This window comes from Ostrinia furnacalis, unplaced genomic scaffold, assembly GCF_004193835.3.
Source record: "Ostrinia furnacalis isolate ACB-3 unplaced genomic scaffold, ASM419383v2 OfSCF0639, whole genome shotgun sequence".
Taxonomy (NCBI): Eukaryota; Metazoa; Arthropoda; class Insecta; order Lepidoptera; family Crambidae; genus Ostrinia; species Ostrinia furnacalis.
The window spans coordinates 150,012-222,100 of NW_021130878.1; the positions used below are offsets into that span (position 1 = coordinate 150,012).

General features: G+C 36.5%; 1 protein-coding gene across 1 annotated transcript; it reads right to left on the bottom strand.

Annotated features, from left to right (window-relative positions):
* Positions 1-4,711: 4,711 nt before the first annotated feature.
* Dopr2 (dopamine receptor 2) lies at positions 4,712-53,337 on the bottom strand. Its single transcript, XM_028323535.1, has 3 exons — positions 51,911-53,337; positions 5,731-5,815; positions 4,712-4,880 (listed from the first exon to the last, which is right to left on the bottom strand). The coding sequence occupies exons 1-3, from the start codon at positions 53,164-53,166 to the stop codon at positions 4,791-4,793; spliced, it is 1,431 nt and encodes a 476-aa protein (XP_028179336.1). The 5' UTR covers positions 53,167-53,337; the 3' UTR covers positions 4,712-4,790.
* Between the last annotated feature and the right edge of the window lie 18,752 nt (positions 53,338-72,089).

Consider the following 72,089-nt stretch of genomic DNA (forward strand, 5'->3'; position numbering starts at 1 on the left):
AGAAATGGGAATAGTTACAAAGGATTTACTCGTACATACTTTATTTAATTTTAGTTTTTTTCCTAATCCACTTCGCTACAACACGGCCTACTTTGTACATTTTAAGTTAATGTAATTACACCATGATTTAAAAATAATTATCTTAGATACAATTAACATCAACAGTGAAAAATAGCGAAGTGAAAGCTATTTGCACAAATTATACAATATCGAACACATGGTACAATTTAAAATTATCTATTTATAGTAACAGTAACAATAAATGGGTGTTTTCTATTTGTATGTATTTACAAAATAAATGTACATACATTTAAGTATATTTAAGCGTATTGCTTAGTTTCGGACTAGATAGCGCAATGAAAAGTAGAAGGATGTTTTAGGAGATAAATATTGACCTACTTGACAAATTAACACTAAGGCTGAGTTGCAGTACCTTACTTAGCCATAACTATAACGATTACCAGTGTTTTTTGTATGGAGTTTGACAGGTTTTTGACATTTGCTAAAGTTAAAGTAAGATGGTGCAACCCAAGATGTCTAAAAATCAGTATTACCTATTGATTCTTAGGCTGGGTTACATAATTTGTGGTTATTTTGGTGTGGATTTTTTATCTCTAGTGAAATCATTTTATGTTTATATGCTGAAATACTTTGAAATCTTGACTAGAGGCATTTATTTATAATACGTTTGCAGCTCTGTATAACTAGATAACAATGGTTATTAAATAAACAAAATTGAGCAAAATTATTAGTTAAAATATCACAACGGGTACTTAACAGTTTTATTATACGCCATTACTGTTAGTATAATAACGCATATTGAGATCGAGGTAAGGATTTATTTGGTTTAATTAAGTTTGTTTTTGTAATACCATACCTATGTACAATGATATGCAGATTGTATTGTAGTTAAAGAAACTTAGTGTGATGAATTTATTTTAAAATGTATTGACTATTCAAATGACAATAAATTATTAAAAATATCTTACACAATACTTTAAAAATTGATGCTTTTCTCTAAAATATGAATACTGTTGGAAGGAATGTTAGAACAGTTTTTTCTAGAAAATAACAACAATAATATAAATATTATTACTTAAAAATAAAATACTGCCTCAACAGCTCACAACATTAATCATTATAATAATAGGTACGAGTATTTTATGGTTTCTATACACATTTTATCTAAATTTTAAATAAATTAAGCATCTTAATTATACTGAATTTTACAGATGACTAGGTTTCAAGTATTGACTAGTGTTTTTTTTTTCAAAACATTGATCAGTCTTCGACTTTTTAAAAATAGGTTTTTGGGAATTATGTATTTTATATTTTATTGCTTTAACAAGGTATAAAAACGCACTATTATTAAAATCATAACACAATATAATTCTATTTTACGAATTTACATTATCATGGGATAAAAAATGACTAGGTATTTTGGTTTTACATACTTTAAATTTTACATTATTTATACTAATTTAAAGATACAGCGTGTAATTGAAACGCTAAATATCAGACACTGGAGTAATTTACACAATAATAATAAAATAAAATATTATACATTTCACGTATGATAATGTGGTATAAGGTGCGTAAATATTACGCCCGTATTTACAACTTCGGTTGTACAACTTTGACTTAAGTCATGCAGCAAATCGAACGCACAGCGTGGAATAGAGCTCTGTGATTGGTTCGTGTGTGACCTTGTGCGTCCACGCGCACTGTGAGACCTCATAGTAGTGTTTGTGAATACGGGCGTAATATCTCAAGCATTTTTATTGCACTGTGTGCGAAATATTTACTTTTACACTCAACATATTATAAACTCTACAAATACATATAACTGAACAAAGTTTTCGCATTACTCGTAGTTCAATCACACGATGTATACAATGTACCTATAACTACAAACTTTAGTTCTTATGTCCTCCTAATATTGCTGAGTATTTACACACTTATTTACAAAATTGAAGCGCTTTACTTCCCTCTAATAAATGTACAGAAGCATCGGATGCTGAACTAATAATAAAATATTTACAGCTAACCAGTAAATCACAGCTCCTGATTTGAGATCACTTAACTAGAAGATTACGGCTTTGGTATGGTTTGTGTCAAAGAGTGATTTCATGTACCATTTTAGGGGTTCACTTAATTTAACTCATCTCGTGAATAATAACTTAAGGGCAAAGAGAGCTTTTTTTCGTATTGGACAACCATTATTTAGTACTATGGCCTTTTATGTTGTATTACTTTAGGTTCCCTTTTGTGCATCGAGGTTTGTATCATATTTGTATCATCGTACGGTGCAGTGCGTTCTTGATTGTTAAATAAGATAGTCGATGTTGTTAGCGCTATTATTGTGACATCTGTCTAGTGAGTCCAACCATCAGTGTACTCGCACATAAGTAGGTATTCAGACTAGTTTACGTTTTGTTTTATAATATGTCCACCAGCTAAGGTAACAGTTATGAATGATGTAGTAGGTCCAGTAATTTTTGGGATTTTTAAACTTTTAATTGACTAATTTAATTACAAGATTTGATTTGATAAATTTATTTTTCTAGGTTTTCTTTCAATAATATTTTCAAGAGCAACAATTAGGAAGGAATGTTTATTTATTTATCTATACCGCACGTGCGTGCGCTCCAGGAAACGCACGCGACCAGCGTCACCATCTCACTGAGAGCAAAATGCCAGCACGAACGACAATAACAGATAGGTAGACCCGGAACTACGTAAATGGCGTGTGGGAGAAGCTTAGTTTGAAATGACGTCGGCTTTGATTTGGTAAGTGACTTTCTTCTTGCTCTTCTTTATGGAAGGATTCCTACTATCGCTTTCTAAACTAATTTCACTAAGCGACTCCGCGTCTTGACAGCACGGGCCATGTCCAGGGTACAGATGGCGGTCTAAGCACTGCACTTGTAGATGCGCGTCGTCGTACGGCGCGTGCGTGCGCTCTAGGCTGCGAGCGCGACAGGCGTCGCTGCTCCGGCGCGCGGGCCGCAGCGAGCGACGCGCCCTGCATCAGGAGATTCAGGAGCAGCGCGTGCTGTCTTCTCTCTCATTCAAAGCAAGATGCCGGCATGAGAGACAGTGATGGATAGACCAGAAACTAAGTAAGCAACGTGTTGGAGAAGCTTAGTTTGAAATGACGTCGGCTTTGATTTGGTAAGTGACTTTCTTCTTGCTCTTCTTGATGGAAGGATTCCTACTATCGCTTTCTAAACTAATTTCACTAAGCGACTCCGCGTCTTGACAGCACGGGCCATGTCCTGGGTACAGATGCCGGTCTAAGCACTGCACTTGTAGATGCGCGTCGTCGTACGGCGCATGCGTGCGCTCTAGGCTGCGAGCGCGACAGGCGTCGCTGCTCCGGCGCGCGGGCCGCAGCGAGCGACGCGCCCTGCATCAGGAGCATCGCGCGCGAGCGTTTCGGCAAGTGCCCGCGCGCGCCTGATGTCACAAGCGACACATCTCGTGCTGAGACACCGACGAGTACATCATCGTCGACACTGGATACTGTGGACCAAATGCTCATGTGAATACAAAGTTGAAAAAATCATCAACATTGATATGGATTTGGAATCGGGTAATTCGCAAAAAGACAGAAAAGAGAAAAGTATAAAGATAACGTCTCAAATGTTCTAAGCAGGTTAACATCTGAATTGAGGAAAGTGGAACGATAATATCTGTAATATAAAACCTATACAAACAATTGGTAGTAGACACCGTTAATCACCTTAAAAACTTTTACCCAAATCTACCCCTGAAACCCGAATATTCAATTTGCTGCAAAATTCAATTGAGTTCACATACTAGTAATGTCATGACAGAGTTTCCTTTATAAACAAATCTACAGGAAAAGTACCTATGTTTGATTTGTGGTGTCAACTACCCTATGCATGCATTCTATTTAAAAAAATAGTCGCTATTCGCTAGCTAAACTAGTACAAATAATTGCACAGAAAAAAACAGAGCAATCAAAAAAGACAAATTGGATCAATGAATTTACATTGTATTCCAAATAAAAGCGTCATGCAGGTGAACAGATGGGGGTATTGCAAATGTTAGTAAAGTGAGATAGACACACAAGTAAGGGGGACACAAAATTAGTTTTTGAACAAACCAAGTGCAGACGCAAAATTTTTGTGGAGGTTTAATTGAGCAGATCCAGGGGGACTTAAGAATTAATTAAATTTTAAATCTTTTTTGTAAAGAGGTTGTTAAAAGTTCCCTAACTGATAAATTAATATTTAAAGAGGTCCCTATAAATTCTTAAGAGAAAAAAATCGTTTTGCCAGATCATAATTACAAAAGGAAATTGATTGGACATAATTGGAGAGTTGTCACCAACCCTGAGCCAAACCAAATCAAAATAATTGGTTTGAAATTATAATCGTAAAAGCAAAAGTGTTTGAGAATTTTACTATTAACATGATTTTCTTCAATGAAAATAGTTAATCAAACACATGATTATGTCAATGTAGAGTTTATTACTTTCTTGAAACCAGACATTCAAGACTGCATCAATGCGGATTGTACTGGTCTCTTCAGCTTAGAAATAGCCACGTCTAATGAACCAATATGAATACAATATCTGTCTGTCCTATCCCCAGACCTGCTCTATACATTTAGGACAAGTGAAAAGTGCAGTTGATGGTCATCAACACACGTACCTCCGTAGAAAAAGACCTAAGTCCGAAAATCTGAAGGCGTCTTCTAATTCGCAAACTCTTGGAAGATTAAAGGCACTTGGGGACATGGAGATATATAAAAATATGTCGCTATATGTATGTCTGTTCGCAGGAGTTTTGCCTGAGTTGCTGAATGCCCATCAGTTCGCTCGATGAGTAATAACGGCGAGTTGTGCGCAACTGGAAATAAAATCAGCATCTAAATTAAAAAGCGGACGCTAACGGCAAATCAAATATTAATATTTTCTATCGTCTGTACACCTGAGAGCAAATAAATCGGACCACTTATTAGGATTTCAAAATATAACGTATCATGCTAATATTTTAAAGAGAAAAGATTTGCATTTTTCTGTGTGCAACGAATAAACTTATCATAGGTAAGTCCTGGATTTTATTTGTAAAATTCTTTTACCATTAGAAATTAATTGAGTAGTAGACTAAAATTAACCGAGTGAAGCCGCGGGCTAATACTATTTTTAGTAGAGTTCTATAACCTCTTAACTTTCTAGAAAATTAAGCAGCATGAATTTAGTTACCTATTTGATACAATTCTACTTTATGCTTCTATTTGGATTACCTATCAATGGAAAATGTAAAGCTCAATGAATAAACGATCAAACACGAACAAATCCAATTATATGTTACTTTATCCTCAATACCTACTCGAAGTTAAATGGAACCCTCAAATGGTTATTCAATGATACAAAGACCAAAATAACACGGCCTTCGTTGATATTTTCGTATCATTTCCAATTCTATTAATAATTTCCTTTCAATTGGATTGTATTGACGGTAGGCTCGAATTTAAAAAGCACGAGATAACAGATTAATAAATTATCGCTTTGTCTTTTGGATGAGATCAACTTCAGAGATTAAGGATCTTGATTCAATAGAATGAAAATTAATTTTTACAAGTTTCCTAAATTGTTAGTCTACCTTTATTATTTTGTATTCTTTTCCTTATGCTTTGCTTGTGGTCCAATTTATTTGCTCTCAAGTGTAATTATGACAGTTACATATAATAGCTCACCTGGGATTGCTTGAAGCGGAGCTGAGGTTGGTACTTTCGCCTCAGCTTTCTGGGGCAACACACGCAGAGTATTCTTAGAAATGCCCTGCAACAATTAAAAGTTTTAATTAATGAATTGTTTGATTGATTGATGAATTTTTGCTCTATGGCAAAACTCGCCTTCCAACTTGGTTTAAAATAATTTTGTATGTTCAGAACGCTAAGCTTACAGATTAATGTTGCTGATTGGGGCAGTAATTGAAAGCTGTTTAGTGGATTTCAATGCTATTGAGGGCTGTAAAGGTCAAACACGTAGTTTGTTTATAATATGTATTGTATATGAGTTTAAAAATGTTTATTTATTAATAATAACCTTATCATAATCATTATACTCGTAGCCAAAGGACTTCCACTGCTGAACACAGACCTCCCCCAATGATTTCCAGATTGTTTCAGTTATACCTTGACACTTAACAATTTACTTATTACTCATATAGTATAAAATTTAATATCCACACGTCATTTTCATAATAGCAATATCCGAAACAACCCCGTAAATTCACGTTCAGTTTGATCAATTCATTAGACTGGAGGGTGCTAAAAGTTTAAACACTCATTAGAATTATCACCAGGGAAGGAAATGAAGTTTCAGGGGTGCCAAAAGGCTATTAGCATTGTAATCCGCTTTTTCCACTCGATAGGCGGATTCGATTAAGGTTTAATTGCGCCGTTGATAACCCTAATTAGCGGAATTTTCAATTTGTTTGACTTGCCTGTTTACTTCATGAATAGCGGACGGCAATTCATAAAGCCTATACCTATAACGTCAAATGAGAGCTGGAGCGCTATTCATTTGTTTTATCAACATGAAAGGTTAAACAAAAGAGCTAATCAGAACTGATCCTCATTTGTTTTTAGATGCAATAACGACAGAGATTTTCAATTCTCCAAAACATGAAAAATCCTGAATTTCACTAAACCGAACACATTTTCTAATTATTTATTTTTTTGAACTTAATTGAGATAAAATGGTTGATTTCAACACTAAACCCGATAAAAATATTTTTTTAAATATTTAGAGCTGATTTTTTTATCATTAGGTACTATGTTTTAACTGAAAAATAGTATTTTCTGCCTTAAAGTTATCCAACCATTGAAAATTCTGCCTTATATGGTAATTCGCATATGTATAGCCAGTCAAATACTGTTGATATTTAGACAGAGGAGAGACCTCGTATCTCAAAAACATAGAGCCCTAAATACAAGCGTATACAGGATGACTTTGAACAGGATGCCAACGATTTCAAAGTCACCCTGTATTATGTCTCGTTTTCAGCAGCTTTGACATCGAGGTGTCCTTTCTCACTCTTTAATCAAGCGGCCGACGTTGTCATGTAAATATTGGGTGATTCCCCGCTTTTGGAAAAACTTCGGGCCGCATTATTAAAGCTGACTGCATCTGTTACGTCCAGCGAAATTGTGCTGAGAGACATTTTGTTTGCGTTACGAGTATTTCAGAATTTCGGCTGTTATGAAGTTTTAGTATGGGAAATATTTATGAAATGTTGCGAATTTTTGTGTTTTTTGAGAATCACCGTTTTGTAACGGATGAAGTGTTTGTTGTGTAACTTATTTTTATTTTATCCTCTGTTGTTAACTTTGTTAAGGTTCATGGTTACTAAATATTAACTGAACAACAAGAAATATATTTTGACAACAATGTGTGAACAACATTTTATGTATCTTCTAGACTAGGAATATGACATTAAAAAGGTTTACATTATACCTCGCTAGTTTATTTTTAATTCTTAATAGAAAAAAAAATCTAGTAAGTAGCTAGTTGACGTTCACAATACACATGCGTTTAATCTAATCAGTTGTTCAAGTTACCGGCGGCTAAGTTCGCAAACAAATCATAATTGTAACAACAATCTAATCTGCACATAGCTATCACTAAATCCAAAACAACAATAATAATACATTACGAAAATTTTCAAATCTGCCCAGCAAAATGGAACCCAAACACTTCGTCATAAATGCGAAGTTGCTACACTAACGAGGACTGTATGCTCACGGAGTTTCACATTACTCAGTATCAAAGTTTGGTTCCCCTTGTAACGGCTTAGAAGCGTTTGCTTATTGCAACTGCATATCTTAATGCTGCGCGTCTCTATTGTGTTGTCCAGGACCGTAGCAGGGCAAAGAGCGGCCCCTTATGGAAACAACCATTTATTTGTGTCATAACAATGTTGCGTAATTGCGCCCAAAAACATTATTCTGAAGTAAGTATCAAGGAGGGGGAAATGCATGTGTGACACATTTGTAATTTGCTTTAATTAAAATAATAATGTTTGCCGTAAAATGGCTTGACATTGTAAAACAGTAGGGAAGCGTATGCGCGCACTAGTGACTTTTTGTCACCATGACAGTGTCTTTCTCTTTTACACTTTTATAAAGAGAATAAGAGAGATAACGTAGTACTTATTCTTATCTATGGGAGACACACTGTCACGGTGATAAAAGTCACCTGTGTGCGGGTGCCTTAACGTTTAATACATACCTAGTAGATTTAAAAGCTGCAGCAGTATCGACGGTGACTTTTTCAGAAGACAGTAACTTTAAAAAATAATTACTAAAGACCATCAATTTATTTAATAGTTTAACCTAAGCTAAAAATAAATTAACCTCCAAATACGGCCCTGCGCCCTGCATCTCGCAAGTTGTGTATTCAAGGAAAACAAAATGTAAACGCTCCTAAGGAGTTTGCTGCAGGAATTCATTTTCTTAGTTTGTTGTTTATTGATACCAGTTGAGAACTTTCCGTTGGTATTTGTATGAGAAGTTGTAACGATTAATTTTGCAAGAAAAATTGTACAATGCCTTAACTTCTTCGGACAGTTTCATTATTTTTGTCTATAAAATAAGTTGGCTGGAGAAAGTGGTTTAATACAAACCTACTGTACAGTTTTATTTATTTATTTTATTTTATTCGGAAAACCAACAGCAATACAATACAAATAATGGGACCTTAAATTATGTATCTGCTTAGCCATTTATAGGTAATCGCAAATGGAAGTTAAGATGCAAATAGACCATATGCCATAGCAGACATTTATATAATAATTTACAAGTGAAAACTTAACAGTCAACAATACTTTTTAAGCGCCGCTGGAGTGGGAGTCGAAAAAGTTTGAATTGAATAATTTATTTATAGTAGTGGGTTTGGTTCGAAATAATTCTAGATCACTATAATTTTTTGATATATCGTTAAAACATTTACTCGCACGAATAAAAAAAGAGTTGAGGCGATAATTTGTGTAACTTTGGGAATTGCTAGCGGCTGAGTACGTCTTACTGGTAGTTTTCTTGGAACCCAGATATCTATTTTTTTGTAATAGATCTGGACAGTCGATATCGCCACTAACAATTTTCAACAGATAAGAAATATCGGATACTTGCCGTCTTTTTTCTAAAGGTAGGAAATTATATCTTCTACATCTCGTTTCATAGCCATGATCAATAACTTTACACTTAAATTGTAGATACGGCAAAAATCTTTTTTGTATGGATTCTATGCGGGAGATATAAACATTGTATTGCGGACTCCAGACCACGGAGGCATATTCGAGGATGCTGCGCACGAAGGCACAATAAATAACTTTTATTGGCTTGATGGATTTAAATTTATTTGTAGAGCAAATAACGAACCCAAGAGACCTTGACGCTTTTTTAATCGCATAATCGATATGTTTATCAATCCTAGATGAAGTACAGAACCATACAGAGCATAATAACTACTAAAACTTATTATTATAACAAATCTCCGACCTAACTATGCTATTTAACATATTTTCCATACATAAATTGATCAGATAAAGTCATGAACGTGCCAAAAGAGTGTTAAGAAAACAGATTTCATATTTTCTTATTTGTCTTGCATTTTCCATACATATATTCATGAGACGTAGTATAGTCAGCGAAATATATTGCTACATACGATGACACCGTTATGAATAATTTTAAGGGGGAGAAACGTTAACACGGGCCCCTGAGGGGCGAGGTCTCAAAAAATATATTTTTTAACGTCGTAAACATTTTTTGCTTAATCTTGTTATAGGCAGCAGCCAAGGGAACGGAAAAAATTGGGTGTCATGTTGATCGTCAGTTTTTTACGTCACCTTAATGAATAAGGCGATATTCCTTATTTTTATGTGAACTGTGTGCCATTTTTTGTGTGAATTTTTTTCCAGAGAAAAGAATCTTCTAACTCTAGATAAAATCAATATTAAAAACGATCTCAGGCTTCAATTTAGTTTTAACCAACGCAACGTAGAATATGAGCCCATTGAGTGTCAAAATGTTACACTAAGGATGTAGCAACAGTTGATAAATAGAGCTCTTTAGAAAAACCCTAGCCAATAAAATGGTCTATCCCTTAAAGGCACTGATGACACACACGTTAGAAAGAAGGCCCCTTAAAGGACGGCCAGTAACATTGACCTTCAATATCTATCTCTCCTAAAGATATTCCGCTGACGGCGCCCTACTGAAAACTTTCATGGCAGCTGTAACGCTTATTACCTTCGACTTACGCTCCAAAATTGTAGTTATTGCTTTACTTGCTATATCGATGCTCATCAAACCCCCCAAGTTTTCCAGACGCGGCTCTGGAACTGATCCAAAAAACTAAGTGTTGCCATTTAAGTTCGAAAATTCCACCGATACTTGTAAAATGATGTTGTAATAAAAAATCATTACGTCTTAGGTCGAGACTGATATTCTAGCATTAATACCTTTATTTTTACATATAAATAAATAACCTTTTGATACGAGTTGAATTGCAAGTTATAGATTTAGCAAAATAACTGCAAACTGAAATTCACTGGAGTACGTAATTATTTTGTAAAAGTATACAGTATCAATAAGTCGTATTTTGAATGCGTCAATTGACTAAAACTAAGTACTTATATCGTTAGGTATCTACTTATCTGACGACACCCATATATTTAAAAACTTAATTATTCTATTTACAGTCGAGGAACAACCACCCTCTACTTACAAAACCATAGACTCAGATCCAATTTGACTTATCCAATAAAATTGATTTACGAAATAAGGGCAGATTATTTGTGGTCCCAATACTATTGCCAGAGATCACTTTCTCCCAAATTTGTGGGTAAAATCGACTCTACATTAAGGGTTCAAGGACAGTTGGAGTCAACAAGTATAGCAATAAAGTCCGGGTAAGATACTCAGCAATATAAATATGTAAATATTGGCGTTCTTTGTGAGCTACTATGCTATTGCGGTCGCATTTATTTACGCTGAAAAAGGTAGTTTTGTGTATAATAATAAGTTCTTTGAGCAAAAATAGGTCACAAGTTGGCAGGCGTGGTTTATAAAACACCCACGCATAGAGAAATATGTACATTTTGTTTCATCTTTTTTAGGGGAAGACTTGATTATTATCATTATTTTAGAGAAACGTTTGCTTGCTTTATTTATACCAACGATTTTTTATACCTTGATCGAAATTCACCTAATATCGATAAAAAGTCTATTTTCCCCTATAGGTACTCATAGAAAAAGCCGTTATGATCAACTCATTTGAATATTTTTGTAATTAAAGACGTAGTTATCTTTTATTGAATTTTCATGTTTTGGTTTTTATGACGTCATAAAGTTGGCTGCGTGATTAGAACACAGAAATATCCTTGCTCTGATTCGAGGTTCTGTAAATAAAATAATGACGCAACCTCAATTTTTATATTTTATGATCTTTTCAGACCAAAATATAAATCACAGGATAGATAAATACACAAAAGTTTTAATCAGAGGAAACATAATAAGCTATTAAAAGAAAAACCCGAAAGTAAATAAATTTTCATCATCATTTTATCATCATAGATGTTCCTTCCCCATTGACTATGTGAGGATAGTATAAACCTGGTAGTAGTGTCATTTAACCGATTCCAAAAAGGAAGAGATTATTAATTCGACAGAATGCTTTTTAATTTGGTATACTGACGTATGCTCAAAAAACTTTTCCTAAGGTATCAATCACATCGCAAACTAGGTATTACTTAATACGCTCATTCGAAAAAAAAATTTTTTTTAACACAACGCATCGCTATTTTTTAGTTAGTTAACTATTTTTTGGCAAGTTTTTCTCTTCCTAGGAAAATGTGAGAAGATGGTCTACTTCTTTTTTATTAAATTCAATTCAACACCTAATATTCGTCCTGCCTTTAAAGCTTTAAGTTCTATTGCATCGCATTACTGCGCGTCGCAGCAAACGGCCAATTTCCTACACTTGCTCGAATTGCATCCAGATTGGGTACGTGATACTTGCGCTATTAGTGCCTTTAGGTATTCCATTTCTAATTTTATGCCTTTTCTTTCTTTCTTTGTTTAGGATCTTTTTATTGTTATTGATCCGGATAGTATTATGTTTATAACCACATAAATATTGCAAGGGGATTTTCTTTGTCGTCCTACCTAACGTCGCATAAGTTACATTATATTCGTAGTTAAAGATAATCTACTAAATTGTATAATTACTGCATATTTTAATGTAGAATGCGATAATATTTAGTCTTAGTTTATATAGTTTATATAGTCGTAGTTTATAAGTATAAGTTGTATATAGTAGTGGTAAGTGTAATTTAAAACCTTTTTGTCTATCATACACAAACCGCACTGAACCTGGATTTTATTTTCGTGAAATTATAGCCGAGTACATATCGAGTACAATTCAATCGAATATAAAATAGAAATGGTTGAAGACTATAAATCCACTTCATACATCCTGATAAACTTTAGCAGCTTTGAATTATTTATTTGCTAACTAAGCGAATCTTTTGCCCGTATCGACAGATAGATTTACGTCTCCGAATATAGTACCCGACGTTAGTTGTTTATTTATTCTGTGGTATCAATATAGCACCCGACGTTAGTGGTTTATTTATTCTGTGGCATCAGAGTCAGCTGGTCAGTTCCTTTGATTACCTCATCCTGTATTCCGTTTTCGTGCTGATGCCTGAGTGCCTTACGTAGGGTACTCGTGATTTTATTCCGTACTCTTTGGCTTGATGTTATTTTGATGACCAGGCAGAGCATATAAAATATATTTATTTTCTGGAGAAATATGTTAGATGTTGATTGTTGCGTTGCTTCATACGTCTCTACACTGATATTGTTCCGATGGCAAAGTATAGTCGTGTGTCATCATCATAATAAGTAGTCAGCTGAGTGGCTGCCATTTTGGTTCAAATTAAACATCTATGTATAAGTACTGATGTTGTGGTCTTAATAAGGATTTTGGACTAAATAAAAAAATCTTTCTTCTTTCTTCCTTTCTTCTAAAAGTAATTTAATGTTTGCAAATAGGCACCTACTTATCTTTATTTACTTATATGGATTACTCAGTGCTTTTAATATAATTTATGAATAGGCCTTGATTCTAAAATAATGTGTAGAATCGGGCTCTAAGGTTATAAATGGGCCATTTGTAACCTTGGACCCCGATTGAAGTTGAAGAATGTGTAGACATTCTACCATTTATAACTGCTCTTTTCTGCAACCGTTAATATTTGCAGCTAAGCCTCACGTATTTCTTTTGGATACCTACGTAATAAACAAATTTCATGGTAAGCTCGCAAAATCATGCAAAGTATAGTTATGCACAGTTGACATAAATAGTACTTAAGTATAGAGAATTCCATTTCTTTAAAAACTTTTGCGCTTTTGCGTTCTATTTATTAAGAAAAATCGTAATTTAGCTGACTATCAGATAAAAATGAAATATCTCATTTCCATAATTCCATTTTGCAAACTTCAATAAATTGGTTTTACAAAAACTGCCTCGAAAGTAATAAAACAACTGCGAACTTTATTTTTCTTTTACATTTTATTAGAGACGATTTAATTTTGTCGCAGGCTTAAGCCTTTCGGTCATTAATTCAAACAATTAAGAGCGTTGTCACATTTTTCATGCAGAAATCGAGAATTTGGCAGATTTCGAAATGATTTTAGTCATATAATTTATTGTTATAGCTTCTTTTGACTTATATCATCGTAATTATCATACATTTTTACGGAATGTCTATTGACAAAATCTCGTTCAAATTGGATTTTTGCCTACGAAAACAGCGAATTTCGAAAGCCCGATTTCCAGGTAACTCGCGAAGGCACAACTTTGAACTAATATTACAACAAATTTATTTCTAAGTAAGAAGATAGAATGTATTCATTAGAATAAGCATACCCTGAAGAAGAAAGTGTATTGAGAAAATTTTGATGTTTAATTCATTAAAATGCATTTTTATCATGTCTAAGATAGTCAAAATTCGAGAAAATTACTGCAAGAAAACAGGTCACATCTCATAATCTAAAAGTCATTTGGCAACATAAACTACTTTATACTTAAGAAGAAACATAGTACTATTATTGTGTGAAAAAGAAAAAATATCTATCTTCAATCTTCAAATGAAAAATTAATTTGAAAATACTATAAAATCGGGTGCATCAAATGGCATAAATCAGTCGTGCTTTGGCACTCGTAGACGCCGGGTCTATGTCAGTTGACTGCCCACTGACGTATATGCGTCACGCGTGATTTTTTCGTAAATTGTAGTATGATTGAGTNGGTACGATACAACTACGGATTAAGATCGTTTAGTCGACGCAGCGTTGAAATTGTACAGATAAATGCAGTTTGCGCACTCACTACGCGACGTCAAGCAATAAAAACCTAAAATTCGAACGCCAACTTTTTGCTACAACGCTCTTAAGTAATCTATCTCGCCAGTCGTTGTTAACCCGAATTTTCTGAGCTCTCAGAATATTACTGGCGTTGATGTTCTTTTCCCGGGTCACTTTCAATTTTGACATCAATTTTCTCTTTTCACAGCAAAAAGACTGGCAGTTAAGATATTTTTTAAATACAGATATAGTTCCAAAATACAGTGGGTCTAGACAAAGTGCAATTTATAATCGCAAACCAGTCGAAAAGTGGTCGAAAAGCCCCTTTTTTGTATGGAGTTTTGACGGATTCGATTTTCGATTCGATCAAAAAGTGCGTTTTGTCTAGGGGGGCTGGACTGTCCTGTCGATGACATTGACAGTGGGGCGCCACCGTCAATACCGGATCGCTGGTTCAGATTTTTGCCATGTTGGAAACCATATAGTTGAACGATGGTAGCGCCCCCCTGTCATTGAGTTTGGTGGGACAGTTCAGCGTGGGTCATCTATAATTTTCTCTTTCAGCAGAAAAAGACTGGCAGTTATATTTTTAAATACAGATTATGCAAGTCTTATGCGGTATACAGACCTTATTCCTAAATATCATTTATTGACAATCATTAATTTTCAAATTTCGAATACGAACGCCTAACGAAGCTCCAAATAGGCTAGAATATAAGCGTATTTTTTCTTTACGGCTTTGCTAGCTTTGGTAGAAAATTGGGGCGTGCTCAAAAGGAAAAGCATATAAATGAATGCTTTTGATCACATATTTGTCTGCCGCAGCCTTTTTCTGAGGGCTTGGGAGGGATGGACTGATTAGGCCTGAGACGTCATTATTACATCTTGGCTTTCTTACAGAATAATAAACGTTTTGAACAGATCTTGACCGACATCTGATTAAGATTTTTCCATGCTATTCAATATTACTTCTTCCCCATAAATGCTCGTTCCCCATAAATAACGTAAATATACTTAGAGGGGGTTAAACAAGGCATGAAAGTTGAGTGAATCTAAAAACATAGATTTAAAAGGAAAACTGTACAGGCACAAAAGAAATTCTTTAATTCTATTCTAATCAAATAATCAAATCATACCGTGTCCTTAATGCTGTAGACTTAATAATAACAGACTCGGTAAAGTGACGAGTTATGAATCGAATAACCCATAAACGAGCACTCAGTCTGATTAAAAAAGTACTAAAACCTACATAAATATCAATCTAGATGATTTAGTGAAAGTGGATTTAGTCTTTGGACTAATTCAATCAGGGGAAGACTAATGACATCGCTAAAAAGTAAAATTCAATAAAAAATCTAATTATTACCAAAAGCAGAATAAATATTTTAAGGAATTATTTTCACTTACACTTTTATCCTTTTTGCCAACCAAGTATTTTTTGTGGGTATAATTGTAGGTATGATTTTTTTAAATGTCTTTTCCATTTATAAAGTACAAACAAAAGAGGTGAACTATAATACAACTGTTTGGTTGCGGGAAGAATATTATTGATTAAAATAATGGATAACACTATCCTTACGAGTAGATTGACGAACTCTGTCAGAATACGAGTATGACACTAAATAATCCATTATTATTGGGTCTTCCTTGATTTATTAATGTAAAAGTAAGTCACGAGTATTATGTGTAAGTAAGTCACGAAGGGTAAGATCCTTAACCTTTTGAAATCCACGAAATTTCCCCCATAAGTCCTTAAATATTAATTTCCCCTCGTATTATAGGGTGTAGGGACATTTTGACAGAAACAGTGAATGAAGATCAGTCCCGGATTCAATATTGTCTTTGTTCCGGAAATGAGAGCTGCATGTTGACGTTTAATAATCTTTTGACGCGGTATTGTTATAAGATTAACTTAGAGAGTTGAGTGTATGAGCTTACTAGGTTTGGATATTTACGACCTAAATGAGGAGACATTTTGAATTATTATTTTTTATAGAAGCTCTCGAGCTCAATCACAATGAAATATTGTTAAAAGATCTTAAATTATAACGGAATCTTTGGATCTCGTAAATTAGTACCTAAATCTTAGTCAAAATCAAAGTAAAAGCAGAGAGTGTCCTAAATGACAGAATATTTCACTGGTTTCAATGATGAACCTTAGTCTAATAAAATAAATGAAAATAACTTAAATAACAGAAGTTTTCAAAACTGGAATATCCCACCCTGTATTATCTTCACATGAAATACTCCATTTAATTTCAGTCGTAGCGTGAGGTTCAGTTAATAAATGCATGATATTCCGACTTCGGTTTTTAATTGCCGTGGCCTATATGTGAGCTGGTGTGGACGATAGGCTAAATAGATAGATAGACTTAAGGGGTTAACGCCACAATAATAAGAACTGACAAATTCATATTGAGTGCAATAACTTTTTTTATCCACAACGAGGAAGCTCTTGGCCTGAATCTCACTAATTAATAATAATAAACTTAATCCCCCTTATTACAAAAAGTTAGTCTCTGGTTGATCTCTGGTATAAATCGACATTTAGTATGGAAATGTCATTTTAAACCAGTGTTTTTTTGTTATAAGGGGATAGCTTCGCATGCCTATATTATTTTTTAATGTATTTAACTCTCTCTCTTACTCTGTGTAAAACGATAGTTTCCAAAACGATTAAACAAAGTTCAAACGTCATTTAACTGTTATTATCTTCATTAAACGCAATTAGTGGCTTTTAATGGCTGGTACTATTAAAACAACTGCATTAAGTAACTTTTAAACCCCCATTATGTCAATAAAAATACCAATCGCGTGTCACATCTTACACGGAAGTGCTTTATTGTTCTACTTTCTGCAACAATATAACTCGTACCAGCTCCGACAATACAGCTAATGTTCGCAATGTTGGCAGCACTGCGCCCGCTAAGCTTGCCAGTTCCGCCAACATTGCGGAGTTCACTCGCAGACCGGAAGCGGATGTGGGGTCGAATGCAGCCTATGTGCAACTTGACAATGTATTTAGTTAAATGAGTTAGTGCATTTCTTTATAAATACCGTTTAAGTGGTATCAAATGTTGGAATTATTATGTACTAGCTTTCCGCCCGCGGCTTCGCCCGCGTGGAATTTTGTCTGTCACAGAAAAACTTTATCGCGCGCGTCCCTGTTTCAAAAACCGGGATAAAAACTATCCTATGTTCTTTCCCGGGACTCAAACTATCTCTATGCCAAATTTCATCAAAATCGGTTGCGAGGTTTAAGCGGGAAAGCGTAACAGACAGACAGACAGATAGACAGACAGACAGACAGAGTTACTTTCGCATTTATAATATTAGTTGGGATCTATGCGACAAAGAAACGCTGGAGAGAAGCCAGCAAAGGATTTATCGTTATTACGTAGTTACCCTGAGATAAAGATGATTTATACACAGCTACTTAAGGACTAAAGTGGAGTACTTACGAAGTACCCAGTTAGGTATTTGGTTCAATTAAAAATAATTATAAGGCTCAGTAAGGCACTATACCTACTAACATTGTAAAATAAGTTTTTATTATTACTTTAGAGATAAAAAAATAGTCAATTGATTTTCCTTTTTCTGGCTGAATTGCGTTTTGACAGGTCATAAAAAGTACGACAATTGATTCATGGTATGGACCAAAACCTATTTTTAAAGACGTGGTTTTTTATAGCTTTGGAATTTTAAGAACCTAATTAAGGTTTTATTAAAAACTTTTTAATTCACAAGAAGGTTTTTAAAAGCTCCAAAATCCGATGCCTCACCCACGCATAATAAAGAACACATTTCCCTTTTTTACAACTTGGACACATGTTTTGCGATTTGTGCCACGCGTAAAAAGGCAAGGAATAAAATTTAACACTGCAATATATGCTTGCCCGTCGTATATATCATTTTTATTGCGAGTTCATTACGCGGCCTCGTGTAAAACTTTATGACGTCATTGTAATGAGTACAGCTTGCTGCATAATCAGGTTGACTGTTTTTGTGCAAATTGCAATGGACAGTTGACCGTATTTCAACCAGAAATAAATTCAGAACAGTTTCAGCATTTTTTTCAACCAAAACAATCATTATACTTCAGCAATGTAGAAAATGTAAGAAAGAAGCAGATAAAGGTTAAAAGTCTTTTTTGCCTGCGTATAATTTATGTATTTTTTTGTTATTCATTTATACTCATGCTCGTGAAAGCTCAAACGCAGGAAAAAAATATAGTTTATGATCAATACTGAAAAAAAAAAAACATAGCAACAAGAATTTTGTCGTTTATAATAAATTTGACAGCTATAGTAAGTAATAGTATGTTTCACAACCTTTTTGGCAAATCAAACCTTCGTGAAATCCCACAAAATCTCGGTAGCCAGACGCTTAATAAAATGGCTCCAATTCGGCTACAAAAGCACAGTACACTTTTGTAAGCAAAATAGCACTTATTTCAACTGCTTAAGGTTCAACAGTGTAGCCTGATCTGCCGTTGTCCGCACATCACTCTCCGTGCGGTATTGTGGCTTGACAAAAAACCTCGTTTCACCAATGTATGCCCAGTTCTTAACGCGAAATCCCACTGCATTGAAATATATACCGTATTTTAGTTGCCATCAAGGTTTATTTCACGACTTTAAATTCGTCACGAGCCGGGGAGGTCGTAAGAGTTTTTATTCCCGAGATTACGGCGCTGCCACCCTCTAAATGTAAAGTGATTTCATTTTGTACATTTCGCTGCTTATATGCAAACTGGCTACAAGTCAGAAACCTTTTTTTCAGAGAGCCAGTTTGGGGATTTCTTTGGTACTTTTGTTAAGCTTATTTTCAATACAGAATACAATGACCGTGGCACTTCTTATACGAATATTTGGGAATTTCAGATTGCGGTTTTTAACAAAAATACTGCAGTGTCTAAGCTACTCTGACGGCTAACTTTACTCTGACACTCCCAAACTAAACGAGACCGTAGTCTGAATGTGGTCGTTTGACTGTTTTTTCAATATTTTTGATTTATGCCCATTTTCCTTTGAAGCAGCTATTTATTAAAGCGGAACGTGACACCAACTTGCTCTGTCGTTATTAGCTTAAGGGCATGCCATGATGAGACTGGTAATGCACCAGAAGTAGGTATTCGGCTTATCTGTAACGAACGCGTAAAGTGTTATGATAATGTGTGGTTGTTATTTATCTGTATTGAAATGAGTTTTAAACGTTTGTTGATAAAGTACTTATTAGATATATGTTTTTTATGCAGAGCAAGGCAGGTATTTGATTGGTTTTTATCACAAATCTGCCGCAGTATTTAGCTTGATGTGCTATCATACAGGGATTATTCTTGCTACAAATCGAAAAGAAATCTTCTTACATACCGTTCGCGTTCTAAGCATTTGAAATAACTCATTCGATTGTTTATTCAAGATTTTGGTATTTGGACTGAAATCAAATTCAAGACACAAATATTTAACATCCACTCCAGTCACGTAAAAGCACTGACTGACACAGAACACCAATAACTTTGATAGCTGAAAATTGGTCAATTGATTCAAATGCCATGTTTGCTTTAATTCGTCGATGCACGCTGCAAACCGTCCAAATACCAAGCACCAATTAGTTCAAATAGGTATTTAGAGTTTCGCTATTTTAAACCCTATTCTGATAGACATAGGAGCATGAAGCTTTTGCTCCGAAATGTAAAAGTCCAAATAGAAAAAGCGAGTCTTTTAACGGGCCACGTTAAATGCTTTGGGCATTTCATAGGTTCTTGTTTTAGAGCTGGAACGGTGCAGTTATCACATTTTTCCCTTAGGAGAAGTTAATTACTCGTATGCTGTAGAGATGAGTGGTGGCTGTGCTAAATTTAAGCAGCCTACATGCAAAAAACACCTATGATGTGGTCAGGAATGAATAGTCTCATCTAAATCACCAAACTAACGTATTGACGTAGGTACTATTACGAGCTATAAGATTTACGATAGTACCTACTTGTTTTGATAAAGGTAACATTCTTATGTTTAAACATGCCATCTAAATACGTCCAATAGTAATTGCGTGAAAGACAGACTGTCATCCAGCCATTCTCATTAACTTTCATGTTTATACTAAGTACCTACCTATTAAGAAAATTGGCATCTGTATTCTAAAATCTGGTGTGGGTTTATATCGCCTGATGTTGTTTTAAGTAGTAGGTGCTTTATGAAATTGTAATGTGAACCTAGGTATTTCAAGTAAGAATAATACTGTATGAGTAAGTAAGAAAAAGCCTCCTATTTGTTTACAGCTAAGCCTAATTTGAAGCCCAAGTGTGGTTTGATAACCCCTAAGTTTGCCACTTAACTTACAAGTCCTTCCACTAATCCGCTCGGACCCAAAGAGACGGAGTAGTGTGAACCTCCATTTGTTATTGGTCACATAAGCAGGGCATAGGCACTGGAGCGTGAAGGAATACCTACAACCATTCCAATGGATTTGAAAATATTACAATACTTGTTAAGCTAAAGAACCAAGCCCGCCGGGGTTAAAAAGAAATATTGTGTCGACGACTTGTACTTTCTATGACTTTTGAAATATGTCAAAAGTCGACGACTTGGCGGGTTGGCGGGTTCGGTGTGTAAGCTGCTTAATCCATAAACAATTGAACAAAACCACAGGCGGTTTAGTTGCGGCTTATTTGAATCAAGTTAAACCACAGACAATCGTAGGCTAATTCAAAATACCATACAATAGGTAACCGGGTTTAATTATAATTAGCATTAAAATTGATCTTACCTATTTCATAAAGTCAATCTTAAAATATTGAATAGAACAGTACTCCTGCCTTAGTGACTTCAAGATTTCACATTTTATTATGCACATAAAATTTATTTATTTGAACAACATTAAATTCACGATAAATACACGAAAATAATAAAGTTATACGTTTTTTTTGCATGATTGACGATTTCTTTAGATACGAAATGAAAAAAAAAATTGCAACTTAAAAAATGTATCATAACAGGACCAAGTTTAAAAGTTATAGAACTTTGAATACCACTACATTCTTGAGTTATAACAACTAACAAACAAATTAGCTGTATCAAAACTGCAAAGTAGGTCCACAGAGGCGCAAAAGCTAAAACTAAAAGTAACAAACTAACAATATTTGGAATAGTAGAGCGACCTTTTCGGTGAATCTTTAAGGCTTGAAATAGTTTTTATGTCGAAAGCATGCATTTTATAGGCGATTAGCACAATCTTGTGCAATTTGCGCTCATGTACGAGCTTTATAGCCGGGGTTGCGGGAAAACGCTTCAGTAAGAAGATGTTAGTTCGATCCTCGGTCGTTTTAAAAGACATTATGGTCCATAATCTGTACTAGTAGACGAAAATCGAGCCGTGTTTAGAAAAAGACGTGTTCCAAAGTATACAGTTTACTTGTATTTTTATTTTGAAGTGCAAATAAAATTAAAAGCAGATCAAGTTTACTGAGATAGCTTAAATAAGGCTTTAGGACCAAATCCCAACTAATCCCAACTAATATTATAAATGCGAAAGTAACTCTGTCTGTCTGTCTGTCTGTCTGTCTGTTACGCTTTCCCGCTTAAACCTCGCAACCGATTTTGATGAAATTTGGCATAGAGATAGTTTGAGTCCCGGGAAAGAACATAGGATAGTTTTTATCCCGGTTTTTGAAACAGGGACGCGCGCGATAAAGTTTTTCTGTGACAGACAAAATTCCACGCGGGCGAAGCCGCGGGCGGAAAGCTAGTCTCGTATAAAAGAGATTATCTTAATAAAGGTTTGCCTAACAAAAAAAGATTTTAGTAACCAAATCGCACATACGAGTGATTTGAATTTTCTAAACTATGAAATATTTTCTTACAGTTTTTTTAGCATAGGTCCCTTTACAATAAAACTTTTTGTTTGTACTTTATCTGTACTTAGTGTCTTTGATTAATTTGAAATATTTTAAGAAGACTTAAATTTCAATTCTACTATTTTTGTCCATGGTCGAATTGGCCGTGGTTTCAAATCCTGTAGCTCATGCGAGGCTAGCGAAACCAATCTGCTTGGAATTCTTTCATGCAAGAGTTTCCATTTTCCATCCAGTATTGTGCAAGTTGGGATAACAAATTCTCAAATCAATACTTGAAACCAATGCGCTTCGGTATTGAAAAGCGGAATTCAACGTTCTGTTTTCTTTATATTTTCTATACTTTTCTTCAAATCTTTGGTGGAAGATACTGACTACTGAGTGAGACATACTTTTGTTAGATTGCGTAACGTAGTTTTTGCGATATTTTGTCAGAGCTTGTTTTAATTATTTGACTTATCATGTTACACTTATTATGAGAGTGTAACTTTCCCCTGACAGAAACCTGATTTTCACTCGTTGGGCCATTCTTTTGGAAAGATTTAGGCCTTTATTGTTTCAGTGCAAATGGTCATGTTAATGTTGATATTATTAAATAAATAATAAAATAAAATAAAAAGTATTTATTTCAGATAACAGGGATCCATAAATGTTAGTAAAAACTATTATTATTTTCTATATTTTACGTAAATACAATTCCACATGCATCGACAAAATCTCACCGATTGGAACAAGCATAAATATGTATGTATAGGGACTTCATTACACCATATTAATTATATTTAGTTCTTTAACCCCTAATTGCTGTTGCTTTAGTCTCTAATGCATGTTGTTTTCACCTATAATTAAGTTAGCATTTAACAGGTAACGTTTTTGTAAATTATTTTTGTGAATGCTATAATGTTACCTTGTTGGTCATCAAATAAATAAAAATTAATAAGATTTATGTAAGTTATTCCAAACAAAGCGAGCCCGTGCAGAAGTCACTGCGCTATCTATTAATTAATTTTAACATAATTAAGCTTCATAACTTTACGATAACTTTAAATACGAGAGTAAAACCACAACACTTTTCTCTCCAAGTTTGACAGTCCAGCATTAACTTTCCTTCCTTCCCGACAATAGTCCAGTAGAATTAGATTTTAAATCGGAAATAATTCCTACAAAGGATTTTATTGCTTTAATGGCTTCATTGGTTGCCCATAAAGACTCTCCTAGGTTTTCGACTTCGACGGAGTTGTGCTTAAGTGGTGGGGGCCCCCGAAAGGGGCGGTTTTTCGGTTTTCCGGTTATACCGCGTAAAGGTCTTACCCTATCGAAAAGTGGTCTTCCTGACGGTTGAAGGGAATTTAATCCTGCATTAAATAAGACCAAATTCATATGTTTTGGACAAACCGTTCTCGTGCAAATGTTCGGCAAAGTAGAAAATATGTGTATAATTAATGACCCTCTCCACGTCCAATAGCTTGTCACCCGTAAGCTTCCAAGCCTTGTAAAGGGTCGCCTTAACCAGCGTATCCCTGTCAAGGCTCACGAGTTGGATTCGCTTATACTTGTTTGTCCCAGCCGTTCCTTAACTGCGGTTGCTGCACCTCTCCCTGGCACTCTCCTGAACGACTCTGTGTTACCTAATGTGGCTGCCCCTCTTCCTTGTACCCTCCTGTACAATTGCATTGCTTAACTATATGCCTGGTCCAAGGTTAGACGCCACAAAATCAACTTCGTACGCGTGAAAATAGTTTAAATACTATTTTCCGTGCTTGCAACATTTTTCTTTACTGCTTCGCCTCTATTAGTCGTAGAGTGATTGTATATATCCTATAGTCTTCCTCAATTTATGAGATATTCAACACAGAAATAATTATTTCAATCAAACTAGTAATTCTTGAGATTAGCGCGTTCAAAGAAACAAACAAAAAACTCTTCAGCGTTGTAATATGAACTTGTTGTTGTTGATTTTTGGCGTCGAACCTTAGACCAGGCATACGGCTAGGCAATGTAATCGTGCAGGAGTATAAAAGGAAGAGGGGCAGCCACAGTAGGTAACACAGAGTCGTTTAGGTAAGTGCCAGGAAGAGGTGCAGCAACCGCAGTTAAGGAACGGCTGGGACGAACAAGGATAGGCGCATCCAGCTCGTAAGCCTTGATAGGGTTACACTGGTTAAGGCGCTCCTTTTCAAAACTTGGAAGCCTGCGGGTAACGAGCCATTGGACGTGGAGAGGGTCATTAATTATACACATATTTTCTACTTTGCCGAACATTTGCACGAGAACGGTTTGTTCAAAATATATGAATTTGGTCTTATTTAATGCAGGATTAAATGCCCTTCAACTGTCAGGAAGACCACTTTTCGATAGAGTAAGTCCTTTACGCGGTATAACCGGAAAACCGAAAAAGCGCCCCTTTAGGGGGCCCTCACCACTCAAGCACAACTCCGTCGAAGTCGAAAACCTAGGAGAATCTTTATGGGCAGCTAATGAAGCCATTAAAGAACTTAAATCTTTAGTAGGAATTATTTCCGATTTAATTCATTTTTGTGTTTAATTCTACTGGCCTAAAAATCGCTGTAGCCCGCAGCGGCGGTGCGTCTGGCATTTGCGAGCTTTGCGCAGCCTTACCTGACAGTCGCAGGTTGTATCGAGAATAATGGTGTTAAGCCACGTGCAGTTCTAGAACGAATATAAAATTCATAATTTTATAAAAATATCTGCAACTTTCAAGTAGCTAGAGCAAGTGTTTTGATATACGAATAGAAATGGCATATGCATACTAAAGAAGGCATAATAAAGAAGAAGTCTGGCTTTTGATGCATGAAAACCGCGGGAGGCTCATTATTGCTATCTATACTTATAATAAATCTGTAGAGAGGTCAATTCTGTACATGAAATATATCTTCAAAATAACTATCAGGGGATGATTAGTGATCGATACTGATGCCAAAAATGCAATCAGTAAAATTTTTTGTCTGTCTGTCCGTCTGTATGTTCCATATAGAAACAAAAACTACTCGACGGATTTTAACGAAACTTGGTACAATTATTCTTCATACTCCTGGGCAGGTTATAGTATACTTAGGAATTCCCACGGGAACGGGAATTAGCGGGAAAATCCTTTTGTATGAAAAATCTAAACCGCTTAAGTTAGATGGAGGGGGTAAAACGGGATCCACGCGTACGAAGTCGCGGGCGGCCGCTAGTTCAAAATTAAATTGTAACTGCAGCTGGCTGGTTAAATATTTTATGAACTCATTGAACCATAGAGATATAGTGTCTCCTTACAAGTAAGTAATCAAACACACAAAGTAATCAAATATTATGTGCTCATTATCCATTGCGGTAATGGTACTCAACGTTCGAATAATCTTTAAAACTACGCAAGCAATGTAAACTGTTTACATTATGACATCGCTGCTATCATAATTGCTTTCACGAGCAATGTGTTCTGTTTTTGGGCATATTGCTGCGACACCGGCCGGCCCTGCCCCCTTGCTACATCTCCCTTTAGTTTCTGTGATCTGTGTATTGAACTAAATAATTAAAGAAATAAAGTAGTATCTTCAGTAATAACGAAATTATGTACGATGAAAACAAGTCAAGATGAACAAAAGAAAAGTACCAAACATTTTATTAAAGTACCTATTCAGTGTCTCCAACAATAAGAATTCGCGCTGACATCTTAGTTTTAAACGGGCCGCTTTCGGAAGACAAAACGCTTGTCAAAGAGACCCGCGAACAATAGTTGCCAAGTGTTCTCGCGGCGGACCCTACAAAAGACCAACTTCAGCGGCCGTCTCTTGGCTTAAAGCCACCTTAGCTACCTGCAGCTACATTTACAACACGATCGGAAGAAGAGAGAAATTGTGAGAACACATTTTTTGTTCTTGCCAATGTAATTTTCTCATTACATTAGCTTCAAAATGTATTTTAATAGAGAGAAAATATACCTACAATTTGTCTAAATTAAGACAAGAAAAACAAAAGAACTAAGGAGATGAGTAAGTACAAAACCTTTTACTATAGAATCACCTTGCAACTTGAGTAATCAATAGTTTCTATTGCAAGTGCATAAAAAATCACATATAAAATACTTTGTTAATAGGTAATTGCAGTTGAGAAGCTATACTACATATTTTCCCTAATGCCTCTGTGGTATTTCCCTGAGTAAAATCTAAATTTTTCTGTTTTTCTTATTGGCTTATTTTTTGTTTCCACTAGAATAAGATTTCACTGTCGGAAAATAAATATGATTCCGTCATGAGCGGTTGTTATAAACCCACTCGAATATCTGCTTTGTAAATAAGTATGTACCTAACAATAATCATACTGTCCTTTTAAACCACAGCATCTCTTACGATTCCCTGTTACAAACCACAATCTGTGTTACTTAAAAGCGCCATTTTGCAATTCACAGTAAATCTTGACTTTAATATTTAAAAAGTAATTCGCAAATGCTCCTCTGTAGTCCGTTAACCGCTTAGATTGTCTGTTTACTCGTTGTTTATTAACTTAACGAGCTTAACTCCACTTAAATGTTCTTTGGTAAGTTAGCCATTAAGATAAATGTATGATATAAACGTCCAGTTAAACTGCGTTAAAATGCTGGCTATCAAATGTTTAAAACAGTTCGAAGAATTTATACACAAATAGTCTTGAAGCGTTCGTTAGTATAGCAAATCGAATACTAGCCCAATGGACTGTGATTTTTTATCCACTAAAGGTCACATGCTGATATTTTTTACCTAAAGGCACATATCAGTCGAAATACTATGATCTACGATATACCTATTCAGCTTTTACCGAACACATCAGAAAGGAAGAATTTTAAGTCCGTAAACTTGGAATGCCTATGTTTCCTTTAATCAGTGGTTCAATGTTTATGCTGAGAGAGTTAATTGTTATTTAATTATTCTCGTAACCCAATTATCTATCGAATTCTCTTCCAGGCGTTCCTAAGCTGTTAACCTTTGAATACTGCCTCGGTTAAATGTTTAAATCGTTCTTTGCTTGCAAATCCAATGAGTCGGCGGCGACGGGCCCAATCGCTAAGATGAGTTCCGAGTAGTGTTAAATTGTCACTCTGTTTGAAGATGTCCCTATTTCAAGTGTCCCAGTTGATCACTGAAGGAACGCTACACGTTTGTACGAACTACCCCTTAGTTTAGTCGGACGTAGGGTGAAGAAGACTTATAAAAGCTTATTAATTGGATTTTATATTTATATTTGGCAAAAATAACCTAACGGTATCAGCATCGGACCGCGTCGAGATTCGAGGAAAGCTATTTCGATCTCCGTAGGCGGCTGGACAGTTCCACGAATCCTAAAACTAGCTAATACTCGTATTTAGCTTACTTATAGGGCTTCACAGATACCAATAAAAGGTTTGCTTTTGAACACGTTTACCTCAAAACATTTTTGTGATATTTTGTATGTAATATTGTTCCTTAATTGCTGTTGTACATTTTTTAAATTACAGAACCTACACAAGTGAATCTAATTATGCAGTGTCCCGTTGCTTAGTCCCGATTTAAGATCTGACCTGGCAACACTACCTCCGAGCAACTTTAAATGGATTATCGAGGCGTCGGAACCGCTCGCGGTCGCTTCCCAAAGAGATTATGATTATACAATTTGCACGTTGAGTTAATCAAGAAATATTGTTTGATTACATTGCTTGCTTAGGTCAAAGGTCAAACAGTTGTCTGAATGACATTGACAAAACAATAAACATTGTTTTTAACGATCATACCCCAGATTTCTTTCTGCCACAATAATGCGTAAGCACCGAGGGAATAGTAAAAAAAACAAAGCGAAGCTTTTAACTAAATAGACTGTGTTACATACAAATAAACATACCTAAATACACAAATTAGTCATCATCATTTTGGTATAGATTCTCACGAAATCTGTATGGTGTTTTTCTGATGTTAAAAAACATTCAACGTTACATTATGTTTCGCAAAACTTAAAATAGCCCTTTGACAAAGTAAAACATATTTTTCTCTACATCACAGAAAATTACAATAACAATCAAATCAAAAGCTTTATTAGTAGGTATGTAGTAGGCCCTTATAAGGCCACTTATTTAGGTGCCTATCTCAGAATCCAATGTGAATAAAATTAAAAATTCATAAAATTCATTTATTTTTGCAACTAGGCTTTTAAAAAGCACTTTTACACGTCCCAATATTAACCCTACTTCAACACATAAACACGTCCCAAATATAATTGTAGTTTGTCCGAGGCTTCCGGCGACTGGGACCGCAATTAACTAGGACTGCGGTCCCAGTCGCCGGATCCATAAAAAAATAATAATTTTCTTCCGGCGACTGGGACCACTCATAGATAACTTAAAATAAAATATTATTCAATCTAAAATTGGTACAGTACTAAAATCCATGAGTGGTCCCAGTCGCCGGAAGAAAATTATTTAATTTTTACGCATCCGGCGACTGGGACCGCGGTCCCAGTTAATTGCGGTCCCAGTTGACGGAATCCTCGTTTGTCCTACTACAGTAAATGACCAAGCAGTCTCATAGCTCTAGTTAGTTGAATACCACCAAATAAGTAGGTACAGTCAGCGTCAAATAGTTCGTGACACCCAAAGTGGCCAAAAAGTGGATTTCACAACCTTGTTCTAATTGTAACAAAGATACGAGTATGTTGCGAACTTAGTATCGGTTTGGGTGTCACGAACTTTTTTGAAGCTAACGGTACCTACATTTACAAAAAACGCGATACTCTATCTACATACCTACATCTATGATCTATTCTGTGGAAGGGATGAATGAAGGAAGTCGCTTAACTCATACCCCATGCACGCTCACGGCTTCTGCCGCCCTTATCTTGTATTTTCTGCTCCCCAAATATTTAAAAACATATTTTATTGCGTCTTTGTATCGTCAGAATATATCTTCGTATTGTACTCTTAGATAACAATATAAACCAGACGGAAACGAATAGAAAAGATTATGAACAAAGCTTAACTTTAATAAATAAACTAAACTATAGTTGATATAGTTGGCAACATGTAATTTTTTGGCACAATATTTGCAATAATTATAAGCATTAAAAACAAAACAAAACCGTACGTAAACTATACTTTTTAAAATACGTAGGTTTTTTTGATATTCGTTACTCCGTGACTATGGCGCTTGCAATAGTGCCGAAATATCGGAACTCAAATTTAAGGTACATACATGGTAGCAATTCTGTCAGTAAGTAATAATAATTATGATAGAGACAATGAAAGTTTAAAACAATAAGTATATTTGTGCCAGTATTTTAATGCGCACCTTTTTCAAATCGAAATGTGAAAATGCGATGAACCATTTCACAAAATATAGCTCTGGGTGGATATGATTTATAGGTTGAGACATAAAAGAACGAACAATATTTTTAAATCAGTTTTCAGTGATTTCAGTGATTTTCAGGGAGAGCTATAAATGAATAAACATTGTTGGACTGATGAAATTGGCAATGAAATTTGTATAAAAAAACTTACTAAGTATAAATTATCCAATTACAACAATGGACAACGGAGTATCAACTTTTTCACTAAATTTTCCTCTATAGTCCGGGCTTAAAAATGCCCTCAAAGTTTCAAGTATCAAACTTTTGTAGCTACTGCGATACAAACTGCAAAGTTTGTGGAACTGGCTTGGGCCAGTCTTATGAATAAGGCCAGTTTAAAACCCGTCGTGGTTAAATTAGTGGACAGTACTGTAGGTTAGTACCGTTAACATGAGTACAATTTTAGTTGTGACGGAAGAAGAAGAAGTTTGGGCATAAATCCTATAGAATCATAAATTAAGTCATCAGAGAGAAAAGAGTATTTTAAGTGTGAAATGTACAGTTTGTACAGTTTTAAGAAATTTAATTATCCGGAAAAAAGCTGAAAGATTAATTTTTCTAAACCATTAAGAATTCTCAATAATGTCTCAGAATTTTGAAGACAAACCTCTTTTGACCACTATTTGGGCTTATTTTTTTTTTATTATATTATATTATAAAGAGCAATTTAATAGCTACAATATAGGTAAGGTAAGGTAAGATAGCCAGTTCCTCCGTGGTTGAGGATTCCGGTTGAAGCTCGCTTCCACCTTCGGCCTGATCGTCACTTACCATCAGGTGAGATACAGGCCAAGAGCTTCCTCGTTGTGGATAAAAAAAAATTAAACCCCATATACCTTACCTTAGTCGGCCGTTTGGTGTAGTGGTTCAGAACGGACTACTATGCCGAGAGGTCCCGGGTTGGATTCCCGGCCGGGCAGAAATTGAAATGATGAATTTTAATTTCTGTGACGGGTCTGGGTGTGACTATGTATAATATTTATGTATTTAAAAAAAAGTATATAAGTAGTATATCCGTTAAGCTAGCACCCATAACACAAGCATTAAGTTGCTTACTTTGGGGCTAGCTGGCGCTGTGTGAAATTGTCCAAAGATTTATTTATTTATTTATTTACCTACTTGTAGGTTGTACGGTTGTACCTACATACCAAATTAAATAAAGTTGTTAATATTTTGCGAGCCAATCCTTTCTGTCTGGACACGTAAATTTTATCTAAATTCATCATTATTCCACACATACGTTATTCTATATTACAATTTGTGCCGAAATTAATACAGCATGTCTAAAGTTGTAAGCTCATTGGAGTGTGGAACGCGTTTCACGGTCTTCGCGTTCACCACGCCTAGGGTTGCCACCTCTACAATTTGGCAACCAGGACAAGACACGTGAAAACCCCGGATTTTAGAGCCCAGAACCCGGACCTGTTAACAGGTTTTTTTTAACCTTAAAAAAACGGGACTATTCCCACCTATCGTTCCCACCACTGCAACTCCAGCCAGTATCTACAGCACTGTGTAGCCAGGATCTACAGCTTGACCGCCACAAAAACCCAACCAATGAAGGTTAAAACCCGGGGGAAAGTTAAACTGTCATTGGACCCGCAACGAAATTAATCAGAAGAACATAGGAGGAGTTCGAAATTAAGGTTCGACTTCATCCATTGCAAAGAGGATTATAGGTGACAAACAGAGGTTTAAACCTTTAAGAAAAGATTATGCACCACGGACAATGTTTTTTTTAAACTTAGTCGCGTCGCGCGGCATCGGCCTAGGACTAAAAATGTTGAACCCGGACTACAAACGAAACTAGGTAAAATCCGGGGAAACCCGGACGGGTGGCAGCCCTAGCAGTGCCGCGTTACCTTTTAACTAATGGCCCAGTTTTAACTAAAATCCTTCTGGGTCTGTGTTGTAGAATAAAAGCCGGATAAAGTGGTCCTTTACGTCTAATTAAGTAAAAACAATGTGTGAAACGTAAAATTTCTGTTAAGGTATAAATATAACTGAAATGTTAAGGCATATTTTCTAATTTGCAATTTCATAAGTCATTCATTCATCTCAGTCACTCAACCAGTTGGGTTTCATCATCATCATCATCTCAGCCATAGGACGTCCACTGCTGAACATAGGCCTCCCCTAATGCTTTCCACGTTGATCAATTGGTAGCGGCCTGCGTTCAGCGCTTCCCTGCTAACTTTACGATGTCGTCGGTCCACCTTGTAGGTGGACGTCCCACGCTGCGTTTTCCGGTACGCGGCCTCCATTCCAGAACCTTGCTGCCCCATCGGCCGTCAGTTCTGCCTACTATGTGCCCTGCCCATTGCCACTTCAGCTTGCTAATCCGTCGGGCTATGTCAGCGACTTTAGTTCGTTTACGGATTTTGGTTTAGAAAAAGATATTAGACAAGTTATTTTGGCTATGGCCTACAAAGTAATAAAATCAAGTTATTTGGCTTCGGCTTACAAAGTTATAAAGTTAGATTACAATAGTTTCAGACAAAATAAAATTAAAAACTATTCATTAGAATTTTTTACTTTATTCTTAGGTTACCTACTTTACAAGTTTTTCATCAAGCACATTTTAATAATTTCATTCATATCTTTTATAGTCTTATTTTAAGAGTAATATTTACTGAAGCTAAGTATTGCCTACAGCTCCACCCACGTATAATTCGATTTTTTTTGTAAATAGGCTTAAAAAAAGGCACTTTTACACGTCCCAGTATTAACCCTACCACTGCTTCAGGACAATAAATGGGCCAGTGCTGAGAAGAAGCAGCGCAAGAAACTCAGTCACTATTGTCAGCCTCTTTTTCAAAGGTTTACATGCTTTAAAATGTACAAAGTTATAAATATTTATGCGAGCTAGGCAGTAACGTATCCCAAACATTTTTATCTTTTAAATAATCATCGACTTTATAGTAGCCCTTTTTCATTAAGGTACTTTTAATATGTGCTTTGAATTTATGAATGGGTAGTTCTACAACAGTTTGTGGTAATTTATTAAAGAATTTAATACATTTTCCCATAAATGAATTACCAATCTTATGCAATCTGAAATTTGGAACGGCAAGTTTATTTTTGTTTCTTGTATTAAAGTTATGCAAATCGCTCTTTTTCGTGAATTGCTCTATATTTTTGCAGACATATAAAAGGTTTTCATAAATGAACTGTGAAGCTACTGTCAGTATGTTTATTTCCTTAAAAAAATCTTTCAAGGAAAATCGGGGTCCAAGGTTATAAATGGCCCGCACTGCTCTCTTCTGCAGAACAAACACAGTTTCAATGTCCACGGCTGAGCCCCACAAAAATAATAACAATTTCTTTGGAAAGAAAGAAATTAAGTAGCAAAACCTCATTTATTCTTCTCTCTCTTATCAAATACCTTGTAATACCCGTAGATATAACATTTAGGGTGGGTTGCACCATCTTACTTTAACTTTGACAAACGCCAAAAATCTGTCAAACTCCATACAAAAAGCACCGGTTATCGTCATAGTTACCGTTAAAGTTAGGTGGTGCAACTCAGCCTTAGATAACAAATTAGTTTTCTTATATTATATGTATTACCAAACTACCTTTGCTCGTAATTTGTGTTCGCTTAGATTTTGGAATGTCTGCTTACGACTGACGAGACATATTACTCCCATCACAAAATTATTGATTGATGATTTTAATTAAGGTGCCTAAGTATAAAATTAAACAATTCAGAGCTTTAATCTATGTTAAATCAGTTTCAAGCATCTGAATTGAGTTTTAAGTGTTTTATCCTATGAGCCTTATCTGACATAATTTTAATTGCGCTATCTTGAAAGGTTTTCTTTTAAAAAGACATTGCTTGTTGTTGTTGGATCACCACAATAAGGCTGGGTTGCACTATCTTACTTTAACTTTGACAAACGTCAACCATCTGTCAAACTCCATACAAAAAACACCGGTTATCGTTAAAGTTACGGTCAAAGTTAGGTAGTGCAACTCAGCCTTATTGTAGCTTGCCGATAACCTGTGTCATTTATCTACTGCTAGATATCTCCAGCCACGACCTGTGACAAGCTTCCTTTGATTTCCAATTAAAAATCCTTCTATAGTTTAAATTACTTCTATCTATGTATTTTGCTCAAAAGTTTTTAGCTTGACCCTTTGCTTAACAATGTTGACAAAAACCTATCAAGTGTTGATAGCAGAACGGTGAAGGGGTCGGAGTGGCCGACTCGAGATCCGAGGAACGCGGGTACGAATCCCACCGCCGCTCGACTATTGTGGTGAGCCCACTCGTAACACAAGCTTATTTAGCTTAAAACGAGAGGCTAACGGGACTATTAGTAATTTGGGCAATACAAATTGCTATTAATCTTTCATAAAAAAAATAATACCTGTATCTTACCGTTAGATATCTCCAACCACGACCTGTGACAAGCTTCCTTCGATTTCCAATTAAAAAGCCTTCTGTAGTCTAAATTACTTTTATCTAATTATGCTCAAAAGTTTTTAGCTTGACCCTTTGTCTAACAATGTTGACAAAAACCTATCAAGTGTCACGTTGACACTGTCAACTTTGGGGTTAGACCGTTAGTGCAAAATTAATAAAGCTTATTGGATTGTAGGGGCGTGTATTTTGCGGTCACGCCGCCGTCAACTAATTCCGACCCGGGATAACTGGAGGCATATTTATGAACCCGTGTCAAATCCCTGGAAATGTTGATAGAGCTGAAGTTCGGTTGGCAACGCTACTTTTTAGATAGACTAGATTTTAGGGTGCTTACTATTAGAGGCCGGTAGAGCTGGATACATAACTTTCACATAATATTACCTCATTTTAAATACAATCATCACTTAGCACAAAGCGCACTTAGTGCGGAGTCATCCGCGCGCGTTTCTGGCGTTTCTAGTGTGACATTACGTCAATATCTCATTTAATTTCTCCTAACAAATGACTCTGAAAGATTATTTGACTTTATTTGGCTGATTATTGTTGTTATATTTTTAAGAGATTTGTATGATACAATAAACAGGACGTTTTATAATGATTTATACATGAAATGCAAGAATCGAAACCGCGGGCTCGGTAAAGAGATAAGCATGAAAGATTTATGGAAAATCCGAAAATTTACGAGTGACAATTACAGGCCCCCAAACAGCTAAAGGTGAGTATAGACTATAGCATTTACTTGTAACAGAACAACGAGCTTACGTACCAAACGTCGTACATTTTACCTGTATTGTCCCATTCGCAAAAACGTTGATTACATAGAAATTCTCTAGTGCATACTCTCCTAACATTCGTGACGCCTGAGCGTAGAGATTTCGAAATTTAAACTGTCGCTTATGTTACTTATGTATCAATCCCTAATTTTCAAATAATCCGGTAACACATAGCAGGCATTTTGTTTTCATAGGGCTCACTTAAAATTAGGAAAACGGGCATTAGTCTTATTGCTAACTAGCGGCCGCCGCTATATGGGTGGAGTTTCGTAAAATCCTTTCTTAGCGGATGCCTACGTCATAACATCTTCCTGCATGCCAAATTTCAGCGCAATCCGTCCAGTGGTTTGGGTTGTGCGTTGATAGATCACTATGTCAGTCAGTCAGTCAGTCAGTCACCTTTATATAATTATTTAGATAGGCCAAGCTTTAATGAACAGTTTGCATTGGTCTTGATTTATAGCATTATACCGACTAAAGTAGGCGTGGTATCATCGCTCACGCTACTCGGTTATTATTTTTAATCTATGCGCTCTTGTGGGTGCAGTGCTTTGGTATATTGCATGAAAGATTATACGGCTACACTATAGACACGTATTTTATGATACTTAGAAATAGTAGAACTTCGTTTGTGAAGTCATAAATAAAATTGAGTAGCATCACTTAGCCCAAAAGTTAGCTTGTTCACAATTTAAATATGTTTATTTAAAAACATGTAGGTATTTCGCGGTACGGTCAATATCGAATATTCATTTAAATTGTTTGTTAATGACAGTAATAACAAAAACAATTAATGTTCTCTATAAATCTATTCTATGCGATTAAAATGTTACGTATTAGGCTCAAAAACCGAGTAAATAATAAGAGTTATGCCCGTTTTCACCATCAATCCCTTAAGCGTTTGCTAACTAAATATCACTTTGGTTAAACGATAGCCTAAACTGCCCACTAACCTAAGTTCGTTTTCACCATGCTATAGTAAACCTAAGTAGGGACTCTTTTGTCAGGTGGCGTTTCTTCGTGCGCCTAGTGACGTTTGAAAAACCGGTACTTTCCGATAAAATATTTTATTGGGAATATCTTACGTATTTCACAGAAACAAATGAAATAAAAGTAAAACTAAGAAATATTTGACCAAAACTAATGTCTTTTTATATTTTTGAGTTATTATCAAAGACAAAAAAGATATTTGAGCTATTATGTAATCTGTGGTTTGGGTGCATAATGTAATTCCTTTGCCTTAAAAAAAGTAAATGTCAAGATGACTGCTGTACCACAATAAATGAAAATAAAAATGTACTGATTTTGATAGATATTTTGTTGAGTTCTGTGTGTAGTTTTGTGCGATTTAACGATACAAACGACAATGGAAAAAAGAAATGAAGCAAAATTTTTCCCTCAAGGAAAAAGATAAATCCCAACTATAATATTATAAATGCGAAAGTAACTCTGTCTGTCTGTCTGTCTGTCTGTCTGTTACGCTTTCCCGCTTAAACCTCGCAACCGATTTTGATGAAATTTGGCATAGAGATAGTTTGAGTCCCGGGAAAGAACATAGGATAGTCAATGACATATCATAATAGACATGTTATACGCCTACAATAATGGATTAAAAAATGGCGCAAGTCGTCTTTTATTTGATAGCTACTTTTTATGACAGCTAAAGATATTTGGCAGAAAAGAGGAGAACAGGGTAGAGTGACCCTAGGATTGTAAAAATAATAAAACCAAATGGTAGGAATAAACTAAAAATTTATTTTTGAACCATAAAATAAATAGTCAAACTACACAACATACCCCAATATAAGCACAAAATGAACAAAAAGGCAACTTTTTTGTATATTTTTTCTGGGCAATCATCCCAAATAAAATAAAATAAAATTTAAGTTTTACGATTAACGTGCGTTACGTTAAACTACACTCGACATCAAATAAATCGACCCTCCCGCGACAAGCACTTTAACCCTTATTCAAATAAAGGTAGATATATTACCACTTCGTTTACTTTTAAAAAAGGATCCTAATTTTCGATATGGTAATACTTAAAGATATTGTGGTCACTTATTTATATTTTTAAATATATTTTTTTACGTATCTATGCCATCTTTCAACTTTTCAACGTCATTTGTCACTGTCAGGTAATGTCAAAGTCAACCAAACGGTTTTGGTGTGAAAAATTTCAAGTTTTTAGCGCGCGTATTTGGTATTTTTTAAACTTTGTTCAACGAAAATTCTGATAAGTGTTTTTTCGATTCAAAATCCTAAACTATAACATTTATTGTATAGTCTCACTTATAGGCAGCGTCTGCAATTGATTTATTCATATAGTTTAGACAGTTTAAAGAAGTGGTAAATAGTTTACCACTGTCCGATCCCGTCTTGACAAAAGTTTGATGATAATAAAAATAACTGTTGTTTTTTGTATGTGCACAAATAAAACTGAATAAATATTTGGAGAAATTTTAAGTTATTTTGATAACTGTTTACGTAACGTTTTGACATTACGTAATTAGTGAATTTATTGTTAGTTTCAGACTCAAGGTAAGCATAATAATTGTAAGCATAATGACCAATATTAATTAATATTATTTTTATAAAAACAATATTATTTCATTCCCATAATATTTAATAAAATATAGGTAGAACCAAGAGGAAGTCACTAGTCAAGAACCAATAATAAACCAAAACGGACAATGGTAACTATTTTACCACCAACATTGTATAATTTGTAGTCATGAATGGATAATGGTAAATTATTTACCACCCAAAAAACTACCCCTTCCCCTATTTTTTAATAAATTTTGATCAAAAATATGAAATAAGTGACCCACAATTACCCAAAATCCACTTCAACTTTGTAAAAAAAATGCATACCAGCTCGCATTTGAATAAGGGTTAAAACGTATGCAAACTATACTTATATACTTCCCATAAATGTTGGCACCATTTGAATGCCTAGTTCTAAAGTTCATTTCATTAAAGGAAAGGTTTTTACCCCAAAAATGTGTCTTTAGAAGGATCCAGTCACTTGTTAAAAAAATAGGTAGTTAGGCTTGAGCCAACATTTATGGTTATAATACTGTTAAGTTGGGATTAATCGCTATCCATCTGTTAAAGAGGACACGCGAGATCATTATTTGGTTTTGTAACCATAAAAATTGGTCTTATTGATCCCAGAGGTGAGCCCGAAGTGAGGTCTTTTTTCAAGTCACATTTATTGTATATGTTAATCGTTTATAAAGAAATTAAATGTGTTTTTTATGGATATTTATTGGGCTTTCAAATAACACCAATATTTTTGGGGCACCATGATTGTGTCAGCAGAAACGAGTTTTCCTGTAAAACGTATGTGGGTGAATCTATAAAATGTGATGCATGTATTAACAGTCTGCTTTTGAAAAGGGATCCCTTTTTATGTATTGAGTATACTTATTTTATTTCGTAAAAGGAATAAGTTATACCGAATAAAATTTTTCTCATAAAAATGTTTAGGCTGTAGGCCGTGCCAAATAAATATACATACATATACCTACTCGAAAAACATAATCCTCCTTCTGGCGCAGTCGGGTGAAAAAGAATAAGTAAAGTTTATTTGAGGGTGGGTCATCACATAAATTAAAAGGGATATATTATTATACTTCCCCGACCTCAATGAGATTGAAATTATAAAGACATTTTTATTTTTTCTCATAAAAAAAAATTAAAAATGATCGATTACAAAATAAGACAAAAAAGGAATAAGTTAAGTTTATTAGATATAAAATTAACTTATTCCTATTTTTATAAGTTAAGTTTATTTGAGGGAATAAATATGTTATATTCCCTCAAATAAACTTAACTTATTCCTCTTTTGTCTTTTGTAATCGTTCATTTTTAAATTTGAATCATTTTTATGAGCAAAATGTATACGGACATTGGTGAATTTTTGTACAATAGCGCGTATGAGGTGTAGCCTGTGATTATAAATTGGATATTGCTCGAGGGAATGATAATGTAAAGATGAAAACACGTCATTACGATTTAGAAATGACTTTAAAATTCGATACTTTATAATTTCAATCTCTTTGGGGTCAGGAAGTATAATATGGCCCTTTTCATTTATGTGATTTTTAATTATAACTTCTGACTGTAAACAAATTTTGAAAACATCCTCACTTGGAAAACATAGTCCGCCCATATCTTTCAAAATAATTAATTTATGAAACCACTGTTTTGTGTCTGAAAGCAGACTGTTAATACATTCATCACATTTTATAGACTCAACTAGTTTTCTGGATACCCACCCGGAAATGTAACCAACGATCTGTTCTACGGTGTTTTTTACACTTTCAGCATTTAACATAGTTGAAAGCACCTCAACATTTTCGTATACTTTCAAAACGTCATCAGTTTCATTTCCGATATTATTTTGTATTTCAAATGAGTCTTCTTCGTTTGATCTTATTACCGTAGCATTAATTTTTTCAATTGCGGACGAACACGTCAGCACAGGAATATCTTCCAGTGGTACGCAATTTCCTAAAAACGAGGACCTCATTTCCAAGTGGTTATAGACTTTTTTGAAAATTCCTTTTAATTGAATTGCATTTGGGTTATTGTTATAACCTCCATGTCGCCTGATGGCACCGAACAACATTTCTATGTGATCTTGAGATAGTCTGTAAGTCGCAATATATTGTAAGCGTTGGCCTTCTACTAAAGTGGAGTATAAATGTTTCAAACTTTCTATGCATACTAGAAAGCCCAAAAAGCCTGTTTTGTTTTTAGTCTGAACGATTTTTTTCTGTATGATTTTCATATGGATTTGCCTACGATTAATACGCCTGTATTTAATCCATATTTTTAGTCCTAGTATATATTGTTTGGCCTTTTCAAGGTATGCAAAAATTTCATCAGCATTATTTATCGAAATTGGTTTCTTCAGGCCATATAAACAGGAAGATCTTGTGTTGAAGATATCAAATAAATTGTTGAATATAGTTATAAACTCTATCGTAGCTTCCGTGTTTACAAAAAGAGAAGACGTCAATATTTCAGTGCATATTTTCAACGCATTCGCCACACTCATGCTCATTATTTGGGTTGCTAATTTTACTTTCATTATTTCATTTCTGAAATGAATGTGGCGCCGAGTAATTTTGTTAGCAAAATTCAGTCCTATGTTACTTTGGAGTTTAACTAAATTAATAAGCAACTGCCAACGTATCTTTTTACCATTGGTGTCGTATAGAAGTCTTTTCGCTTCGAACGTATTACGTACTAGTTTAATCATGTGGCAAGCGTCAAGCATGATTGCTACTTGCATATCACATTCGGGGTGTTTAAAAGTTGTTTTAAGATTTGCCGGATTGTTTAAATTGCAACCTAATAAATTGGCCGCGCTTATATTTGACGAACACCCATCAAACGTGATAGCAACAATGTCTACCCCGACTTTGTAGCATTCACTCAAACATGTTTTCAATAAACTTGACCGAGTTTCAGCTGACAATCCATTTACGAGAAAATATGCCACAGGAATTTTCCAGCTTTCGTTTAAACAGACCAAGGTAAACATATAAGCTTGAGTCGCTATATCACATGATTTAGCAGGACCCGCGCCAAAATCTACAATGCCTGCAGTTTTCTTTCCATTCCAGGTAGTTTGGTGCCGAAGAGCCATCTCGTCAGCAACTAACGTGCACAATATACGTTGCCCGCTAATTTTATGTTTTTTCTCTAGAACTTTCAAAGCATCTTTGTTAAAACCGGGATCCCCAGAACTATTCTGATACCATTTACCTATGACACGAGGATGCGGCAAACAATCTTTAAACATTTTCCTAACATACTGATAAGCGGCTACAGAATAGTAATGTAAGGTGACTGCAAATTTTCGTAACGCTGGCGTATATTTTTGCCGAGAGTTTTTGGACTTTGTTTTCTGTACCAGTCTATTAGCAAAATCTACAGCTTCAGCTTTAAGATTCAGTTCCCTAATCTGATCTATTGAGAAATATTTTTTCTTTTTGAGCTCTGACACAATTTGCTTCATATTGTTACACTTCTTTTCGAGTCTTTTATTTTTCCTAGTCAAGTTGTAATTTTTTAACTGAAGCCGGCGTTTCTCTAGATACAATTTTCTAAGTTCTGTTTTCAAAAATGCTTTTCGAGGTGAATCAAAAATTGAATCTTCGTCAGACACATTAACTCCTTTCAAACTTGATGGTGATGGTGTTCTAGAATTCTGTTCTTCTTTCTGTAACAAAAAAATAAATAAATAAAAGCAAAATGCTTTATTTATTGAAAACTAGCTGACCCGGCGAACTTTGTTCCGCCTTAATGGCAATAAATAAGCAGACTTTTTTTATTTCGAACGGGATAAAAAGTAGCCTATGTCCTTCTACTGGCTCTAAACTACCTCCCTGACAATTTTCAGCTAAATCGGTTCAGCCGTTCTTGAGTTATAAGTGGTGTAACTAACACGACTTTCTTTTATATATATAGATAATTGAAGTAATATTAATTTACCTTAATCACAGGAACTGCTGTTTTTTTCAGCCGTCGTATATTTTTCTTCGTAACATAAATGTCACTCGTCAAGAAATGCTCGGAGCATACTCTAGAATATGCTGAAGGTATCCAATCATCTTCACTTCTTTGAGTCCTAATTACTTTTAACCATTTTGCTTTCATTAACTCATCCTTAGGTAATCTAAAATAGAAAATAAATTTTGAAAGTAATGTTATTATAATATTATCTAATATAAGATAATAAGGTGGGTAGACATTTCTTGAAAAAAAAAAACGAGTATCGAATTGCTAGTATAAAATTCCGAGTTTTTTGTGATAGAGATTTTCCCCAACTTCCCCTGGCAGTGGCCACTAGATATTTGCGCGCATTTGTCACTTTCACTCTCACGTATTAAACATATTTACATCTCGCTCTTTAGGTCACATGTCAAATTCAATTGCCAAACCTTGTCAAATTGAATAAAAATTAAATAAATGTTTTACTAAAAAAAACTGTACTTACAAATGTAATGATACATTTTTCTTGTCTTTAATATTGGCCCTGTAATTTGTGCACCACCTAAATGCACAGGAAGGCATTTTTTTTTCAATAAATCAACCACACACCGATACGAGCGTTCGCGGCCATTCGTGGCCAGCGATCGTGCCCGACTAAATGCAAGAGGTACAATTGGATCTCATTTGCATTGCCATTCTTGAGCGGGTATAACGTATCTATACTATAAAAACATCTTAGAGGATAGTTTTTATCCCGGTTTTTGAAACAGGGACGCGCGCGATAAAGTTTTTCTGTGACAGACAAAATTCCACGCGGGCGAAGCCGCGGGCGGAAAGCTAGTTGGTTATAATTTTACTTGCCCACAAGGATACTGTACGAGCACGTCAGCATCGACCGCGACCTACGTGCTAGCCGACTGGCCCATGAACCCTCAACGTGCACCGTAGGCACTCTACACCGACGGCACATTGGACTGGACACATTGAATTGTGTAAATCTTGTATAGTAGCAATAGCATAACAGTAATAAACCAGATATCAACCGTCCGCGTTGTGTTTCATTTACCCCCACTGAGGCCGAGAAAGCCTTAGTGCAGCCCTCCTTCCTATCAAATCTTTATTATATCTAATTATATTAGGTATTGTTAGGGCTCTAGGGACTATAAACGAAACCAGAAATATAGCTTGGTTATGAGAAGTTATGAGTGACCAATACCTACTATCTATACCGTATGTAATCCTGTCTCACTCTATAATATTATTACCTATGTGGCCGCCTGAATAAACTTGAGTGAAAAAGTGTTTCCACTGTCTAAATTGCATAAAAAGCTTCAAAAAATTATTAAATTCAGTTTCCATTTTGCCGAATAGGCGTGATTGACAATATAACTGTAACCTAACACTTAGGCGGCCGAAAATCGGGCCCCTGTTTTAAAGTGATCCCATAAGGCCTAAGTTGTCCCTTATGTGTTGGTGAAAACGAAATTCCTGTTAGGTATTACCTAATATTTCATAAAAGTCGCTTTTAAATTAGGGATTGATGGTGAAAACGGGCATTAGCATCTCTAATAGCTGGGTTGCATCATCTTACTTAACTTTAACAAACGTCAAAAGTCTGTCAAATTCCATACTAAACCATAAAAACTAAACATGGTTAAAATAAGATGGTACAAGACAACCCATCCTAAGTATTGTTGTGTTAATAGACCGTATCAGTCAATGGTCAATGGCTCTATAGACTCTACACAAACAAGGGCACCAAGTATTTATAGCTCCTAGTTACGTTACGGAGTAGGTATCAGGTGCGCAGCATAATTGGTGCAAGCACTGCTGATGCATGACAAAGGCGCTTCCTTCACGCCCCACTAAACCTTCTCTGTCGATGGCGAAACTAAACGCAGGTTTGTGATGAACATCTTAATACTAGTATGTGGCATAAGTCATATTCCTCTTAACTAGTCTAAATAAAGTCCCGGGGTCAGAAATTATGTTCCACGCATTTCTCTCTACACCGTCGTTAAAGCATTCATTGACTGGACTATATGGATTGTTTGATATTAATTGTTTTTGATGCGTCCCATCCGGTTTTTTTGCGTGTTTTCATAGTTATGTGTGAGCACATTAGGTACCTACACATAATCTAATCTTGTATCTTTGATAAGAGTGTTATCTCTATCTAAACAAAGATAAATTGGGTGTCTCCAGTGTTCCAGACTCTATAGCATTGCAAAGCGACATTGATGCGGTATTAGAATGGAGTGTTGTCAATCGTTTAGCATTTAATACTGACAAGTGTAAAGTAATAACTTTTTCACGTAAACGTTCTCCATTGAATAATAATTATTATTTAAATGACACTCCGTTGGAAAGAGTTAATGACATACGAGACCTAGGTTTAATGTTAGATTCTAAGTTGGACTTTCACAAACATGTGACAAAAATTTGTAAAATGACTAGTAAGATATTAGGGTTTGTTATAAGGACGTCTGCTCAATTCGACGATATTAGGGTAGCTAAGATATTGTATAGCGCATACGTCCGTAGCAAGCTTGAGTATGGTTCTATCATTTGGGATCCCTACGAGGATAAATATGCCTTGATGATAGAAAAAATTCAACGCAAGTTTGCTCGCTGGCTGTATAAAAAGAGATACGGATATTACCCTTACTTGTACCCGTCCTTGTTTGTCTCTGGCATGGTAGATTTGGAGACTCTAAAGTTTAGGAGGATAATGTCCAGTATAGTCTACTATCTGTCGATTATACACGGTAAAATTGAAAGTCCCCAGATAGTAGCAAAAGTAGGCTTATTAGTGCCCACGCGAATACCACGGGATGAAACCGGGATTATTGAACCGCGTCGCCGCCCTAGGCTGCTACAACGGCCGGTCACGCGCACCACTCGCGCAGCGAACGCGCCTTCTACCCGCGCACTATGTTTAATCGGGGACTTGGTTGCTCAGCACGACGATATCGATATATTTGCCGACCGCTTGGGTACAATTTAGTATTAATTTATCGACTTTTGTGTAATTAATAACTATAATATGGACATTAATACTAATATCTGGACATAATAATATTTAATACTTATTCTTATTATGTAGGTAATATGACATTCTAAGACAATTATTTATGTATTTAATTTTTGATTTTATTTGACTGATTTGTTATCGTTTTACTTGACAATTGTACACAATATTGACATTTTTAATTGATATTATTTGCACGATTGTACCTATAACTTGTTGGCGCGTTGGATTTTCTGTAAGCCTTCAAGCAGCCTTCTAGAATAAATAAATAAAAGAATATAATAATAAGTATATTTTTTATAAAACCTACATCGTCAGCATGTTGCCTTAAGAGCTACATTTGTTTCTTAATAAATTTTCTCACTGAAATATTAAAACAGGAATTTCAAATTGTGATCTCACCTCGAATATCTTCACAACTATTACTTATAACTAATTTTGTTTATCAGAAGAAAGAAGGGAACGGAAACAAAATCGTCATTGTCGCTTGATGTAAGAACCACCTTAAAATCCTCCAAACAGTGTATTCCGTTAAAATTCAACGATCATTGTCAGTTTCAGTCTGGTTTCAGGTCTTCATGGCGATGGATATTTAGTTAGCGGTCAACATTCAGAAGACAGGCGCGCCTAATTGGTGCGGTAGACGTATGGACTCATGCATGACAAAGGATTGCTGGCGCGCTCTTAATTGAGCCTTTTCTCATTGAAACACTGCAGTTTTGGGAACATCTCGCTCTGAATCAACATAGAGTGTTTGACACCATTTACGCATTAGTTACGTCATTCTGGTCTTAAAAAGTCAATCGTTATTTTCGTATTTTAGTTGTTTTGAAATTTACCAAAAATGTTGTCAATCGAGTCGGTAAATTATTCGTACTAATTTCAAGCTTTTGACAAACACTGTAACATGTAGGATAAGTAAAAATAAAATACGTTTTAATCTCAAAGCACGTTTGATTTTACCACTTTTATCGATGCATATCCGAAGAACGTTCTTTCAAATACTCTTATCGCTCAAACAGTTCTAAAAAGCTTCTAAAACATGTCCCCAATCTACAATACAGTGTGAGTCACGTTAAAGTGTACATATGAAAATTTTTTATCGACAAAAAAGAGGTCAAAATTTTTTTGAGATTTTTTTTAAATTTTTTATAGAATTTTTTTTCTTCCAATTACTTATTGTAAAGAAAACGTAATAACTTTTAAACTAAGCGGTATATCCTGATAAAACAAAAACAGTAATAATGCTAAGTAACAGGCGATACTAAAAAAACACATAAAATACACAAAAAAGGCCAACAAATAATAAAAAATGATACTTTTTTGATAAGTTTCTCCAAAAAATGCCCGTATAACCGGTGGTTTTTATTATTTTTTATTGTTTTCTACCGTATTATCTTTGTAAAACCAAAAATCACATGTCTCTATCCCTATCACAACATTTGCTATGATCGTTTGAACAAAGGCCTGCCACAACATTATTCTCCGCTACTTACAGGTAGAGNAATATTTCCTCAATTTACAAATGACTAATGCCCAAAATCTAACAAACGCGTCGCTAACAGGTGAGTTAGTAAGATTTGATAAAAATTAAGCTCTGAACACAATTGGGTGTGATTACATCAGTTTAAATTGAAAAAATGCTGACTATCCGTTACTTTTGTTCATGGTTTCTTATGTTTCTTTCTTACATAGTGTAAATAAGTGTAATTTCTAAATAAAATTTTATATACCTGAAACCCGTGATAAAGATATTTTGTGACAGATAATTCCACGTGAGCTGTGTCTAAACTTAGGCTGAGTTGCACCACCTAACTTTGACCGTAACTTTAACGATAACCGGTTAAAGTTAAAGTAAGATGGAGCAACCCAGCCTTAGTGTTGTCACTTGTTATATTTAAGTCTAGATATCTATAATATATAAAGCTCGATTCCTACTCACTGACTGACTGACTGACTGACTGATCAGGGGTATTTTTGGGGTATTTAGAGGGGAGAGGGGTAAAATTGTTAGTGTTTGTTTTTTACTAGATTTTTTGACACCCAGGTTTTTTACATTTTTTGAACCAAAAAACAAAATGGCGGCACTTTTTGAAACACAAACTTTTCTGTCTTTGGTCCTGAATTTTTTCCTTTTTGGTTGTTTGTTGGGGTTGCCAAGGTGTGTTCAAAAATGTGAGAAAAAAACGGAAAAACAAAATGGCCGCGCCGCCATCTTGGATTGAAAATGCGATTTCGGGGTGTTTTTAGGGAGGTGTCACTCCGAGATGCGCAATTGTTTTTGAAAATTTCTTTTGGGTATTTGTGACATGTATAGTCTTCTTAAGAGCCACATTTACAGATTATCAAAAAACAAGATGGCGGCCGAGCCGTCGGCCATTTTGTTGCGATCAAAAAATTCCCAAACTTTGGTAGCAATTTTCCGGTAGATGGCGACGCCGGAGTGGGGTACAATGTTCCGGGTGATTGTTGGTCTGTTATTCGAGTGTTGCCATGAATCGGAAAAAACTACCATTTTGGAAGAAAATTTTCCACCACGGCCCCGGACAGTAGAAAATGGAAATTTTCAGAAATTCCAAAAACTCGGTATGCAGTTTGGTGACGTTTGGGGACCCGAATGACATTTTACCATTTTTATGAAAAAAGTCTGGCAACACTGAAAGTTATGGGGAAAAGTTTTTTTTGCGACATGGGTGTCTTTAAAGTTAGTGACAGGCAGAAAGAATTATGGCAGAAAAAAAATAAAAATGACGTTTGGTCGCATATACGACCCAGATTATGGGAAAAATCCGAAATGTCAAAAAATCAAGATGGCGGCGGCGTGGGCGGCCATTTTGTAAAAAGTTGAAAATTTCGAAATTTTGGAATTCATTTTTCGAGTAGTTGGCAACACTTTGGAAAGTCGAGTTGTATGAGGCGATTGTGTGTCTTATTGAGAGGTTTCGCTTGGGTGAAGAAATTTCTCCAGTGTTGCCACACTTTGGGAGATTTGGTCCAAAAATGTCGAAAGTAGAAATAACGACTTCCGGTCAAAAATTTGGAGGACGCCTCCTGCAAAAGGGTCGTGCAAATGACATTTGACCATTTTCATCTCGATCACCTGGCAACACTGGAAGTTACGGGGAAAAGTATTTTTTGAGACATGGGTGTCTTTAAAGTTAAGGACGGACAGAAGGAGATATGGGAGGAAAAGTCTAAAAATGGGGTTTGGTCGGTTATACGATCCAGACTATGGGAAAAATCCGAAATGTCAGAAAATCAANAAGGTTATACGATAGAGAATAAAACAAAGTAATAAAAACCACCGGTTATAGGGGCATTTTTTGGAGAAATTTATCAAATAACCAAAAAAACACGTATTTTTAAGCAGATTTTTTTCAAAAAGTATCATTTTTTATTATTTGTTGGCCTTTTTTGTGTATTTTATGTATTTTTTTAGTATTGCCTGTTATTTAGCATTATTATTGTTTTTATTTTATCAAGATATACCGCTTAGTTTAAAAGTTATTACGTTTTCTTTACAATAAGTAATTGCAAGAAAAAAAAATCTACAAAAAATTAAAAAAAAAATCTTAAAAATTTTTTGACCTCTTTTTTGTCGATAAAAATAGGTCTAGTTTCATCTATTTTCATATGTACACTTTAACGTGACTCACACTGTATATCAGAAACTCCACGCACGTCCTGTGTACCTACCATGAGTTTACGTTAGGTGTGCTCGCTAGCGAAAACGTCAAAAATCTCTATGGAGATTTTGTTTCTTGAAAGTAGCCGCTAGGGGCGCTGCACAATATGTCATACAATTAATGTCATTTTTTTACGCAGTCACTAGCGAGCACACGTAACGTAAACTCATGGTACGCACACTGTTAAATTGTTAGATAGAAGATGTCAATTTAGCTGCGACCGCTGCCATAAATCATTTAGCCTCATTACCTATCTAAACCTCGGTAAATCATTTTGCTTCGACGCGAATTTTTAGGGTTAAAGCTAAAATAAATCAGGGTTATGCTGCGGTGATAAAACGTGTCACGTTTTGATGCATCCGTAACAAGTCAGAATGGGGCAACAATTTATTGTTGTAGGGACAAACGTTCAGCTCTATATTTACTAGCTGTAAACTGCGCTGCATCTATTTTAATATCTACTGTAAGTATTACTTTGTCTCAGTGAATAATTAATCTTTGTATCTATAACTTTTGATCACTAAGTTTAACCCAATTATAGCCTGTAATAATAATATGTAATTGATTAATGTTTTAAAAATATTACTGTAAAGTTTCGTCAAAATCCTTTCAGTTGGATGAAAAGCTAGGTGAAAAGGTAACAAATATCCATTCATCTTCACTAACTTTGACATTTAAAGTGGATTAGTAAAAATAGGACGTGACATCCATAAAGTATGTATATTCTATCAACATCCAACAAACGAATTTGAAAGACAAACTTGACTAAATATTTTGTTCAAAACAGGGCTAATTTGTACGGGACCCTAAGATAATTCGCTTGACGTACCCTTATCCTGATTTCCAGTCAGCCCGGAACCAGCTGATATATGGTTTCTGTAATGATTAAGCATTGAGCAATATAGCCTACGCCGCGGTTTTAGGGTTAAGCCATCCATCAACAGCTAAGTGATTGCCCAAGTCGTATTAGTGGCCACGATGTCGTAATCATTGATGTTTGTACCACTTGGACATAAGCTTAGGATCATAGTAAAAACAAACAGTACCTAAATATCTATTGAGGTGTGACAATAAACTCTATTTTCTTTTTTTTCTATTTCAGAGTACTATCACGCCCGTATTCACAAATAATACTATGAGATCTCACAGTGCGCGTGGACGCACAGGGTGACACACGAACCAATCACAGAGCTCTACCTATTCAAAGCTGTGCGCTCTATTCAAAGTTCAATTTGCTGCTTCACTTAAGCAAGCATCGTTTGTGAATACGGGCGTCAATTTGTCAAATACGTAGATATAGTTACAAACTTTAAACATTTATATGGCAAATAGTACATACTAGAGTGGTCTGCTTGCTTCGCTTTTCATTTTTGAGAATATCATGGGGTTTTCTTTTAAAAGTAATAAAGACATGCGGAAATTATTACCAATATCAACTTATATTATAATCTGAAAATGTCCCAAGGAGCTCAATTTCCTAGACATTTCCTGTTGTCTGTTTACGTAAGAATGTTAGCATACTTACGTTGGCACAACGTAGATACCTATTTACTGACAAAACCTAATAGGATCTATTTCTGCCTGCGACATAGTTTGCATTAGACATAATATTTGGCTATTGAATACAGAAAGAGTAAGAGTAGGTAAATATGTAAAGCGAGGGTAGACGGAGAGATGGCAAAAGGTAGTGGGTAATAGACTATTTAATTGTGACCGGTGATAGAAGCGACACTTGCTCTGATATACTGTGCTGTTTCAGTTTTTGCCTACTCGCAGTTCTTCATAATGCAAGAATGTGTTGTCTTACACTCACTCACGAGTCAATCACTCAAGCGAACCCAGAATTGGACTATGGCTTAAAAAGTAATTTACCGGGAAACTATACCTAAGTTACAAATCATCTAATTAGCAGCTTCAAGGTTCTATTCCCTAACATAACGGAGCAATTATCATGACATTGTTATCCTAGAATACGGTTTCGGTAAGACATAATTCGAATAAATTAAGGTAATTGATTACTCTACGAAACCAAACCATTAGTGGTAATGTTCTACTGACCCAAATAATACTTTGAAATTATTTGCGAAGTAAATTTAAATAGGCACAAAGGAAGGGGTAATCTTAGAGATTCGGAATCCACGTCTAAAGGATTTCAAGTTCTTTCATCCGATACAAAAAAATATTTTTCTTTTAAAAATTGAATGCCGAGGAACGGAACGGCGCAATTATTGAGAACAAGATATTTAGGGTGGAAATGAGCATGGAATTTGTGGCCATTTATTTATTCTATGATACTTTAATAAGGTCAAACTTATTTCGTTTTGAACTTTTCTTTCTTTTTTTTTCTTTTTTTTTTTTTTAAAAAAGATTATTAGTAATTTGTTATTACACAAATTACTAATACTCCCGTTAGCCCCTCGTACTAAGCTAAATATGCTTGTGTCACGAGTGAGCTCACCACAATAGTCGAGCGGCGGCGGGGATCGAACCCGCGTTCCCCGGATCACGAGTCGGCCAGTCCGACCCCTTCACCGTTCGGCTATCGTGGCTTTTGAACTCTGGTCCACTTTTGAAAAGCGCACAATAAATTGTTATTCATGAAATAGATTAGCAGCTAGGGACGTTTAATACGAAATAAAGTCCTCTAATCCTCTTTATAAGATGCTATAAATGTGAAAGGAAAGAAAGGTGTTGGCTAGTTCTAATGGATCTGACAGATGGATTTTAGTAAAAAAAATCGTTATATTAATCAGCAAGACCATTAAATCCACTCAAATCATAAATGACCTAATCTTTGACATGGTTTGAATCCGTGTCAAGCGACAACTTAACTCTTGATCAAGTCTGAAAGTAACTCATGTTTTCTAACTTTGCTCCAATATTTGTCAACGTTGGCTGTATTTGTTTCCACTTTTATCCATTTTGAGGGGAAAAAAGAGGTTTGTCGCGTATTACAGCGCTAACAGAGCAAAGTCGCGCAGAATCTTAATGCTACTATATTTTGGAAATTTCACTTTTTTAGATGTATTATGACGTCATTTCTTCCCAAAATACGACACTATTGGTTGGGGTTCACGGTTTATGATATTTATTTTTTAGAACAGAAATACACATAAGTTTCTATTAATAGCAACAACTATGACAGTTTTATACTTCAGTATCTTAATAGTTTTGGATCTGGCCAAAAATTCACATTGATAATGTTCCTGTAGCAAAATTAAATTGCATTTTTAAAACAATTGTAAATATGCAAATGAGTGTGACTGTGCAGTTCGCAGGCACTCCTGTTTTAAAAGCTTTTGTATCTCAATATATCTTTGTTATGGTGCGAATCGCTTGTTAACATTGTTTCACGTAAAAATGCAATTTTATCACAACCCTATGTAAAATAGACGTATAAGTATCGTGTTACAAAAAATTTTTTTTTTATCTTACGAAAAATCCCTGATAAAAATACTGTAATCAAGCATGTAGATGTCGTTCTAGTATCTATATTCTTTACATTTTCTTTCTTCTTTAATTTAACACAACAATCATCTTACGGGTAATAGTTATTTAACCTTTATAATACGGATTGATTCAGACCCAAAACGGCATTTCATTTCAAAACGCGCTTACCTACTTATTGGAATTTGGAAACTCAATTCCAAATAAATTGGCTGCAACGGAAGCTTTTACCGTGTGGATAATAATATCACTTCAATAAGCGCTTTGATAAATGAAGGGCCATGTTTTAGTGGGTAGGCATCTAAGCACATTATAGGCCATTTGAGCGGTTGACTCTACCCCTTGTTTGTGGTAATTGAATAACAGTATAGATGCAAAATTGTGTTTAGGTTAGAGTAAAGTTAATTAAGGCACACTTACCTCCGAAAATCTCTGCTCCAACACGCATAGATGACTGGGTTCATGGAAGAGTTGACCCAGCCCAGCCACGTGACCACAACGTTCACGATCTCCTCGTGGGCGATGCACGCCGAGCATATGCCCGACAGCAAGTTCACCACGAAGAACGGTAACCAACACACTATGAACACACCCATCACTATACCCAGCGTCTTTGCCGCTTTCTTCTCTTTCGCGAACTTCGCAAGCTTGCGCGACAACGAGAAGTTTTTTGGTAAATGTTTATTGTGCGTCACATTCGTGAGACGCGTGGAAGACCGCGACAGTCCATTATTCTGGAGAGCCGTCAGGGGCTCCTGATCAGCTTCCTCAGGTGTGCACACTCCGTGACACGCGTCACTTCTCTGCCTCACTGTCCCACCCCTATGAATACGCAACGTCAACTCTAATTCACCACTCGATTTCATCACTTGTTTAGTTCCTATCTTCAACGACCGCGTCTGTATCGTCGCCGCGCGGTAAATACGGTAGTACGTAAACACCATCACAAACAAAGGCAAATAAAACGATATTGTCGATGAGAATATTATGTACTCTAAGTTTTCCGTGAACGGACACTTGTAATCTGGCACTTCTTCTACACGCACTGCTCGCCACCACGCGATGGCGGGGAAGGATATGGCGCCAGAGCAAACCCACACAGCTGCAATGAGGAAAGCAGCTTTCCTTCCACTCATTCGCATCGGATATGTGATAGGGTCTGTGATAGCCCAATATCGATCTAATGAGATCACACACAGGTTGAGGATCGATGCTGTACTGAAGAGTACATCCAGCGATCGCCACACGTCACACCAGTCGACGCCGAAAAACCATGTGTGTTCCAGCACCTCGTACAGAGCTGAGAAAGGCATTACAACCAGTCCGACGAGGCAGTCCGCTACTGCTAGTGACGTCACGAAGTAGTTGGTGGAGGTGTGTAGGTACCTTTCCCTGACCACGGCTAAGATCACGAGCATGTTGCCGAACACTGTGGTCAGGGAGAAGAGAAGAAGGAACGTGACTAGTAATGCGCGATCTTGTAGGAGTTTGATGTATTCGTTCCAAAGCTCTACTGAGTCATCTGTGAGATTGTAGTTGGAGGTGTTATCGAACGTGACGTTGAACTCGATGACCGCATTGTAGGCCCCGGAGGGCTCCACCGTGTACTCAGGGCCTCGGTAGGATATGTCCAGTTGGCCTCTTGCCACCACTATATCCGGCCCGGTCGCGTTCATATTTTTCCGATGGCTATTTGCTCACTAGCGCCATGGTGAGTGTTTATGTTTTCCTTGTTTCGCCCGCAACCATTTGGAGATTACGTTCTTGGCAGGCATTGTATTCCCGTACTCCAATTTCTGGCACATGTTTCGTTGGCATATTTTTTCTGGTGCCCGCAGATATGCTTAGCCGCGTTCTGTAACAAAAATGGAAGTGTTTTAACACGTATTGTTTGCAAGACGTGAGGTTTTCTAAATGATTGTTTGTGAGCAAAACAAAAGATTATTATATTTTTTCCTCCCTGATTTTTCCGGTGAAAACGGAAAAATTCTTCGAAAATAAATTCTAATTAACGTAAACGTGTGTACACAAGCGTGTGCTTTTGACCAAAAAAACCTGAAAGTTAGAACTTAACACAAGGTAATATGTATAATGTAGTTGTTAGAATTGTAAAAAATATGACAATGGAGATGGATGTTTATTACTTTTTTACGTAAAAACTACTGTTTAGATGTTGATCCAATGTTACAATAGGTAAATATACTAGTTATTAATACTTCGAATATTACCCTTTAACACTCATCTTATAACAAGATATAATAAAAATGCATTAATTTGATTTCAGCAAGAATAAAGTATTCATTTATAACATTGTAAAAATGTTAACTATAAAAAAACAAAGAAGCAGTAAGTATGTGAATCTTCAAAAAGCCTCCTAAACTTATTTAAAAAGCTACAACACGTAACTTTCAGCACTATTTTTAGTAACTCGCAGAAAACTGATCCAATCTCCATACAAAACACAAGCACCTAATAGTTAAACTTTGATCTGGTATCGTCTTGCCAACCGGCGTCATCACAGGTGTCCTTGTACACAAATAGCTCGGGCGGGCGGCGGACGAGATCAAACGAATTGTGTGCCGTGGGGCGTGAGCCGCCCGTGCGCTTGACGGCGCCCGCCCGCCCTGCGCGTCCAAACTTTACAATGTTATGGAATCTTTGCCAATTAAACGGTTTGAAGGTGATGCGGTAATTTGATCACCACTCGTGAACGTGGATGATGAGCTGTATTTTTTTTTTGTAAAATTTAAGTTTGGCAATAGTTTTAATTAAAATAGTAAGACACGGGTTTTAAAGCGACGTTTATTAACAACTATTTTAATTGAAATGGAACGCGAAAGTTTAAAATATTATATGGCAATAGTTTTCTCTTAGGAAATCGCTAACAAAATAAATTTCTGCGGCTAGCACATAGAGCAAAACTTTATCTAAAAGTACGCCTAGAAAATGTCTGTTTGTTCATATTAACTCCCCAAGACCTTCATCAGGTTCCTGGCAGATGGTCATCTCACACTTCGCTAGCCAATTATCTGACTGTGGGGAAGAAAACAGCCTTAACTTTGTAATGACAGGACCGCGATTGTTTTCATTGGTTCTATTGTACGCTTGCCAAAACGTAATCGTCTTAATGCAATGAAATGGTTGTAGGGAACCCATTGTATTGACGTCAAACTCGACGTTCTGACCTTTTCGGTGAACATTATACCTATAAATTAATGTGTAATAAAGTCCAAATCATAGGTGTTACTTACATACTCGAAATACTCCTGATCGATAATGCATACGTCATTGCGTTTAGAATCCCCCTCTATGCACGCTTCATATTGGACGATCGAGCAGTTCATATCAGCAGAGTGATTTTTAGATCACAAGCCATTTAGACTTTAAAATATTTTACTATTTTCAATGGAATTTTATGTTTTTATAACTATTTTTATAACTAAATCAAGTGGCAGTGGGCGGGGCACATAGCTCGAAGAGCTGATGGCCGCTGGGGCAGGAAAGTTCTTGAGTGGCGACCACGAGCTGGAAGACGTAACGTGGGCAGGCCTGCCACTAGGTGGACCGACGATCTGGTGAAGGTCGCGGGAGGTACCTGGATGCAAGCGGCGCAGGACCGGTCTTTGTGGAAATCCTTGGGGGAGGCCTTTGTCCAGCAGTGGACGTCTTTCGGCTGAAACGAACGAACGAACGAACTATTTCGTATGAAGTGATCGAAATGGCTAAAACTTTTGGTTTGGTATTTTGATTTTAGTTTTTAGGAATTTTCAATATCCTACAGCGCGAGATCGTTTAATATTTTTGATATGACAAACATCAAATCATATAGGTATCCTAATTCTTAGATAAATAAATATAAATAATAAATAAATAAATATCCTTGGACATTTTACACTGCGCCGCTAGCCCCAAACTAAGCAAAGCTTGTACTATGGGTACTAGACAACGGAATAAACATACTTAAATACTTTTTTTTTGTAAATACATACATATTATACATAGAAAACACCCAGTCCAATACAAACAAATATGTTCATGCACACAAATGTTTGTACTGTGCGGGAATCGAACCCGCAACCTCCGGAATAGTAGTCCGATTCGAACCACTACACCAAACGGCCGACTAGATTATTTACTTATGTAGGTAGTCCTAATAATTAGAAATTGCCCTAATTGCTAGTTATAAAGTGCCACAGTTTTTATCTGACATAAGTACCAGAAAAACCAACTATACAACTAAAAGAGAATCAACAAAGCAAACTTCTAAGGAAAGTGTAATCAGTGCCTGTCCAATGGTAAAGATATGTCAACTAAGTGCCATTACTGTAATATGACGTAATAGGTTTCTTGGAAAGAGACTCAACCGGTCTAGGTAGTCCGAAAGTTAGACATTAATAATGCATTCGAGATTTTCCACTAACTAGAATCCGTTTACGTCACAAAGCTAAGCGTCACTTATAAATTTAATTCTCTTTAGGTTAAAGAACTATTTATAGATAGTTCACGAGTCGTTTTGAAATTAGTATGGAAATTAAAGTAAAAGTTTTACTTACTTTGGGACTAGACTTGTCTAGAGGCGCAGTGTAAAATGACATTTTTATCATTTTATCAATAAGAATCACCCAGTTTTAATTTGGTGTTCAAAGAAAAATCTCTTAACTTTAAGACCAACTAATACAAGTTCGTGGTCACACATTTTAACTGAGACGCATCAATCTCCTTCAGAGATAAATAAAAGACTGAGTCCGCAGCCCACTTTTTTTTCACAGATCCTTAATCAATATTTTTTACCGAATCACGAATTGAAATTAGACGCATTCCAAAAGCAAGTCATGATTAATAAACAAACTAAATTGCGCGTAAGCAAGCGGCGGTGTAATCAATCTACCCCGCTTGTCTCACTCCATCTTAGTGGAACCCGTGACGTCACTCACATCGGTGGCGTTAACCCTTCGGTAAAACTGGCCTTTACTCGGACTACAATGTATACAAAATGTAACAACAAACCTGTCGAATCTGAAAGGGGTGATTCTGATGCGTAAACAGCGATTTAACGTCGGAAATTCAACAATAATGAAATCTGCTGTTTGTTGGTTCTGTGTGTAAGTGATTTTTATGTTGTATGCCTTTTCATATAGGTACGATAGATTTTGAGCTGTACCTATGGTCAATTTATCTATCTTCATTAGTCTAAACAAAGAAGTTGAATTTGACATAGTACTTAGCACTTGTGACTACAAGCTTCAATAACTCTTTTTATGTTTCTAGAGATGTCCACATTCAAGAAAATTCTATTGCCATTCAAACTTATAGTTTACATCGCGAAAATAGGGACAAAACATGATTGAAAAATGTAAGGGACTTACGAGATATACCCGTAAAGTTACACAACAGTAAAAGTTTGTTACCTAGAGACCTCGTCTCAAAATGGACCAAACAAAAATGACAAAACAAGATGAATAAAGTTATAATAACTTCTGATATGTAAAGGTTGGCCTGACTAATAAAAAATGTGTTGACAAAACAATACACATAAAACACAACATTTTCAATGTAATCGGCTTAGTTGAATATTACCAGAATAATAGAAAAACATTTTCATAAAAATACAAACAAAATGAACCTACATGACCTTGGATAGGGATATTTGCGTATTTTGCGTACCTACCTTTGGTTGGCTCGACATAATATATTCCTCATACGAACACGCAGAGTAATTCAAGAAAAATACAAAAGGTAAATGGGGATTCAGTATTTGTAAATAACAACTCCTTTACCGAATAAATTGGCTTACATTATTCTAATGAAGAGCCAAAGTCACTTCGCTTTTCACTTTGTTGTCGGATGCGAATGGGAAACGAATCCTCATCATTATACGACGAACTTATTACGTATGTAGATTATTTTCCAAACGCATAGGTAAAATTATTATACAGCCGAGTGAGAACTCGGCATCAATACAAAACTTTATTAACTTCGCACCCACGCCCGGGATCCGGGATCGCGGGAAAAATCCGAAAACGTCGTCAAACTTGTAATTGACAATTTGCCAGTATAATATGCCTTGAGGGACGTTATTAAATCGAAAACTCAATATTTTAAACAAATTCCCCGGCTCCTTAATTGTTGGTTGCCACTCAATGCAGTTATAAACAGCATTACCATAATACGGAATCTATTGAATTTACATTGATTTCTAAGAAGTTGAGTCGTTCGTTAACTCAAACGGGAAAAAAAGTTATTCATTCTTGCTATTATTTAGAGGGCTCTATACATGCGCCAAAGGTACGAGTAAGTATAGTGAAGTGCAATTTGCTTTAAAAATTTGAGATACGTTTTAGTGCTTAGGACTACTAAGCGCAATGACTCAACTTGACAAAGTTTAAACTATGTGTTACGAGTAGGTGTGAGCATATCGACCTAGTGGGACTAGTTCAAAATTTCTAGTGTTCTTAAAATATTAGCCTCATTTTAAAAGAACCTTAAGAAACCAGCTAGCTCTATCATTGACATTACCAGATTTAATATTGAATGAATTAATTACACTTGAATGGACATTCTGTGCTATATTTTGTTGTGACGTTTGTGTCATTATTTTTCGAGAAAAGTCGGTATTTCTGTTTAAGAACAATGAGTGGCTTTTTTGAGGTATTTACGGAGGGTTTGAAAAGAAAGTGAAAAATGGGACGGCGGCGCTGGGTTTCCAAAAGGTAAATAAGCTTACCTAATAAATAATTACAATTAGAAAGAATTTCAAACGATTCAGGGTAAACATTATGGCAGTGTTATTAGTTGCTATTTAAAAATGTTGACTTATTTGAAGTGCTGTTGGTTGTCCTTTTTAGCTTTAGTCTTAAATTATATACGGGAACAACTGTAGCCAGTATTTACAGCTGTAGATACATTTTTCACTAATCACAACATGGACCTAGTTACACAAGCACGACGTATAAAAAACATCTTCCTGTATGATAAATCACTAGATTCTTCATTGTGTTTTCTCATGGCTGACCTTTTAATAAGTGAATAAACTTATTTTGCAGTAGTAGACCTCTCTAACTATAGTTTATAATTACAATTTAATGTGCAAAGTGCAACGTCCAGACAATCGCAGGCCGGATCAAAGCCAGACGGCGCCGACCACCAGATTCCTTTAAACTTAGAAATAACCAGCTGGTAATTAATTAAGTCGGACATACGACCAGACTAACAGTTTTATTGAAAAATAGCACCTATTAGAACTACATAAGAAACAGTATTTAGCGAGATGTGCTGTCGTCTGTAGCTACCTCTATATCGTGTAATCCTGCCACAAATGTATGGGACTTAGTGCAGACTTCGCTCGTTGTGACGTGTGGTTTAAAAAAAAGTGTTTCGTTGGACAAAGTTTACGTTCAGTTTAAATCCCAACATACATCGCATCGCATTAATAAATAATACCTACTTATCGAATAATAATTGCAGCAGAGGTCTTAATGCAAGTTTCACATAACTCTGGGTGCGTGCATATTTTAGAAAGAGATACCTAAAGGCAAATAAAAACGTAGGTTCGAGAATCAAGCTTTTTAAGTTTATTTAGTAGAAGTTATTTTACGCCCGTATTCACAAACATTATTAAGAGGTCTCACAGTGCGCGTGGACGCAAGGGGTGACACACGAACCAATCACAGAGCTCTGTTCAACACTGTGCGTTCGATTTGCTGCTTAACTTAAGCAAGCATCGTTTGTGAATTCGGCCGTTAGCTGGATAACCATTTAAGAATGGACTTTACGCTGGGATTATAGGTAATACATACTGCCAAATTAGGAACGAGGGTATACCTATCCCATAAAAATATTAATATTGCATTAAATACTAGTAATTTAAAAGTTTTTGGCGAAAAGTCCTAGATATTTCAATCTATACCTGAAATGATCTCTCACCAACTAAGGCTAGGGTGCACCATTTTACTTTAACTTTAACAAACGTCAAAAATCGGTCCAATTCCATACATAAAACACCGGTTATCGTTATAGTTACGGTCAAAGTGGTGGTACAACTCAGCCTAAATGTTCCTGGCACGGAAATGTGAACTATCCCGTGGAATCGTCGCAATAACCTGCCCGCCCCATTTTTCCTGTCAACAGTAGGTACTCGAGTGAATCTCCCTGATAGCTAGGAGTAAGCAAACGTCTGTGATATTTTGTCTTGCCCTAAAGAGCAGTTTTTCCTTTTCTGAATTCATTGCGCAGCGGGTGGCAAATCTCTCCTAGTCACATTGTGACTCAATTGTTTGTAAGATAATAAAGGTGATGTTGGCGATCGTAGGTGCGAATTGGAGAAAAACGAACGTTTGTATGAAATCGCGTTTATTCCAAGTATTACAACTGTGGCGGCGTGCGGTGCCGCTCGTGGATCGGTTTGAACTGACGGTTCATTCTCAACTGTCGCTTATGACAGGCAGAAATAGGGCCACAAAATACCCTCCAATATTTAATAAAAACAAACTTATAACTACCGCAGTTTTACATACATTTGCGTGATATGGATTTAAGCAATNCGAGGCCGAAGGCCGAGCGATAGTTTAAAGCCTGAGAGCCGCCATAGATTTATTTTTAATGCGTCAAAAAAGGACTAAAGACCAGTGACAGACAGAAAGGCGAGGCCGAAGGCCGAGCGATGGTTCAAATCCCGAGAGTTACCACAGTTAAACTTGTGTTGCGTCAAAAAAGCAAAAGAGCCTTGCCACGAACGATAAACGCCCCCTGCAATTTTTGCGAGGCCGAAGGCCGAGCTCCGAATGCGAGGCCGCAGGCCGAGCGCCGCGTAGGGCGAAGCCCGGAGCGGCCAGCATCGCAGATCTAGCTTTTGTAGCCCGCGTAGCGGGCGACCAAAGCTAGTACCTACTATAAGGTTGCTTTTCCACCAAGGATCTGCCCGTTTCACATCTTCGCTACGCATCTTAGCATCACTCAGCTGACTCACACATTGTCATGTAAACTCACTCACCATTTTACAGCTGTGCTACACATTTACGCACATTTGGAAAAGCAGCTTAAAACTAACACCTTATCGTTTACTTTAACATGGCACATTCCATCTATTTCCTGAATTTATCTGATTCAAAATGAGCGATTGAATTCGCACTTAATTATTTAGGCGGGGGACACACATCCGACAAGTCATGCCACATCTTGATCGGTTGGGTGATTAACGAACTCCAGCGACGGCTATAGACGGGGATAGACCTGGGGTAATTAGAGGAACTGCCATCTGGAGATAGCTGACGGCGTACAATCATTGAATCATAATGGGGGGTTGTGTGTACTCTGTCTTATGTTTTAAATAAAACTACTTTCAACAATTAGTGCTCGTGGGTTACAAAACGTTTTTTATAAGGAACTGCCACCTGGAGATAACTGACGGCACAACTATTGAATTATAATGTATGGTTATGTGGACAGTAAACTACGTCTTATGTTTCAATAATAGGCTTACTACTTCCAAGAATGGTCGTAACAATATCTTATTGGGATATTTGAGAAAGGGGCAAAGGGTCGGCATTGACCTCTTCAGTAAAAACAAAACATATAATCTATGTAAAAAACAGAATACTTAGGCTGGGTTGCAGCATCTTACTTTAGCTTTGACAAACGTCAAAAATCTGTCAAACTCCAACAGAAAAACTGGTTATCGTTAGAATTACGGTGAAAGTTAGGTGGTGCAACTCAACCTTATTACACAACTATGTTTTTTGTTGTATAATAACACCTATTACAATGAAATAAAATCTCTGTGTGTCTGGTTCTGGCTGATATGCCGTCGTCCGTACAAATATCCGTAGGTACACAGTCCATATGAAATAGCCAGTCAACCCTCTTTTTAATCACCAAACTACTTGGAGATGTTTTCAAAAATCTGTACACATGACAGTTCAAAACACTGTGGCATTTAATGTATTTACATAGGTGCTATTTTATAACATAATGTTAATGTTACAATGTATGAACTTTAAAATAAGTAAACAAGTAGTAGACGATCTGGTAAAGGTCGCGGGAAGAGCCTGGATGCGGGCAGCGCAGGACCGTTCATTGTGGAAAACCTTGGGGGAGGCCTTTGTCCAGCAGTGGACGTCATTTGGCTGAAACGTAAACAAGTAGTATGCGTACTTGGGCTTTGTCAACTGGCTGTTCACGTAATACTGTGACACTCCCAAGTGATTAATGTTTGAGAACGCGTTCCTCCGTACGCGGTCTGATAGACCTCGTAATTAATATCCGTCATAATTACATTTCCTGTCTGGCGGATATAATAGTTTCACTGTGGAAAATTCAGAAAATAATTCATCCAAATCATAACGAAATTAATTAACGATCACGTTAAATTAATGAAAGAATGTTGAAAATATTGTTCTCGATATTTTACTGATTGAAAAACTGGATTTGATAAATCGACTGTCACTTGAGTCTTGACCTTATTTTAGTGCTAAGTTTCTTAAGTGAAAAGTTCTAGAATAAAACTGAATAAAAAACTGCGTTAATATAAAAACGTTGCAATTTATCGACTTCGATTTAATAATGTTCTTGGAGACGCAGACTATCACTTTAGACAAACAAATGATTAAAAATACATAATCAACAGGACCTAGGTAACTATTGTCATGAAAGAAATATGGAACATAACTGACATCCAAAGACGTTAATAAAATATCTTACAGTAAATGAAAGATCACACATAGAAACTCCGAGCCGCTCCATCGCTCTTTGGGTGACTTTGAGCCTTCTTATGAGGCCCATGGTAAGAAAAGTTCTCTAGTGGCGACCATGGGCCGGAAGACGTAGCGTGGGCAGCCCACACACTAGGTGGACCGACGATCTAGTGAAGGTCGCGGGAAGAGCCTGGATGCGGGTAGCGCAGGACCGGTTGATAAAGAAAACCAAGGTTTTCTTTATCAACCGGTCCAGGAGGCCTATGTCCAGCAGTGGACGTCATTTGGATGAAACAAACGAACGAACGAAACGAAAGATAAAATATCTACAACCTTACACATGACTACCGATTGATAAATTACAACGGCAGCGAACGGGCCGGTGGTTTAGCGATATAATTAATACACGTCACCGTTCGTTCCGTTGTTTCCCGTGATATACAGGGAAAAGTCGCTTTTCCTTACCGAAAGCCAATAGGAAAGTTTGGTGGCTTCAACTATTGCATGCGACCCAAGATTCAATTAATGCCTGTATTTAGTTAAGGCGATCATCTGTAACCGTATAAGAATATGTTTAAAAGTCTGCAATGTCATAGATATTATCGTCGTTGACGAGTAAAGTATGGTTTTCTTACTTTATATTAAAAAGTGTTTTTGGTAAAAAATCTACTTACGAAGTTTTCACTCGTCAACGACGATTTTGTTTAAGCTATCATTGAATCAAGTTTTGAGTTAGATTTTAGGATAATGATCTTGTTACATTTAATGGTTCTAATATTTCAATAACAAGGTTTAAATTATTTAAACGTTTTGTTACTTCTGTCACATCTTCCATATACCAAAACCTTTTTCTTATGTGTGAGATTTCAATAATACGTTTCTTCGAAATAAGTATTCCGGTCCAAGAGGAAGTCCCTACATACCAATATTACTTAAGGCTTTGCCTCCCTCGGGTGGAGTACTTTTGTACTTTCGGGAAGTTTTTCATAGAGATATCGCTAATATTTATTTAGGACGGCCACGTTATGGATCCATCAATATTTTCGCCACCCTGTATCTCGAATCTAAATGAAAATCTGGACAATACCTGATATCCTGATGAGTATTATTGTTATCTCGACCTTATTATTACGTTCAGATTATCGGTTTTGTATTAATATAAATACGAGATTGAATCTGTTACTTGGGTGTTATTATATTGGAGCTATTTACAACTTCATTAGAAATGTATGTAAGGTAAGTGACTTTTGAAAATTAAATAATTATTTTTAAATTGCTTTATTATACAATTTTCTTCCTACAGTATACACCGACGAGTACATACATTTTGAATACCAATCAATGTATAATTAATAGGCTTCCCACCCTGTCGTGGCTAAACGCAATCCGCGAGAGGCCAAAGAAGAAAAAAACAGTTGACAGATTTAGGGTTTTCTCATTTCAATAGTAACATACCTACCTAGATTCCTACTTCTTTTTATACCAAATGGTATAGTTGCCTGACGTTAAAGGGTTTTTTATAAGTCAAATTTGAGACGTGACAGCAAAAATTACCACGTAAAAATTTTAGCTCTTCAAAAATTTACTCTGTAATCCTCGGCAGCACTTTAGTCTTAATACATGTACAAAGTGCTATTTTTAACGCGATCGTGCCTCTATATCCCTGACAACCACTCGTAGACTAAGAGCTGGTGAACACCAGACCTACGTCATTTTATAAAAGCTGAAAGTTTGTCAGCCTATGCTCCCAATATAGGATAGAATGTTGGTGAATCATAAAGATTGGGTCATCGTGGCTTTGGCAGCTATCCTAAAAAAACTGTCTGGCAAGGAGTTGGAACTGTTAAAACTGTCTGGCTAATGTGGAAACTACTTCTAATCATTGCCCAAATATTATAAAATGACGTAGGTCTGGCGTTCACTAGCTCTTAGTCTATCGTGCTTAGCTCTTTAGCGACTCAGCATGCCTCTGGGATTTATTAGCATAACTTTTTAATGCCCCAACACTTGCCTCAATTTGCCAAGTATTTTCGAAGTTGGTAACTTATGAATAGTCATAAAAGCTACTTTTGTTGTTCTGTCGAAATTAATGCGGGGCAATGTTGCGAAAGAAATTATTACGTTACTTTAGTAGTTAGTGGTTGTGACTTTATCTGCGTAAATATGGGGTTCATTTATGACTAAAGCTATTTACATTGAAATCTTTTAATTTATTTGTTCAATGATTAAGGACCAACAAGCTCTGCTTCAATTTCACAATACCTAAAACTCATAAAAATTCATAAATAGTAAAAAATATACATATATATTTTCATTTTAAGGTATATGATAAAATCGCACGAATTAACTTTATTTTAGAGAAATAGGTAATTTTGGTTGCCTAGTTTTTAAAGAGAGTCTATAAATTACGATAGTATAGTCAAAAACTTTTTTAGACTAAGGCTGGGTTGCACCATCTTACTTTGACTTAAACAAACGTCAAAAATCTGTCTAACTCCATACAAAATGCACCGGTTATCGTCATAGATACGATCAAAGTTAGGTGGTGCAACTCACCCTTAACATTATAGCGTAATTATTTTTTGTGAAAACAATATTGCCACCTTTGTAAGTTCAAAGCTCTGTAAAACTATATTCACTCTACCACTTTTATGTGGGGTTACCGTGATATTTCTTTGTAAAATGCGGCTGAGAAAATCATTGTGGAACCGCGAATTCAGTTGCCGGCTATAAACAAGTCTATTACGCTTCGGAACAACGTGAGGGTACGTGTAGAACGTGGTAAATGGGATTTTGTACTTTGCATAATGTTTGCTCCCCTCGGCCACAGCTCGGGGATAAGCGCCAGATCATGTGATTAGTTTTGGCGTTTGACTGAAGGGGATATACAGTAAAAATGAAGTTGGGACTAAATGTAATAAATAAATAAATTAACTCATTGTACTTATTTGAATTGGATAAAATAATCTAGTTTTAATAAGTGCTTACAGTTTCAAGTATGTTGCGTGGTTCAAAAACATTGAATGCGTTATTACCATCTTTAGGTTGACTGGTAGACAATGCTGTAGGGCATTAAGTCCGGCAATTGCATTAAAATATTTTTATGGTTTAAATAAATAAATACAACAATAAAAGAGATAAAGTTTAAATAAATATGTTAATGACGAAGGATTAGTCTATGTCTCTTCGGAATCGCAATCGTAAAAAATACTTTTTATAAACTTGTCCCACCGTTGCAAACTATTTTGACGTTTGTTCACAAAATGAGTTGACTGTTCTAATTGATTTATACGTCAGTTTAGGCGTCGTTGTGACGTTTATTGTAGCTAGGGCTTGCAATATCGGATAGTTTTCAACTCCGGAACTGATTTCCGATATTGGGCACTCAACTCCGGAATTCCGGTTCTAGTTCCGGAATTGGTTAAAAAAAGAAAGCGCCTCCAGACAAACACGTACACGTAATATGTGGCCTCCACTTCAGAACCTTGCTGTTCTACGTACTATGTGTCCTTTCTATTGCCACTTTAGCTTGCTAATCCGATCGCTATAATATTATTTCAGGCGACTTTAGTTCGTTTACGAATCTCCTGATTTCTGGTTCGATCTCGAAAAGAAACACCGAGCATAGCACTCTCCATACCATGGTGTGCAATTTTGCAGGTTATTATAAGGCCTATAGTAAGAGGCCACGTTTCAGAACCGTATGTCACTACTGGTAACACACACTGATTGTAGACTTTCGTCTTTAGGCACTGAGGTGTTTTGGTCGAAAATAAGTTATGTAGTTTCCCAAATGCTGCCCAGCCGAGTTGAATTCGACGTATTATTACATCTCCCTGCCTCACAGCTCGCTGCAGAGGAATCGCCCTCGTGCTCAGCCAGGCTCATAGACCTCATAGTCTAAGAACGCCAGGCATATAGGCAAGTGAAACTTTTCGATAAGGGGCTTCCTCGAGAGGCATCAAACCTACGCGCGAGACTATTCGTGATGGCTCTCAAAAACAGCTTGTAGACATGACTCAGAGCCAGAACCCAGATGGGTTTGTGATTCCTTAATAAGGCTTTTACCCCTTTCTTGAAGAAAAACACCACCAAGCCTTGTTCTGTGCCTCTGGCATTATTCCCTGGAGTAAAACGGAGTTACAGTCTCTAATCCTGCGTGATCGAATCAGAAATGAGGAGATCCGTCGGTGAACCAGAGTGACTGACATAGCCCGCACAATCGCTAAAATCAAGTGGCAGTGGGCGGGGCACATAGCTCGGAGAGCTGATGGCTGCTGGGGCAGTAAAGTTCTTGAGTGGCGACCACGAGCCGGAAGACGTAGCGTCGGCAGGCCTCCCACTAGGTAGACCGACGATCTGGTGAAGGTCGCGGGAGGTGCCTGGATGCGAGCGGCACAGGACCGGTCTTTGTGGAAATCCTTGGGGGAGGCCTTTGTCCAGCAGTGGACGTCTTTCGGCTGAACGAAACGAACGAACGAACGAACAGTCTCTAAAGGACTTTCAGTATCGGCTTATCACCCGCCGCGTTCAGAAGCTCCGAGGTATTTCCGTCATCACCCGGTGCCTTGTTTTTCTTTAGCAGTTTGAGAGCCATCCTAATCTCGTAAGGACTGATGTCCGGGATACCTTCGGTATAGTGTCGAGTTAGCTTAGCTCTTGGAACTGTCCTGTGGCTGAACTATTAACAGATTTTCGATATCACCCAGAACCCTCAGCTTTTGTTGAATTTACACTATCATCCGCTGTCCTCAGCTGGCTTTGCCCATTAGAGTTGTATCAAGCGAACATTTTGGAGCTTTGGTTTCGCTCTATTGCCTCTTTAATATTATTAGTAATACAGTTGCGAATACATAATCTCAAGGACTTTCTTATCTAAGGTCCTATTTTGATACTTAAATGTTTTGAAAACTTAAAATAATTTATGAAAAATTTCAATATCGGAATACGATATTGGCTTCAGTTCCGGAATTGAAATATCGGAAAAAATCTATCCGAAATTCCGGAGTTACGAAATTCCGGAATTCCGGTATTCAAGCCCTAANCTGAAATAATATTATAGCGATCGGATTAGCAAGCTAAAGTGGCAATAGAAAGGACACATAGTACGTAGAACAGCAAGGTTCTGAAGTGGAGGCCACATATTACGTGTACGTGTTTGTCTGGAGGCGCTTTCTTTTTTTAACCAATTCCGGAACTAGAACCGGAATTCCGGAGTTGAGTGCCCAATATCGGAAATCAGTTCCGGAGTTGAAAACTATCCGATATTGCAAGCCCTAGTTTGAACAATGAAAGTGAGTCAGTGCGGGGTCACACAGGCACTGCAGTAGGCAGTTCGTCATAACCCCTTTGTCCTCAAAAAGGTAGAGGGAAGAGTAGGGTACCCTCAGTTATCTTTGTACCGGAGGAGATAAGCTAGCAAAAACTACAGTAATTAATGAATTACATCATTGCTTAGTATTTATTGTATTTGTAACTAAAATGTAGTCTGATCTGCTATTATACAATAATAAATAAAAAGTAAAAAAACTAAAACCCAACTACGACAAAAAACGACGCTGAAAAAGTATAAAACAAGATTTTCAGAATACTGAACTGAACAAACTTGCTAATGTAGTTGCATAGTAATTTTCATGTTTGGAAAGGCGTAGTCACACGTTACATATACCTACCTACCGTAGCACTTTGACAACGTGTGACTACGCCTTTCCAAACATGAAAATTACTATGCAACTACATTAGCAAGTTTGTTCAGTTCAGTATTCTGAAAATCTTGTTTTATACTTTTTCAGCGTCGTTTTTTGTCGTAGTTGGGTTTTAGTTTTTTTACTTTTTATTTATTATTGTATAATAGCAGATCAGACTACATTTTAGTTACAAATACAATAAATACTAAGCAATGATGTAATTCATTAATTACTGTAGTTTTTGCTAGCTTATCTCCTCCGGTACAAAGATAACTGAGGGTACCCTACTCTTCCCTCTACCTTTTTGAGGACAAAGGGGTTATGACGAACTGCCTACTGCAGTGCCTGTGTGACCCCGCACTGACTCACTTTCATTGTTCAAACTAGGGCTTGCAATATCGGATAGTTTTCAACTCCGGAACTGATTTCCGATATTGGGCACTCAACTCCGGAATTCCGGTTCTAGTTCCGGAATTGGTTAAAAAAAGAAAGCGCCTCCAGACAAACACGTACACGTAATATGTGGCCTCCACTTCAGAACCTTGCTGTTCTACGTACTATGTGTCCTTTCTATTGCCACTTTAGCTTGCTAATCCGATCGCTATAATATTATTTCAGGCGACTTTAGTTCGTTTACGAATCTCCTGATTTCTGGTTCGATCTCGAAAAGAAACACCGAGCATAGCACTCTCCATACCATGGTGTGCAATTTTGCAGGTTATTATAAGGCCTATAGTAAGAGGCCACGTTTCAGAACCGTATGTCACTACTGGTAACACACACTGATTGTAGACTTTCGTCTTTAGGCACTGAGGTGTTTTGGTCGAAAATAAGTTATGTAGTTTCCCAAATGCTGCCCAGCCGAGTTGAATTCGACGTATTATTACATCTCCCTGCCTCACAGCTCGCTGCAGAGGAATCGCCCTCGTGCTCAGCCAGGCTCATAGACCTCATAGTCTAAGAACGCCAGGCATATAGGCAAGTGAAACTTTTCGATAAGGGGCTTCCTCGAGAGGCATCAAACCTACGCGCGAGACTATTCGTGATGGCTCTCAAAAACAGCTTGTAGACATGACTCAGAGCCAGAACCCAGATGGGTTTGTGATTCCTTAATAAGGCTTTTACCCCTTTCTTGAAGAAAAACACCACCAAGCCTTGTTCTGTGCCTCTGGCATTATTCCCTGGAGTAAAACGGAGTTACAGTCTCTGATCCTGCGTGATCGAATCAGAAATGAGGAGATCCGTCGGTGAACCAGAGTGACTGACATAGCCCGCACAATCGCTAAAATCAAGTGGCAGTGGGCGGGGCACATAGCTCGGAGAGCTGATGGCTGCTGGGGCAGTAAAGTTCTTGAGTGGCGACCACGAGCCGGAAGACGTAGCGTCGGCAGGCCTCCCACTAGGTAGACCGACGATCTGGTGAAGGTCGCGGGAGGTGCCTGGATGCGAGCGGCACAGGACCGGTCTTTGTGGAAATCCTTGGGGGAGGCCTTTGTCCAGCAGTGGACGTCTTTCGGCTGAACGAAACGAACGAACGAACGAACAGTCTCTAAAGGACTTTCAGTATCGGCTTATCACCCGCCGCGTTCAGAAGCTCCGAGGTATTTCCGTCATCACCCGGTGCCTTGTTTTTCTTTAGCAGTTTGAGAGCCATCCTAATCTCGTAAGGACTGATGTCCGGGATACCTTCGGTATAGTGTCGAGTTAGCTTAGCTCTTGGAACTGTCCTGTGGCTGAACTATTAACAGATTTTCGATATCACCCAGAACCCTCAGCTTTTGTTGAATTTACACTATCATCCGCTGTCCTCAGCTGGCTTTGCCCATTAGAGTTGTATCAAGCGAACATTTTGGAGCTTTGGTTTCGCTCTATTGCCTCTTTAATATTATTAGTAATACAGTTGCGAATACATAATCTCAAGGACTTTCTTATCTAAGGTCCTATTTTGATACTTAAATGTTTTGAAAACTTAAAATAATTTATGAAAAATTTCAATATCGGAATACGATATTGGCTTCAGTTCCGGAATTGAAATATCGGAAAAAATCTATCCGAAATTCCGGAGTTACGAAATTCCGGAATTCCGGTATTCAAGCCCTAGTTCAAACCACGATATGTGTATTTTACTGTACAATACCAAAGATAAGAATCTAGGCACCGGTCTCTTGGTATTGCGTAAATTTTCCATGACAGAAATTTTTTTGATCAAAATCACTCCACTTATGAATTTTATCTAGCTCATACTTTATTTAATAAGGCATACCAACAACATTATTTATTCTCTATGTAGTATTTTAATGAAAAAGGGCTTTGATAAAGAAATATATTAAGGTAAATATGTTTAGAATGTTATAATGGCGTAGCTCGCAGTGGTATAAATATTGTTAACCTTTGAAAAGAGCCTGAAAAATATGGCTGAGTTTATTTATGCTGCTTCTTTTTATCAGGAAGTAATTATTTTGTCGAGACAGAAGTATTAAAAATGTTAATTACTTTTATGACATTTTTATCCATCTTTGTAATCATTAAATGGTTTTGACCCTAATCACTTTATGTTAATGTTAGGTTTAGATTAATGTCCTACTTGAACTATTTTCTAAATTTAAGTTTACTAGACTCAGTACAGGCTTTGTATTAACTCGTGAAACATTAAATGGTCGCATGAGACTAAGGTAATTTATTTCATTTTATTAGTATTTTATTTTAATGTTAATATTAGACGATTTGTAAGCACGATTTAATAGTCCATGCAAATATAGGAATTTTGACTTTGAGTTTCTACTGTCTTGATTCGATGGTATTTGATGGGTTAATATCGAGATCGAATCAAAAATGAGGAGATCCGTAAACGAACTTCGCTGATCTATCCCGACGGATAAGCAAGCTATAGTGGCAATGGGCAGGGCACATAGTACGCAGAACTGACGGCCGATGGGGCAGCAAAGTCCACCCACAAGGTGTACCGACGACATCATAAAGGTAACAGGAAGGCGCTGGACGCAGGCCGCTACCAATCGATCAACATGGAAAACATTAGGCCTATGTTCAGCAGTGGACATCCTATGGCTGAAATGATGATGATGAGTAGAGTAAGTACTTTATACGAATACACTTGCATCAATAATGCGTTATGTTCCAGCTCACCCAACATTTGCCTTTTACCGGAGCACGATCGGTGGTTTGTGGTCATGTTAATGTACCTCCCAATGGTTTGTGGTTGTCTCTTAATTTAAATTAAAGCTCTACCTCGATGGCAATGTGTGGCTATTAGTTAGGATCTCATAGATTAACATGGTTACGATGAAAAATTTAAAACATTCAGGTGCGTAAATAGCACACCGTAAATCAATATGTTGTAAATTAGTAGTAGGTATTTTAGTAGAAAGCGCGAGTAACGATTTAAAACTTTATCGAAAGATCGTGAACTCGAACCCTCGTCACGTCTCACATATTAAGACAGTCTATGTTCTCCCAATTTTTATTTGCGTTCATTTACTGTCACTACCTTCTAGAATGGTCAGATGGCCGATCGAGGAGTAGAGATTGAAAAAGTTCCGATAAAAAAGAGCGTTTCCAACTGCTATACAAATGATCAAAATATTCTATAGAACCCTCAATTTAACTTAGATAAGAACAACACAATGCCAGAATCCACAAGAAACTTTTTCCAGTAATTAAATTTTCTTATTTTCCCTGAATACACAATAAATGCGGTTCCATTTACCGCCACAATGAGGTCTCGGAATAAGTAGCAACAATTAAACGGGAAGAATCCGTTTACCTCATCCCGGCACTCCGCGTGATTGGAGGCCGATTCCAAGTAATTGGGTCCCCATTGAGACGTCCACAAGCGGCTTATTGCCCGAAAACCGGGGAAATACTTCGGTATGCCGTGATTAGTGGCGGAGAAGTTCTCGATTTTCTCCCGAAGGAAGGTGAACTTGCAATAAAAAAGACTACACTAAAAAATAGCGCAAACTGAGTCAGTGCCTAAGGCAGCGGTTCCCGAATGGTGGTCCGCGGAACCCTGGGGTTCCGTAGAAAGGCCGCAAGGGTTCCGTAAAACTATCCCACGTTTCGTGACCGACGCGACGTTGTTCGCTCGCACCGACTTGTTTACGCACAAGGGTGGGGCAGGGCGTGCGGGCGGAGTAGTACGGGGGTTCTGCTAGGAAAAGTGTAATCAATTAGGGTTCCTTGACAAAAAAAAATTGGGAAACCCTG

Excerpts from the sequence above, each read along its gene's own strand:
- Dopr2 (XM_028323535.1), bottom strand. The coding sequence starts at position 53,166 with ATGAACGCGACCGGGCCGGATATAGTGGTGGCAAGAGGCCAACTGGAC. Across the intron at positions 5,816-51,910 it reads TGGAGCAGAGATTTTCGGAG|GGCATTTCTAAGAATACTCT; the intron begins GTAAGTGTGCCT and ends TAATTGTTGCAG. Across the intron at positions 4,881-5,730 it reads TCCGCTTCAAGCAATCCCAG|TTGCGCACAACTCGCCGTTA; the intron begins GTGAGCTATTAT and ends TTTTATTTCCAG.